We start from the raw sequence: 72,089 nt of genomic DNA on the forward strand, positions 1-72,089 counted from the left end.
ACCACAACTACAGCCATGTACAACACAGCCTGCATGATATGTAGACGATAGCCAATGCAGGCGTGTCTGCTGGAGTCTGGTGACATGCATGGACGAACTGATCTTCCGAGTCTTGCAGGGATCGTCCAGGCACCAACATAGTACAACACTTCTCTAGTACTATCGCTTGTCTCCCTCTTCTATTAAGTCACCCGACTTGCGGGGCCGGGGAGTGTGCCTATGGTCAGTTCAATTGCCGTCCCCCATGTGTGTGCAAACGCAATATGACGCGCGTTCCATTCGGAGAGCGGCGTGCCGGACCGACCGACCGTCTGGGGTGCGACGCGAACGCGACGAGCGTGCTGTATACTCCGTACATGTGTACCGCCGTTTTCTAGACGCTTTGCTCCATGGCACGGGCGCAATCCATGGATACAAAATTAGTATACTGTATACTATTTAAAAGTCGAGGGCGGGGCTTTTCCTGCGTGGTAGGCGGGGCAGTTCTGCCTAGTCGGTTCGACAGAGACGTGTGAAGACGAGGGAGTAGGCTGCTGCAAACGTAGGGATGTGTGATTTGACAGCGAGTTACTGCTGGACAGGTGGGGCCCCGTGATTTGACCTGCCATTATCATTTTAACCGCGGCGCTACGACCGGCGTGAGTCTCCCGATTCCTGACCACCTCCATACAGGTGCCTCTCCCAATGCTCCACCATGTAGTAGAGGCTGGCTCTTGCATGAGAGCCCACTTCTCCACTTTTTCCTTGCCTCTCTTTCCTCCACATATGCAAAAATGCCATGTAAAGCGCACTATTGTACTTACTTTTACTTGCTCCTACAGGTGCTTAAGCTTGCCACATAGGCATAAAGTCTGATGTGGCAAGTTAATCAAGAAGAGAGAGACTAGTTTGGTGACCCAAGGAAGAAACGGTGCTAAGCGCGTGTACCTAGGTGAAAAGACAATTTTGAGTCTATAGCTAATTAAATGAAGCAAACTTAGCAACACCATTTCATTGGAAGAGGTCACTCCTTGGCAAATGCAATAAATACTAGTACTCCCTGTGTCCCATAATATAAGAACGTTTTTGGCACTACACTAGTGTCAAAAATGTTCTTATATTATGGGACGGAGGGAGTACGAAGAAAGAGATAGAGAGGAGTAAAAAAAATACACTTATAGCCAACCTTATAGCCAACCTTGTTGTAGTATGAGTGACTAAGTGGTGACTATGTATGACATGCCAACATCAGATAGCCTAACGCACCGTGTTAAATCTCCAAGGGCGCGACTGCGCGAGCGACGCGACGGTCGTGGTAGGCGCGACCATGATACGGGCTGCCAGCAGCCCTTGGATCTGAGATCAAACGGTCGCATGCTAAGTAGCTGAAAATTTGCAGAATAACCCTCCAGGATAGGATATTCACCCATAGGTCTAGAATCATGCCATGCAACTGTTCGATCTCAGATCCAAGGGCTCTCGGAAGCCCGTATCATGGGAGAATGGAAAGCCACTACCCTGCTGTTCGCACGCTGGCAGTTCGCTCATACTCGTCCCCGCACGTCCTTAATACTACGGCGGTTCGCTCCTAGTCGTCCAGTCCATTCACATTACGGCAGTTCCACTAATCCTAACCCTCCTCCCAAATCCATGGCGTCCCAAATCTCCACGATTGGCGATGAGTACAAGGTTAGAACCATCACCGGTGATGAGTTCGACGTCATCTACACCCGTTCTTCCGCAACGGTGAAAGGATGCCTTTCTTGCTTCAGACGCATGTTCGAAGACTCAGATGATGAGTGGGTCGCTGGGCTAGATGTTGAGTACACCACAGTCCTGGGACGAGAGAAGGATCTAAAGGACGAAGAGAGGAAGAAGCCCGCCGTGATCCAGGTTTGCGTGCATGACTTATGCTTGGTCTACCACATATGCCATGCCGACGTTGAGTGCCAGGATTTTAAGGACTTCCTCGAGAGCAACCTAGTCAAATTCGTTACTGTAGACTTTGGTAACAACAAAGAAGTCCTGCGTCGGATAGGCCTCGTTGTAGGCAACACCTTCGACCTCCAGAAGAATCGGCTGGTGTCCTCTCGTCAGCCTTCAATGTTGACCCTGGCAGGAGCCATGGTTCATCCTTCGTACGGTAAACTGGAGAAACTCCATACATGTTTCATCGTCATGCATGGTAGCAGAATGTACTAGATATAGACCACATCCACTATGCTGCAATGGATGGCTACCTTTGCTTCAGTATCTACAAGGGTTAGATGAAGAGCAACAGCCAAGTGTGCGGTTCAAGCAAAGAAGTATCGGCCAAGAGGAAGAGGGACAAGGATGAAGTCGAGGACGTGGACGAGGACTCCGGGTAAGGTGGCAGTGTCGTTGCTCATGGTGGTTCTAATGTAGTGTCTACCAGAATAGTTGCAAAGTTTAATTCCAGGTGTGCTTAATTTAATTTGAGGGGTGTGTTGTGCTGAGCCCCTAGCAGAACTATGTTATGTTTATTCTCATTACTTTAACTCTTCAGTACGTACATACTAGTATTTCTTACATTTCATCTTTTAGTTGGTATAGTACTACCACTCGTTTCTTCACATTATATACGTACAATATATATGGCCAACATCATATAGCCAGCAGTTTAGTTGTCAAAGAATTTCAGGGTGCTTAGTTTTGTCAAAGAATTCCAGGATGCTTAGAGGGTGCTTGGATCCAAGGGACTTATTTTAGTCTGACTAAAAATAGTCTCTTTAAGAGGCTAAAGTCCCAAGCACCCCTGACTAAAGAGGGACTAAAACTAGTCTTGAGACTAAATTTTTTTAGTCAGGGGTACCCCTACTAAAATGTGGATTAGTCCTCTCTCTACTCATTTAACTCCTGTCCTTTAACACAGGTGAGTTCTGGATTGGAGGGTTTGGAGGATAATAAATGCTAATTATCTTGATTTTAGCCTTTTTAGTATTTGGATCCAAGCATGGGTGAGGCTAGCATGTTTTAGTCCCACTACTTTTAGTCATGGGACTAAAACGTATCCAAGCACCCTCTTAGTTTTATTTGAGGGGTGGGTTGTGCTGGACACCATTATTGTGACTAGCCTTTTTAATAGTACTATATGCATAATTTGGCGATGAGCGCTCTCTATATGTACCACCTTTTTTAATTTCAAGTTTTGCTCCATGGTGCAATCCATCGATACTACTGCTGTACAAAAGTATACATTTTTTAAAAGGCTAGAGGGCGGGGCAGTCTAGCTTGGTCGGTTTCACAAGAGGCGAGGGCCTTTGTGATTTGACGGCTCATTACTGCTGGAAGGCGGGGCCTTGTGATTTGACTACTCGTATAAATGCGCCGACGACCTGATCGGGGAGGAGCAAAGAACCGTGCGGTATACTCAAGTTTTCCACTGGAGTAGTACAGCGACGGAGGAGCACGAAACACGGCAGCCCAGTGCCATATGGCGATAAAAATGATCTAATTTGCTATTCATCTCATTGTTAGCATTGTTCTATTCATTCCCTCAAAAAAAACATTGTTCTAATCATGCCTCGTAGAGAACGTGACACGTGCGGCGAAACACCCGAAGCAAAAGATGAAACACAGGAGCAAAAGAAGAAGGAATATTATCACCCCAAATGATCTAATTCGCCGCGGAGTCGTAACTGCTTCTTCATCGCCTCCACGACCTCCATCTCCTTGCGCGTCTCCTCTGCCATCTTCTTCATTCTGTCCATGACGCGGGATTTCTCGACGCGAGCCTTCATCATCTGTTCCACGGCCGCATTACGTACCTTGACAGCAGCCGAGTGCTCGATGCGGAGCTTCGCCAACTCCTCCTTCTGTTCCATGACGAGGGCCTGCAGCATCTTCATCGAGGAACTACTATTCTCATGCAACTTCTTCCAGCCGGCGTTCTTCTCCTTCAACAGGTCGATCTCGTGGCAGAGCTTCGCCTTGTCCTCCTGAAGTCGCAGGATTTCGCCAGTCGCCTTCTTCTCCGAGGCAATGCTCTTCTTCAGCAGCATCACCAAGCCGGCGGTCAACTCCCCCTGCTGATTGAGCTCAGCGGCCATGTCGTCGAGGCTCTCCTTCAGCAACTCCATCAAGCCTTGGATGAACTCCTTCTGCTTATTGAGCTGATCGGGCATGCCGTCGAGGGATAACGACTCCAGCTCCGCTGGCTCGGCATGTTCGCCTACGCGGCTACGGTGCTCCTGGGAGCCATCGCCTGCCCGTGAGAGATTTTTGGAGGTCTCTGCGTGGCGGCGAGCCCTCTCTTTTTTCTGCAGCCTTGGTTGCCGCTCCCTTGTTACGAGTAGTTCTCGACCTAGAGCTCTGCTCACCGGCCATGGCAACGACGGACGAAGAAGAAGCACTTATGAGGAGGAAAGGTAGAGTAATTTTCGGTTAGGTAGTTCCCCTTTTTATAACCTAAGTACTAGCACTAGTACTAATACCTGCATAGTGGGAACACATTCAGGTTTGGTACGTACTAGTAGGTGTGAGCAGGCTTTCGAATGTGCTGGGAACAAGGTAAAGATTAATTGATGGTTTTGGTTTCGAGGCCCGAAACGGCTCCCGATGAGTTTAGCGGAACATAAATTTCAAGTACTACACTGCTCAAATGCGTAAATATTAAGTTACTGTCAAAAATTGGCACAAAATACGAAGGAGACCAATGGAAGTACTACTAGCAACCCACGATTTAACTACTCGCATGCGCGCAGTGGAGTAATAATGTCTTTCTTCCGCCCTCACATCCACTCAATTTCCATGCGCTGTATTAATTGACCATCAATGAAGTGAACGACTTTACACGCGTCAAATTATCACATGGGGTGGATCTTGGTACAAAATTGTGTCCGCCCGTGTACCCGCATGTGCGTGCGAGGGAATGAGTGCGTGCGTGGCGTGTGTGCACATCTTCGCTTCGTGCATGTACCGCTAGTATGGCTCAGGGAGGACGAGTACATTCTTCTGGAACCAGCAGCACGTCACTGTGATCAATCCACGCAAGGAGGTCGCGACAATGCCTCCACATGTGCCACGTGGCTTCATGAACTATAAGAGAGACACTATGTAGCGTGCCATTGGTATTCTAATTTACGTGTTTTGCACATACTCGAAGTACTAGTAAGGTACACGTGCATTGCACGCATCAGATTTTGCAACCAAATTATGAATAAATACCACACTATAGCATGTAAGCTCTGAGTCATATATGCCTGATGTAGCCCTTCGTTTAATCCTTATAGTTCATCTCATTCAAAATCAATTAGTTTTTATAAAAAAGCTAAGAACGCGGGAATAGGAAAAACATGGGATTATAGTGGAATGTCGTCTTGAATCCTACAGGATTGTACGAGTGTTTGATTGTGCATAGAAAAAACGCAGAATTCTTTCAAAGAAGTTTGAGTGGATGGGATGTTTCCTATGAAATCTAGTGCAAATGAATCATATGGAAAAATTCCTATGGTTTACAATCCTACGAATCAAACAACCAAGATAGGAAAAACTCCTAATGATTAGAATCCTCCAAAATTCCTTTGAGAATCCTTTGAATCAAAGAATCCCTTAATCTATTTTATGATTCATGGAATTGTGCGTTGTAAAGCATAAAGTAAAAACAAATAATGGCAATTCAACTAGAAAAAAAGTTTGGGCAGTTATGATACGGAAGATTCTAGAACAAAAGAGAACCACTGTTGTTTTGAGGTTTGTGCATTATGCTTAAGTTCAACCATGGAGTCTGCTAGATTGTACATGTGGCAAAATCCGGTGGGGGGCTAGAAGATGGTGCGAGGGGCCGAGTGGAGGGAGACTATGAAGGAATGCACAAGTGCGAGATCGATATTTAGAGAGAGGGGGCGAACACGTGCGCTGTTGCGCGCAGTGGCGGAGCCATGAAAAATAAATGAGCTAGGGGGCCAAGCATTGCTAATCCTTTACGAGGAGGGTCAATTCATGAACTTAAACCATTTTTAGCAGCAATTGTCTAATGATCACATTCATATTAGCCTCGATATATAGTGATGTTAGGGGGGAGGGGGCAGGGGCCTTACTGCCCCCTGTCTTCGCCATTGTGCACGCGTCTGAGAGATGAAGCGGAAGGCATGGATGATGAGAGGGGGACGTTGGATATATAATTAATGTGGGTGTATTAGCTATATATGTTAATCCTATATAGAGAGGTATAGATTGATCGATGTGGACGTGGGAAAGAGGGTGAGACCTCACTGGATATATCGATTGATCGGTTTGTGTGGAAAACTATGAAAGACCTAGCTATATACACACATACATAGAGGAACATCGATCGTTGCGCATGCACGCGTGAGAGATAAAGAATGCCCGATATGATGGAGAGGGGGATGTGTGTGGGTGTGTGCCTTCATGGGAGACCGACCTGAAGAAAAAGATTGTATGCATGCGATGGATAATGCCGACTGGTAGTGTGTGTGCATGCATGCATGAGAGAAAGTTAGTGGTACAATTATAAAGAGAAGACTATTGTGTGGGTTTAAAAGAATAGGTGAGGTCATAATCAATGTAAAGTTGAATTCAAATATTTGAATAAGAGATCCTGATGTTTGAAACCCATGCATGCATGAATATAACGGAGATCTGCGCGGTGTGGTTTGGAAACGAGCATGTTGTAATGTATACACATTGAACATGGTCAGACTGATTTGAATTTGAGATACCGATGGTAGACATCATTTGGCCACGTCGCATCCGTGCATGGACACACTATTCTAATTGGAGATGATGGGCGGCTTTTGCATCACATATCTATATCTATACCCCTATATATATATTTTATATTTTATATTTTTTTTATTGTGTGCGGGTAACTTTAACTTTGAAAGATGGTCGTTGGATGAGGCGAATCTGATGGTCCAAAGATGGCAAATTTGAGCACTACTGGCCGTTGGATATCATCTAGATTCCACCAGATTTCGCCACATGTATAATCTAGAAGACTCCATGGTTGAACTTAAGCATAATGCACAAACATCAAAACACAAACACTTCTTATTTGTTCTAGAATCTTCCGTATCAGAATTACCCAAATGTTTTTCTACATGATTTGCCATTATTTGTTTTTACTTTATGTCTTACGACGCACAATTCCATGAATCTTAAAATAGATTAGCTTTCTTATAAAAACTAGATGATTTTGAATGAAATGAACTATAAGAATTAAACGAACATCTACATCATGCATATATGACTCAAAGCTTGCATGCTATAATGTGGTATTTATTCATAATTTGGTTGCCAAATCTCATGCGTGCAATGCACGTGTACCTTACTCTAGTCTAAATGGTGTTTGTGTGTGTGTGTTGTGCGTGTTGAGGTGCAAATAGTCTTTTTTTTTGGTACACGTTAAGCTTGTTCTTCCGAAATTTCAAGCCGCGGCTTGTTATGCCGAAAATTCAAGCTAGCGTCTCTGTCTATCGTGCTGCGAAACTCCCGCCTCTTCAACCCGCGCCTTGTTAGCCCGAAATATTTAAGATATATCTTTGTCTCGTTGTGCTCCGACAACTCCCTCCATTTCAACCCGCGCCTTGCTATTCCGAAATTACAACGCGCGCGAAAACTCCCACCTCCTGTGAAATCCCGACACGCGAAATGCCTGTGGTACCCCTGAACCGAAAGAACCGCCTCAAATCGGTGGGGGTACTTTCGTAACTTACCCCACATTTCGGACAAGCGCGTCTCTGAGCCATGGTTCCCCACTGCCATCCCATCCGCCCACCCATTCGTACACCGAGGCCGCAAAAACCCGCGACGAAACCCCACACCCTGCTCCGTCCACCACCCAGCCGGAGCCTCTTCCCCGACGACGTCGTCCACAGCAACACCTCGACGTCCCTCATCCACCATACCGGATGAGGATCCGTCGTCGATCTCATCATCCCGCCGGTTCAGCCACCCCGTCCTCCACCTCCAAGGAGCTGCCCCGACGTTCCCCTCGTCTTTCGCGCCACCTCCATTCCCACACCGCCGTCTTCACCTCCACCACCGGAAGAGCATCATCATCACCGTTTCCCCGGATGAAGCTGCGCCTAATCAGCGCCACCAAAGAGGTTGTACACTAATCGCCGCATTTTCTTCTTGATTCGATCTCACGGTGCTGCCGGCGCTCGGTCCCGAGCCAACATGGCGCGGCTCCATCCACGGCGGCGTCGCCGGCCACTTCCTCCACGGCGTCGCTCCCTCGGCGGCGACGTCCACATCAGTAGGAGTTGTTGCTGCTTTAGCTCTCGCTCGCGCTACTGCTCTGCTCTTGCTCTCGGTCCCCTGCCTGGTCTGCTCTTGCTATTGCTCTTGCTCACGCTGCTGCTCTCGCTCTTGTTCTTGCTTGCGATGCTGCTCCGATTTAGCTACACTTCAGTCGACTGAATCGACTTTTGGGTCAGTCAATTTTCAGGGGGTGGGGGGGCTCGCCGGGGTGAAGGAAGAACCAGCCGCAGCGGGGAGGGGGGCTCGCCAGAGAGGTAGGGTTCAGGATGGGGGCGGTGGTCGCCGGCGGTGGCGGGGCGTTGGCGGGGCGGTGGTGTGGGGATCGCCGGAGAAAAAGCTCGGCAGGGGGGGGGGCTAGAGGGATGGCCGGGGCGGCGGCGGACCGGCGGTGGGGAGTGTTTTCGGGGCGGGCGGGGCGGCGCACCGCCGGCAGCGGGCGGCGGGGAGCTGCTGTTTGGCCGGTGGTGGCTGGCGGCTCAAGGGGGTGGAGTTGAAGATAAACCACAGGCCCTTGATTTCGTATCCAACGGCTGCAAAATCGACGGACCAGAGATGAAAAAGTCAGTCGACCAACGTGTAGCCTCACCTTGCTAATGCGTTCAGTTTCGACAGCAAAATTCAGTTTCGACAGCAAAATTTAGTTTCGACAGTTAAGTTCAGTTTCGACAGTTAAGTTCAGTTTCGACAGTTAAATTCAGTTTCGACAGTTAAGTTCAGAGATGAGCGGCTGATGTATTTTACATCTAGCACTTTGTGGTTATGTATTTTACGTCATGTATTGGAGATGCTATTAGAATTCCACTCAGGTTAACGTTGTTCGTTGTCTCTCTTGTCCTGCTTCAGCCTCGGCGTCGTACAACTCACCGGAGCTGCTCCAACGACGAAACCCTCCATCACAGCGGAGCAGTACCTCGGGCTCCATCTCCAGACGCCTAAGATCTTCTTCCCCTCCTCCGACATCCAAGTCAGCCGGAGCATCCTCACCGGCCAACCCAATCACGCTGAGATCGACATGGCTTCGCCAAAGAGGTTGTACACTTGTTGCATCTCTTTTTACTCTACATGTTATATATATTGTCCACTGAGCACTCGTAGTAACGGGAAATACGATTATTTTATCCTACTATATGACAAGCAGTGAGGTACCAGGCAACTTAGCTATCCGTGATGGACTCTCTTGAACGCCATCATTATTTATCTCTGCGCGTTTGAGCTGTGCATTTGTCGATGGGCCTGGGAGTTGAGCTAGTATGGCAGTGGCCTGGGTCCAAAGTAATAGAAGTAGCACAAAAACATTTTTTTAGTGTAGGATTTTCCTTGCACAAGCCTGCCTACTAGAATCGCCAGTGCTTGAAAGGAAAAGTGAATGAAAAACATCGAAATTGGAAAGTTTCCTATGGTACTACTTTTCATGAATTTGGTGCAAAGGAAAACTGTAGGATTTGTTCCTTCAGTGTCTCCTTGAAAAAAAAACCGTAGGAATTCTAATTTTCACTTCTCCTCCTTTTCATATTCCTATTCATCAAGCACAAGACTAAGAGATAGTAGCATAATAGCATTATAACCGTACATTTTCTTGTGGTTTGACTTAATCTCACCATGCTTTTTTGCATCCTGTGATCTTCCAATTGTTGTGAATCAAACACCCAGATTGGCAGAAATCCTGTGTTTTTAAATTCTCTGTTGTGCACGTGCATTCCTATCCTATTCCTGTCTGTTTCCTATCCCTGCATTGTTAGAATCCTCAAATTCAAACAAGCCCTTACTCAATTACTTCTGTTACAGATATGTGTCAACGAAAACCTTGTGTGGTTTGTCCTGCTCCTGCGGCGCTGTGTTCCACCCCAGCTCAGCTGCTCCAATGACGGAAGGGTTCACCACAGCTGGGATCCGCTCTCCAGACTATCTTTCGCCGCCTCATATCTTCTTCCCCGCCGCCGGCAGCCACGGCAACTGCATTACCATCATCAACTGAGCAGATGACCTTGAGGACTACACGGGTCCGCAAGAGAGGTCGCACTCTTCCGTGTCTTCTTACGTTATGCGTCGCTTAATATGATGGCATGCTACATTATCGTCGTGTTCACCTATTAGACTCCGAGTCAGGTCCAAACTAATGCTGAAACTTGAGTTTTTAAATGGTTGTGGGGTACATATTGGGGCAGCAATCAGTACTATTTTTCTACTATCTGGTTAATCTCCGGTGTCTACTATGAGTTTCATGTTGGGTGCAAACAAACATTAAAGGAGCCATTATCTGTATTTTTTAACTAAAGCTATTATATGCCTGCTATCATTGGTTTTGGGTCTATCCACAGTTTGCTACCATCACTCTGGATTTGTGCATGCACTCCTTACATAATATCACTATGTTTTATTCCTATGCATGCCAGTTATTGTACACAATGGAACTGATCATGTAGAGCAAAAGTGACGAGCCTTGCGTGGCAATAAAATTTCATGCAGACGTCGTTCCATGGTGGGCACAAAGGCAGCCCCCCTCCACCCATTTCGGATCGTAATCAAGAGGAAGGTAACTGTTCTGAGGGGGATTCAGAAGGAGAAGACCACTCCTATTTACCCCATGAGGTCTTCGCTCTAACTTGGCATGCTGATGTTGGTAATATCATGCATATGGTGCCTTGCTTTGCTTACTGTATACATTAAAGATGTCATCTGCTTAGTATAGACATGCTTTGTGCCAATGCCATCTGTTTAGTTTCTTTATCGTATATGTGAACCATGCAATGCCATCTTGTCTGGCCAGGCATCATATATGTGAATTTTGCAATGCCACCCTGGTTAGCCAGTCATCTTATATGTGAATTATATCATGTCATCATTTTTTATTACGTGTTAAATTTGTCAACAATTTTAGTACATTCAATTACTCTTCCTGTGCATCAGCCATTCGGCACGGTCATGGAAAAATCTGGAGTGGAAACAAGGTCTTCAGAGTAGACAATGCTATCTGACGAAGTGCATGTCTTGCTGGTTACCGATAGCTCCTCAGAGGAGGATTCAGAGATAGATGACCAGTCATATTTCCCCCCGAGGTGCATGCCCTAACTTGGCAGGGTTATGGTGCTCATATCGTGCGTACGGTATCTTGCATTGCTATGTCATTTGCTTAGTTTAGACATGCTTCGTGTGAATGCCACCTGTTTAGTGTCTAATTACCATATATGTGAATTATGCAATGCCATCTTGTTGCAAGACATTATATATGTGAATTATGCAATGTTATCTTGTTGCAAGGCATTATGTATGTGAATTATGGAATGCCATATTGTTTAGGCAAGCGTCATATATGTGAATTATATCATGCCATCCTTTTTTTATATTTCTCATTGCTTTTGTCGACAATGTTTGTATATTCAACTGCTCTTCCTGTGCATCAGCCATTTGAATTGGTGATGGACAAATCTGGAGTGAAAACAAGGTCTTCAGAGCAGACAATGCTACCTACTGAAGCAGATATCTTGCTGGTTACAGATAGCTCTTCAGAGGAGGATTCAGAGGCAGATGACCAGTCCTACTATCCCCCTGAGGTGTATGCTCAAACTTGGCAGGGTTATATTACTCATATAATGCATATGTTGTATTGCAATGCTTAGTTTTTACATCATATACACAATATTGAATGCCATCTCCTTAGTTGACACATCATATATGCGATTGCCCTCTGCTCACTTCCTTAGTATATAAATCATATATTTGAATTATGTCAAGCCATGATGTTTACATAGACAGCATGTATCTGAATTATGGCATGCCAACCCATTTTCTAAAGACATAATATAGTTATATCATCTCATCCTGTTTACATAGTCATCATATTTTAAATTATGTCATTCTATCCGTGAATTATATCATGCCATCATGTTTCCATCGACGGCATGTTTGTGATTTATGGCATGCCAACCACTTTAATAGACACATCGTATAGTTATATCATGTCATCTTGTTTACATAGTCATCATATTTTGAAGTATGTCATTCTATCCTGTTTAGTTAGCCATCATACATGTGAAATTGTGTCATGCTATCCTGTTAATTAGCCATCATATATGTGAAATTATGTCCTGCTATTCTGTTTGCTTAGACAACATAAATGTGAATTATTTCATGCCATGTTTTCTTCCCTACTATCCATTGCACATGTCTATCTTACAACGTCTGTACATTCAATTACTTTTCTTGTTTATCAGCCATTTCAATTGGAGGGAGTGATGTCAGTATCTGTGGGAGTAAAAACACGGTCTTCAGAAAAGACCGTGCTACCTGTCGATGCAGATAGAACCACGGTTGTACTTGCCCAAGAACCAGCCCCACCACACATAACCCACACTCATGCAGATTGTACCCCTACCCCGTTGGACAGAGAACCAGCTACTGTTGGAAATATGCCCTAGAGGCAATAATAAATGGTTATTATTATATTTCTTTGTTCATGGTAATTGTCTATTATTCATGCTATAATTGTATTGTCCGGAAATCATAATACATGTGTGAATACATAGACCACAAAGTGTCCCTAGTAAGCCTCTAGTTGACTAGCTCGTTGATCAACAGATAGTCATGGTTTCCTGACTATGGACATTGGATGTCATTGATAACGGGATCACATCATTAGGAGAATGATGTGATGGACAAGACCCAATCCTAAGCATAGCATAAAAGATCGTGTAGTTTCGTTTGCTAGAGCTTTTCCAATGTCAAGTATCTTTTCCTTAGACCATGAGATCGTGCAACTCCCGGATACCGTAGGAGTGCTTTGGGTGTGCCAAACGTCACAACGTAACTGGGTGACTATAAAGGTGCACTACGGGTATCTCCGAAAGTGTCTGTTGGGTTGGCACGGATCGAGACTGGGATTTGTCACTCCGTGTGACGGAGAGGTATCTCTGGGCCCACTCGGTAATGCATCATCATAATGAGCTCAATGTGACTAAGGCGTTAGTCACGGGATCATGCATTGCGGTATGAGTAAAGAGACTTGCCGGTAACGAGATTGAACAAGGTATTGGGATACCGACGATCGAATCTCGGGCAAGTAACATACCGATTGATAAAGAGAATTGCATACGGATTGATTGAATCCTCGACACCGTGGTTCATCCGATGAGATCATCGTGGAACATGTGGGAGCCAACATGGGTATCCAGATCCCGCTATTGGTTATTGACCGGAGAGGCGTCTCGGTCATGTCTGCATGTCTCCCGAACCCGTAGGGTCTACACACTTAAGGTTCGGTGACGCTAGAGTTGTAGAGATATATGTATGCGGAAACCCGAAAGTTGTTCGGAGTCCCGGATGAGATCCCGGACATCACGAGAGGTTCCGGAATAGTCCGGAGGTGAAGAATTATATATAGGAAGTCAAGTTTCGGCCACCGGGAAAGTTTCGGGGGTTACCGGTATTGTACCGAGACCACCGGAAGGGTCCCGGGGGTCCACCGGGTGGGGCCACCTATCCCAGAAGGCCCCGTGGGCTGAAAGTGGAAGGGAACCAGCCCTTAGTGGGCTGGGGCGCCCCCCTTGGGCCTCCCCCCATGCGCCTAGGGTTGGGAACCCTAGGGGGGAGCTTCCCCCTTGCCTTGGGGGGCAAGGCAACCCCTTCCCCCCTTGGCCGCCGCCCCCCCCCCCTTGGAGATCCCATCTCCCAGGGCTGGCGCACCCCCCCCCCCCAGGGGCCTATATAAAGGGGGGAGGGAGGGCAGCAACCTACAGCCTTGGGCGCCTCCCTCCTCCCCTGCAACACCTCTCTCTCTCTCGCAGAAGCTCGGCGAAGCCCTGCAGGAGAACCGCTACATCCACCACCACGCCGTCGTGCTGTTGGATCTCCATCAACCTCTCCTTCCCCCTTGCTGGATCAAGAAGGAGGAGACGTCGCTGCATCGTACGTGTGTTGAACGCGGAGGTGCCGTCCGTTCGGCACTCGGTCATCGGTGATTTGGATCACGGCGAGTACGACTCCGTCATCCATGTTCATTGGAACGCTTCCGCTCGCGATCTACAAGGGTATGTAGATGCACTCCTTTCCCCTCGTTGCTAGTAGACTCCATAGATGCATCTTGGTGAGCGTAGGAAATTTTTAAAAATTATGCTACGATTCCCAACAGTGGCATCATGAGCCAGGCCTATGCGTAGTTACTATGCACGAGTAGAACACAAAGCAGTTGTGGGCGTTGAGTTTGCCAATTCTTCTTGCCGCTACTAGTCGTTTCTTGTTTTGGCGGCATTGTAGGATGAAGCGGCCCGGACCGACCTTACACGTACGCTTACGTGAGACAGGTTCCACCGACTGACATGCACTAGTTGCATAAGGTGGCTAGCGGGTGTCTGTCTCTCCTACTTTAGTCGGAACGGATTCGATGAAAAGGGTCCTTATGAAGGGTAAAAAGAAATTGGCAAATCACGTTGTGGTCATACGTAGGTAAGAAAACGTTCTTGCTAGAAACCTACAAACCACGTAAAAACTTGCAACAACAATTAGAGGACGTCTAACTTGTTTTTGCAGCAAGTGCTATGTGATGTGATATGGCCAAAAGATGTGATGAATGATATATGTGATGTATGAGATTGATCATATTCTTGTAATAGGAATCACGACTTGCATGTCGATGAGTATGACAACCGGCAGGAGCCATAGGAGTTGTCTTTATTATTTTGCATGACCTGCGTGTCATTGAATAACGCCATGTAAATTACTTTACTTTGTTGCTAAATGCGTTAGCCATACAAGTAGAAGTAATCGTGGGCGTGACGACTTCATGAAGACACAATGATGGAGATCATGATGATGGAGATCATGGTGTCATGCCGGTGACGAAGATGATCATGGTGCCCCGAAGATGGAGATCAAAGGAGCATGATGATATTGGCCATATCATGTCACTATTTGATTGCATGTGATGTTTATCATGTTTTTGCATCTTATTTACTTAGAACGACGGTAGTAAGTTAGATGATCCCTTATAATAATTTCAAGAAAGTGTTCACCCTAACTGTGCACCGTTGCGAAGGTTCGTTGTTTTGAAGCACCACGTGATGATCGGGTGTGATAGATTCTAACGTTCGAATACAACGGGTGTTGACGAGCCTAGCATGTACAGACATGGCCTCGGAACACACGCAATACACTTAGGTTGACTTGACGAGCCTAGCATGTACAGACATGGCCTCGGAACACGGAGGACCGAAAGGTCGAGCATGAGTCGTATAGAAGATACGATCAACATGGAGATGTTCACCGGTCTTGACTAGTCCGTCTCACGTGATGATCGGACACGGCCTAGTTGAATTCGGATCATGTTTCACTTAGATGACTAGAGGGATGTCTATCTGAGTGGGAGTTCATTAAAAATTTGATTAGATGAACTTAATTATCATGAACTTAGTCGAAATCTTTATACTATGTCTTGTAGATCAAATGGCCCACGTTGTCCTCAATTTCAACGCGTTCCTAGAGAAAACCAAGCTGAAAGATGATGGCAGCAACTATACGGACTGGGTCCGGAACCTGAGGATCATCCTCATAGCAGCCAAGAAAGATTATGTCTTAGAAGCACCGCTAGGTGAAGCACCAATCCCAGAGAACCAAGACGTTATGAACGCTTGGCAGCAGCGTGCTGATGATTACTCCCTCGTTCAGTGCGGCATGCTTTACAGCCTAGAACCGGGTCTCCAAAAGCGTTTTGAGAAACATGGAGCATATGAGATGTTCGAGGAGCTGAAATTAGTTTTTCAAGCTCATGCCCGGGTCGAGAGATATGATGTCTCTGACTAGTTCTTCAGCTGTAAAATGGAGGAGAACAGTTCTGTTAGTGAGCACATACTCAGAATGTCTGGGTTGCACAACCGCTTGTCTCAGCTGGGAGTTAATCTCCCGGATGACGCGGTCATTTACAGAATCCTCCAGTCGCTTCCACCAAGCTACAAGAGCTTTGTGATGAACTACAATATGCAGGGGATGGAAAAGACCATTCCCGAGGTATATTCAATGTTGAAATCAGCTGAGGTAGAGATCAGAAAAGAACATCAAGTGTTGATGGTGAATAAAACCACTAAGTTCAAGAAGGGCAAGGGTAAGAAGAACTTCAAGAAGGACGGCAAGGGAGTTGCCGCGCCCGGTAAACCAGTTACTGGGAAGAAGTCAAAGAATGGACCCAAGCCCGAGACTGAGTGCTTTTATTGCAAGGGAAGTGGTCACTGGAAGCGGAACTGCCCCAAATACTTAGCAGACAAGAAGAAGGCCGGCAACACCAAAGGTATATGTGATATACATGTAATTGATGTGTACCTTACCAGTACTCGTAGTAGCTCCTGGGTATTTGATACCGGTGCGGTTGCTCATATTTGTAACTCAAAACAGGAACTACGGAATAAACGGAGACTGGCAAAGGACGAGGTGACGATGCGCGTCGGGAATGGTTCCAAGGTCGATGTGATCGCCCTCGGCACGCTACCTCTGCATCTACCCACGGGATTAGTTTTAAACCTCAATAATTGTTATTTAGTGCCAGCTTTGAGCATGAACATTGTATCTGGATCTCGTTTAATTCGAGATGGCTACCTAATGAAACACAAGTCTGAAACCTTTGAAAAGTTCAAGGAATTTCAGAGTGAAGTTGAGAATCAACGTGACAGAAAAATAAAATTCTTACGATCAGATCGTGGTGGAGAATATTTAAGTCACGAATTTGGTACACACTTAAGGAAATGTGGAATAGTTTCACAACTCACACCGCCTGGAACACCTCAGAGAAATGGTGTGTCCGAACGTCGTAATCGCACTCTATTGGATATGGTGCGATCTATGATGTCTCTTACCGATTTACCGCTCTCATTTTGGGGCTATGCTTTAGAGACTGCCGCATTCACTTTAAATAGGGCTCCATCGAAATCCGTTGAGATGACACCGTATGAATTATGGTTTGGGAAGAAACCTAAGCTGTCGTTTCTAAAAGTTTGGGGATGCGATGCTTATGTCAAGAAACTTCAACCTGAAAAGCTCGAACCCAAGTCGGAAAAATGCGTCTTCATAGGATACCCTAAGGAAACTATTGGGTATACCTTCTACCTCAGATCCGAAGGCAAGATCTTCGTTGCCAAGAACGGGTCCTTTCTGGAGGAGTTTCTCTCGAAAGAATTGAGTGGGAGGAAAGTGGAACTTGATGAGGTGATAGTCACCCCTTCCGAACCGGAAAGTAGCGCAGCGCGGGAAGATGTTCCTGTGGTGCCTACACCGACTGGGGAGGAAGTTAATGATGATGATCATGAAGCTTCAGATCAAGTTACTGAACTTCGTAGGTCCACAAGGACACGTTCCGCACCAGAGTGGTACGGCAACCCTGTCCTGGAAATCATGTTGTTAGACAACGGTGAACCTTCGAACTATGAAGAAGCGATGGCGGGCCCGGATTCCGACAAATGGCTAGAAGCCATGAAATCCGAGATAGAATCCATGTATGAAAACAAAGTATGGACTTTGACTGACTTGCCCGATGAGCGGCGAGCCATAGAAAACAAATGGATCTTTAAGAAGAAGACGGACGCAGATGGTAATGTGACCATCTACAAAGCTCGACTTGTCGCTAAGGGTTATCGACAAGTTCAAGGGGTTGACTACGATGAGACTTTCTCACCCGTAGCGAAGCTGAAGTCCGTCCGAATCATGTTAGCAATTGCCGCATACTATGATTATGAGATATGGCAGATGGACGTCAAAACGGCATTCCTTAATGGCTTCCTTAAGGAAGAGTTGTATATGATGCAGCCGGAAGGTTTTGTCGATCCTAAGAATGCTAACAAAGTATGCAAGCTCCAACGCTCAATCTATGGGCTGGTGCAAGCATCTCGGAGTTGGAACATTCGCTTTGATGAGATGATCAAAGCGTTTGGGTTTACACAGACTTATGGAGAAGCCTGTGTTTACAAGAAAATGAGTGGGAGCTCCGTAGCATTTCTCATATTATATGTGGATGACATACTATTGATGGGAAATGATATAGAATTCTTGGAAAGTATAAAGGCCTATTTGAATAAGTGTTTTTCAATGAAGGACCTTGGAGAAGCTGCTTATATATTAGGCATCAAGATCTATAGAGATAGATCAAGACGCCTCATTGGTCTTTCACAGAGTACATACCTTGACAAGATATTGAAGAAGTTCAGTATGGATCAGTCCAAGAAGGGGTTCTTGCCTGTATTGCAAAGTGTGCAATTGAGCACGGCTCAATGCCCGACCACGGCAGAAGATATAGAAGAGATGAGTGTCATCCCCTATGCCTCGGCCATAGGGTCTATTATGTATGCCATGCTGTGTACCAGACCTGATGTAAACCTTGCCGTAAGTTTGGTAGGAAGGTACCAAAGTAATCCCAGCAAGGAACACTGGACAGCGGTCAAGAATATCCTGAAGTACCTGAAGAGGACTAAGGATATGTTTCTCGTTTATGGAGGTGACGAAGAGCTCGTCGTAAAGGGTTACGTCGACGCTAGCTTCGACACAGATTTGGATGACTCGAAGTCACAGACTGGATACGTGTATATTTTGAATGGAGGAGCAGTAAGCTGGTGCAGTTGCAAGCAAAGCGTCGTGGCGGGATCTACATGTGAAGCGGAGTACATGGCAGCCTCGGAGGCAGCATAGGAAGCAGTCTGGATGAAGGAGTTCATTACCGACCTAGGGGTGATTCCCAATGCGTCGGGCCCGATGACTCTCTTCTGTGACAACACTGGAGCTATTACCCTTGCGAAGGAGCCCAGGTTTCACAGGAAGACCAGGCATATCAAGCGTCGCTTCAACTCCATTCGTGAAAGTGTTCAAAATGGAGACATAGATATTTGTAAAGTACATACGGACCTGAATGTAGCAGATCCGTTGACTAAACCTCTCCCTAGGGCAAAACATGATCAACACCAGGACGCAATGGGTGTTCGATTCATCACAATGTAACTAGATTATTGACTCTAGTGCAAGTGGGAGACTGTTGGAAATATGCCCTAGAGGCAATAATAAATGGTTATTATTATATTTCTTTGTTCATGGTAATTGTCTATTATTCATGCTATAATTGTATTGTCCGGAAATCGTAATACATGTGTGAATACATAGACCACAAAGTGTCCCTAGTAAGCCTCTAGTTGACTAGCTCGTTGATCAACAGATAGTCATGGTTTCCTGACTATGGACATTGGATGTCATTGATAACGGGATCACATCATTAGGAGAATGATGTGATGGACAAGACCCAATCCTAAGCATAGCATAAAAGATCGTGTAGTTTTGTTTGCTAGAGCTTTTCCAATGTCAAGTATCTTTTCCTTAGACCATGAGATCGTGCAACTCCCGGATACCGTAGGAGTGCTTTGGGTGTGCCAAACGTCACAACGTAACTGGGTGACTATAAAGGTGCACTACGGGTATCTCCGAAAGTGTCTGTTGGGTTGGCACGGATCGAGACTGGGATTTGTCACTCCGTGTGACGGAGAGGTATCTCTGGGCCCACTCGGTAATGCATCATCATAATGAGCTCAATGTGACTAAGGCATTAGTCATGGGATCATGCATTGCGGTACGAGTAAAGAGACTTGCCGGTAACGAGATTGAACAAGGTATTGGGATACCGACGATCGAATCTCGGGCAAGTAACATACCGATTGATAAAGAGAATTGCATACGGATTGATTGAATCCTCGACACCGTGGTTCATCCGATGAGATCATCGTGGAACATGTGGGAGCCAACATGGGTATCCAGATCCCGCTGTTGGTTATTGACCGAGAGGCGTCTCGGTCATGTCTGCATGTCTCCCGAACCCGTAGGGTCTACACACTTAAGGTTCGGTGACGCTAGGGTTGTAGAGATATATGTATGCGGAAACCCGAAAGTTGTTCGGAGTCCCGGATGAGATCCCGGACGTCACGAGAGGTTCCGGAATAGTCCGGAGGTGAAGAATTATATATAGGAAGTCAAGTTTCGGCCACCGGGAAAGTTTCGGGGGTTACCGGTATTGTACCGGGACCACCGGAAGGGTCCCGGGGGTCCACCGGGTGGGGCCACCTATCCCGGAGGGCCCCGTGGGCTGAAAGTGGAAGGGAACCAGCCCTTAGTGGGCTGGGGCCCCCCCTTGGGCCTCCCCCCATGCGCCTAGGGTTGGGAACCCTAGGGGGAGCTTCCCCCTTGCCTCGGGGGGCAAGGCAACCCCTTCCCCCCTTGGCCGCCGCCCCCCCCCCCCCTTGGAGATCCCATCTCCCAGGGCTAGCGCACCCCCCCCAGGGGCCTATATAAAGGGGGGAGGGAGGGCAGCAACCTACAGCCTTGGGCGCCTCCCTCCTCCCCTGCAACACCTCTCTCTCTCTCTCGCAGAAGCTCGGCGAAGCCCTGCAGGAGAACCGCTACATCCACCACCACGCCGTCGTGCTGTTGGATCTCCATCAACCTCTCCTTCCCCCTTGCTGGATCAAGAAGGAGGAGACGTCGCTGCACCGTACGTGTGTTGAACGCGGAGGTGCCGTCCGTTCGGCACTCGGTCATCGGTGATTTGGATCACGGCGAGTACGACTCCGTCATCCACGTTCATTGGAACGCTTCCGCTCGCGATCTACAAGGGTATGTAGATGCACTCCTTTCCCCTCGTTGCTAGTAGACTCCATAGATGCATCTTGGTGAGCGTAGGAAATTTTTAAAAATTATGCTACGATTCCCAACAGCTACACCCCTTCTAACCCCAACCCCAGCAGATAGACACCCAGTTCCCGTTGACACAGCACCGTCTCCACCACAGAGCACCCAAACACGAGCAGTTAGTAAGGCAACTGCAGTGCCCAAATCACGAGGACCACCACTCCGAACCCAAAGTCAACGCTTAAAGCAGAAGAAGAATTGTTCTCAGGTCAGGTTCCGTAGCTATGGTTCATACTACTTTGCTCTTGCATCACTGTATTTACTGATACCAACTAATTTCAAATTTGAAGGATGCAATTGAAACTCCAATGGCGCAACAAGTATGTTTTAAACCTGTTTCTTCAACGTGTTTGGCTGTTTGCTGTTGTAACTTGCTCTATGTTGATTTCAGTTTCAATTGAATAAACAGTTATGCTCTCATGCCATGCACATTACAAGTGTGGTTATTGCTGTGTAGTTTCCCACACTTATATTCTGTCTATGCTGCTTTGTCTTAAATAGATATGATTCGAACTGTATCTATCTTGATTTGGCAACATAAACTAGAATGATATAGACCATACAGTGACCATACTACATAGATATATGTTTGTTTCATTTTGTTATCCTGTCCACCTTACTACTGAACTGGTTTAGCAAAATGAGTTTCATATACTACATTGTAAACCTGAGATGTGTTTGTTTGTTTCTCTTTTAGAACGCGGATAAAATATTGGAGAAGAGTACCCTGTTATGCAATGGTAAAGGAAGTAATGCAGATAAGGTTCAAGATAGTGAGACATCCCTGTTGGTCTCCAAGAAAGCTGATAAAAACTATATTGAAGACACTGAGACAACCCTAAAGTCCTGTCTTGATGTAGTGTTCGAGTTACTGGCTACCACTGCTGGCACCAGCTCTTCGAACTCGTTGCCTGAATCAGTTCAGCTTCTTGAGTCTCAACTTCAAGTTGAAAGACATCGATCAGATGTTATGCGACAGGAAGCCGAAGGACTGAGGAAGTCCCTGCAGAATTCAGATGCATACTTTCTGGTGCAACAGCAAGCGCTGGAGGACTTAAGCACCAAACAAGAGAAAGTTAATAAGCTTGCTAAGCATCTTGCCAGCATTATGGGTACCCAGGATATTGTTTCTTGAGCTCTTCTGAAGTGGTTTCAGTTCTGGATTTGTTTTTCTGCGGCGTTTATATGCTGATGTGTTCCCTATATTTGCACTGGTGGCGAACTTTGATGCCTAGTGGATGTAATATGTGTAATAGCCGTGATAGCCTAGTGTAAGTTGCTTGCTTATTTATTTCCTTGTTGTCTTGTTTATTTGTTTGCTTGTAGTCAGTGCAGTTCTTTTTCTGCGGTTTGCTAGTGGCTGCAATAACCTATTTTTTAAAATTAGGCCACAATAACCATGGGCTAATATTTACTGTAGTGACACTGGGCCTCCTACGGGCCGTAGAAACAGTGGGCCTTCTACGGGCCGTAGAAACAATGGGCCTTCTACGGGCCGTATCATCAATGGGCCTTATACGGGCCGTATGATCGATTGGCCAAACATGGGCCAAACAGACCGCATTCTGGCCGTAAACGGGCTAGAGTTGGAATCGTCCGTTCATGGGCCGACCATAACGGGCCATCGTTAATAGGCCGTATTTGATGACGCTATGAAAACGGCCCAACGTATTAACGGACCACAAACGGGCCGATTGTAACCACGGGCTGAATTTGGCCCACAAGCAGAAAATGACAGTAACGGGCCGTAAGTAAACGAATGCTGGAAAATAACCCAAGAATAAATGGGCTCTGAGAAGGCCGAAAGATAACATGGGCTGGAAACGGCCCAACGGAATAACGGGCCGTTAATGGGTATAAAGTGATACACTATTCTTTACGGGCCAGTTTCACCACGGGCCGTTAATGGGTGTAAAGTGATACATTGTTCATTACGGGCCAGTTTCACCACGGGCCATTAATAGGCCAAGAGTTACATAGGGCCTTATATGGGCCGAAAGACATCATGGGCCAGAAGTGAAAACGGGCTGGAATCATATTGGATGGCCCAGATGACGCTACTGGGCCTAATTCGAATAGGGCGTAACGGGCCTTGGGTTAGCGGGTTGTAAATGGGTTATATGCGAACAAGCCGTTAACAGGCTTTCCATGGGCCGGCCCGCCACCTTTTGACCAAGTCAAACAGGCCGGCCTTTTCACAGGAATGGGCCTCTGTTGGGCCGTGCCACATGTCGACGTATCATAGGCGCCTTCTGTCCAATGAGTGGATGACATCTGTCCCAGCGATCAGCCGACACGTGTTTCCTCCAGCCAATGATGATTTTACACATGGAAAATCCCCATTGGTCGGGGCTCTTAACGGGTTATCGAATCCAAAACCCGACCCGATAGCTTAACGGCGTTCCGTTACGGTGGATGCCACGTGTCGGTCACCCTTGACGAAAGCACTTCTGTGACGCGCGATTTATCGTCATGGAAGTGGACACTTCCGTGATGATAATTTTGGTAATGTCATGGAACACTTCTACGACAGCACAGGTATGACTATCTTGATTCTGTCATAAATTTATCATGGATGTACATGCATGACAAAAAACGCGACCTACTGTGACAAACACGTATCATCACGGAAGTGTATTTTTTTTGTAGTGAAGGCCCCTGCCAAGAAGAAAAGCAAGTCAGAAGAAAGTTACGAAGGAAGAAGAGCCGGAGTCCCAACCCGGCAACGAAAAAATTCAAGGAAAGCACTTACTGGAGAAGGACTCTTCCAGGTGCTGCGCTTCGAGCAACGTACCGTGCCGCTCCCGGGCAATAGTATGGTCGCGCTCCTCCAGCGCCTTCTCCAAGTCGGCGACCTTAGCAAGGGCCACCTTCAGCTCGGTGTCCTTGTCCTCGGCCGCCTTCACCGCCTCTTCACGGAGCCGGGTCTCCCCCTGCTGGGTCTCCTCCGCCGTGGCCACCAGCGCCTTCAGGTGCTCCACCTCGATCTGAAGTTTCCCCTTGTCGTCGGCCAGCTTGCCGTGCTGCTGGTCCGCCTCGGCAAGGGCCCGCTGCGCCTCCACGACCTTGGCGGCCTCCGCCTTAAGACGCTCCACCTCGGCCTCGAGGCGGATCTTGTCGCCCGCCAGCTGCTCCCGCAGCCGGCTGGCCTTGTCGAGCGCCCGCTGGGCTCTCGTCGCCTCCGCCTTCGCCTTCTCCACCTCGGCCCCGAGCCGGCCGAAGTCTGCGACAAGCCGGTCATAATGAAAACCGGCCCGGATCAGCCGGGTCCTCCAAGATAGCACCTCGGCTGCAGAAGAAAAACTTAGCAATAAAGTATTGTTTTTAGATTCGACCCAACTGCTACGCAGTTGGCCGAATCTCGGGGGCTACACCCAGTGGGTGCGCTAGCGCGCCCCCACTAGAAAAAGAGCATGAAGAAAAAGTACCTGCCGCGACGCGGAGCTCCTCCTCCTTGGCGGCGAGCCTCTCCTTGAGATGTCGATGCGTCTCGAGGAGCCGGTTGAAGACGTTGACCCGGTAGGAGTCAAGTTGCTACAGAAGGAAACGATCAGCGTGAGACAGCAAGATAAGATTCGACCCAACTGCTATGCAATTGGCCCGAATCTCGGGGGCTACACCCAGTGGGTGCGCTGGTGCGCCCCCATGAGGAGAAAACAATGAAAAAGAAAAGCGGAACGCAAATGAGAACTTACGAAGACGGCGTGCTCCAGTTCTTGCGTTGCCTCGACCTCGGCCTGCGTGAAGGCCTGGAGCTGGTCCATTCGTCCCCGCAGGCGGCGGGTCACGGCGGCCATCGCTGCCTCCTCCTGGGTCGGAGGACCGAAGAAGACCTCACCGGTCCTGCTCTGTGAAGGCCGCGGCTCGGCGACCCGGCGCCCCCCCGGACCTGAGCACCAGGGCGTGCTCTCCGCCGGCCGCCTCCCCCGAAGCCGGCGCCTTCTCCGGCGCCCTCTCCGGCGCCAACGCTGGCTCAGTGGGCAGAACGGATTGAGGCTCCACCACCGCCGGCGCCTCGCTCGCCGGCGCCCGGGGCGCCTCCTCCGGCGCCGCCCGCGCCACGTCCTCCAAGACGGCGTCGCCGCCGCCCCCATCGGCCCCCTCCCGCTCGACCACGTCGGTCTGCGGTGGGGTGTCATCCCCGACGACCACGACCTCCCGGTCGAGGTCCATCACATCCGCACGGCCGCCTTGGCCGTGCTCCATGTCCGACGCCGGCACGAAGACCGTCGTCGCCACCACTGTCCCCACCGGCATCTCCGGCCACGCCGCCCCCTCGCTGGCCTGCGCCCACGCCTCCAGCTCCGCCTGGGCCTGGTTCCGGTCCCGCCAGGCCAGGCCCTTGGCGTCGGCCGGGTCCAGACCAAGGTTCGGGTCCACCGGCGCCTCCTCCTCGTCCCGGTCGACGGTGCCGGATCGGCTCCTCCGGAACACGACGCCCTCGGCGGACGCGGCATCCACCGCCGCCAGCGCCAGCAAGATCGGCGACCTGAAGCACAAGACAAGAAGCAATTACGCCAAGTCGAGCGGAGCAGCTCAGCAACTCGGCTCGGACGAACGGCGCTTACCCCGGCACCACCGGAACGGCGGGCCTTTCCGCCCTCTCCTGTGGAGCGTCGCGCCTCCTCTTGGCGGGCGGCTTCGCACCCCCAGCCGGGTCCGTCGCGCGCTTCGCGGTTGGGGCCCGCGGCGGGACGTTGTCCTTCCCGTGCGGGCGCCGCGCTGTCGCCACCCCTCGAGACGACCAGGCTCAGGCCGCGCCGCACCCCCAGCCGGGTCCGCCGCGCGCTTCGCGATTGGGGCCCGCGATGGGACGTTGTCCTTCCCGTGTGGGCGTCGCGCTGTCGCCACACCCCGAGACGACCAGGCTCCGGCCGCGCCACCGCCTCCTCCACCCGGCGCCGCTACATCAGCAGCTCGCGTCAGCATCCCCAAAGTCGTCCCACGATCGGCGACTCAAGGAATATAAACAAGACTCACCTACTCGGCGCCCTGTGCCCGTGTCGACGGCCGCCGCCTCCCCTCCGCCATGGGCCTCGGGCTCCTCCGAGGCGACCCGCACCACCTGCACCCGTGCCCGGTCGTAAGGATGCCGGATGGCGTTCAGAAGCACCTCGCGCGTCGCGTCGGGACGAACGAGAAGATAAGCAGCAGCAAAGTACGGGGACCAGGGACTCACCAGCGGTGCCGGGTCCGAACGGCTGTACGGGGCCTTCCCGAACTCCCAGTTCACCCCCAAGTTGCCCTTGGAGATGTCATTGACCCGGCGCGCAACTTGGTCCGCCGCCAACCGCGTGTTCACCATGCGGTTGGGATCTTGGAGGTCGGTCATCTGACCAATGAGATGGCTGCGCTGCTGCAGCAGCAGCACCCGCCGGGAGATAAAGGCGGCGATGAGGTCGGTGCCGGTGAGCCTCTCCCGCTCCTTCATAACCGACACCCACTCACACAGGTTGAGCACCTCCTGCGACGAGCGCTTGGGGTAATACCCCCAGTTCTGCTTCCTCCACGGCGGCGAGTTGATGAACGGCGGGAAGTTGATGCGGTCCTCGCCGAGGTTGCGGACGTAGAAGAAAGAATTCTGCCATTTCTTGGCAGAATCCTCCAGCGGCACCTTCAGGCAGTCGGTGCCCGACCGCTTGGAGATGACGGCCGCCCCGCACTCGGACATCTCCCCGGCCTTCGGCCCCTGCTGCTTCAAGGAGAAGAAGCGCACCCAGAGGTCGATCGAAGGTTCGACCCCCAGGTACCCCTCGCAGAGAGTAACGAAGCCGGACAACTGCACGATGGCGCCGGCGCCAAGATGGTGGGGCTGGAGCCCGAAGAACTCCAGAAAGTCGCGGAAGAAGCCGCTCGCGGGAAGCCCAAACCCGCGCTTGAAGTGCAGCAGGAAGACCACCCGCTCCGAGCCCTCGGGCCGCGGCTCCCGCTCGCCCTGCGGGAGGCGCACCTTGACCTCCTCCGCCCTCGGCAAGCGCCTGGTGTCGCGAAGGTAGGCGATGTCGTCGGGGGTGACGGTGGAACCCATCCACGATCCTGACGACAGCGCCATCGACCTGAGCGTGGGGGAAGAGGGAGGAGCAGAGGAAGAAGATGGCGAGAAAGCTCTGCTCAAGACTGTGTGCGTCGTGGCTAGCGGCGGTCGTCGGAAGCAGAGAGAGGATGAAGAGGCAGGGGGTGCGAGCATGAATGATCTCTGCCGCCCCTTTCGCCCCCAATTTATAAGCCACGGTCTGAAACGTGGGGAAGTGGGATCGTTTGCGCTCGCCCCTCCCACTTTCCCGCAATAAGTGTGCACGTACGCGCACAGTAACTGCTTGGGGAATAGCAATCGACCCTCAGACGCCGCAATAAATCCGCGCGCGTGGGCCAAGGGCGCACAGCGGCGCCCCCCGGGCCGTCGCCCAGTCCCGTCACACGCGTGGCCTGTCAGGCCCCTCCGGCTCCCAGGCGCCACGTGGCGACTGCGCGAAGCCCGAAAGATTGCCCAAGATTCGTCGAACTCCTCGGTTCCCGCCGCGGGCGGGATGCCGCGATCCGGCTTCCGGAAGCCGGCACACAGTGGGTGTTGCCGGACCCGGCGCTCGCCAAAATAGATGACCCAACTTTGTATAAAGTTAGTACAAAGTTGGGTCATATATTTTGGAACGGAGGGAGTAGTAGGTTAGCCATCTTGTTCCCTGCAAGTCAGGTAACACCCCTTCATGAGCCCACAATGTTTGAGCAATTCTGCTCAAGTGTGTCCCTACATCTATATTGAATCCATAGACATGTGCTAGTTGTATATGTGAACTTTGACTGAAACAACACTTGATTTGATTTAGATGATCACCTGAACCACACTCTTTGTTATGTACACAACAGTTTTATGTTAGTGAAGAGGAATTTGGGCCGAGGATTCTTACCACTTCAGTTTGAATTTTCTGTAGCATATATCGGCTTACAGGAGTGAACAGAAAATATTAAGGATCGGAAATAGCTTCAATGTGTGCCAGCAAGCGACAACCATTTCCTCTAATCGACACTCACAAAAAATTAGGAGTAAGAATCGTGATCTGGTACATTAATTTTGACCAGATATGTCTGAAATCTCAGTAGTATAAAGATAAATGTTAGCGCCCGATTACTTTTGTTTGACTTTTCTGTTCGATGTACATCTCAAAATAGATGTTGTTTGTGTTTTTCAGGTCCTCTCCAAATGTTCAGTTGCAGGCTGAAATCTAAAATAAAAAAGTGTGTTCTTCAACCTAATGTACGACTAGGATACATTTTCTCTCTTTTAGCAATCGAAAGAATCTCTTCGAACTCATCAGGAGAGCTGCATGATTATCAAATTATCTGTGAGTGCACGGTCAAGAGTGCATATCTTACTTCTGTCTTGGAAAGGGCTATTCAAAAGTTTTAATGATACTCCAAGGTCTGCTTTGCAATTGTACCACCAGGCCACCTCGGTTGTTGGATCTCGTCCCTTCCTTGTCAATCTGACGGTTCAAGTGCCTCTGGCGCATCTGGTGCACGATCGAGTGATAGGGATGGCACCCGCAGGGTATGGGTACGGATGGAGCTACCCCATACCCTTACCCGTCCGCCCTGAGTTTACCCATCACCCTTACCCATACCTGTCAAGGGTACAATTTTTCCCCATACCCGGCACCCGACAGGGTATATGGGTACCCGCGGGTAAAAATACCCGCGTTTACAACACATCAATTGAGTAGAAAATAGTTGTAAAAAACAACATATAATCATAAATTATTAATAGCAACACATTTTAAACAACAATGTACAACAACATATTGTAACAACAACATATTCTCATAAACGAAAATACTTGCCTATAAAGTGACATATAAAAATGTTAAACAAGAACACATAATCATAAATAACAACACATATGCATACATTTGAAGTTAACGAAATCATGATAAATTATAGAGATAATTTGAATACACATTAAAGTTTTTACCTAGCGTGATTAGGAGGGGAAATGAATACATTGGGATATTAACAGAAACCCACCTATCAACATTTTAGATGGGTACATGGATACGCGGGCATGGGTTATACGATCCCATACCCGTACCCTCTCTACCCGATGGGTATGATATTTTCCCATTTAAGTACCCATGGATAATTTTTTGTCCCATACCCTTACCCTAATAAAGTTTGGGTAGTGATTTGCGCCGGCGCACCGGCCCAATCGTTGGGCCGGTCAAGGCCCAGCCGTCCGATCCGCGAGCTTGAGCCGTCAGATCTGTTCCTCGAGCCCCCTTCCCCCGCGTTGACTTCTTCCTCTTCTTCTTCACCGCGTTCTCACCCCAGCCGCTCCTGTCGCCGGCGACTAGCCCCCTCACCTGGACCTCCTCCCCCCCTAGTCCCACGCTGCTGGATGCGCTCTCCGTCCCTGTCGCCGCCGGCCGCCGTCCCCGTCCCCGTCGCAGCATCCGTACTCGCCCCACGGTCCAGCAGAAAGCCCATCGCCCCCTCGTAGCAAAAAATGGCGCCGTCTTGAAGCACACCGGCACCCCTTGTCGTCGCAGCACCTAGCAGCCGCCGTCGTCGCTGGACTGTCGTGTCGCCGACGCAGCTCTCAACGTCGCTGCTCGCTGCCATTGGCGAGTCAGGTTGAAGCTTTTTATCTCATCGGTTGAAGCTTTTCTCTATGCCTGTTGAAGCTTTTCTCGCGGATTGAAGCTTTCCACCGTGCCAATTGAAGCTTTTTTCACCTAGCTGGAAGCTTTTTTCACAAAGGGTTGCAGCTTTTTACTCTGCGGTTGCAACAAAAACACAGAGAGACGCCATGGTCGTCGTTGAGGAGGATTTTCTCAATCTCTGTTTGAAGCTTTTTCATCTGTGGGTTGAAGTTTTTTGTCAAAACGGTTGTAACTTTTCCTGTATTTCGTTGTCTGGTTGAAGCTTTTTTATCTACTGGATGTAGCAAAAACTCCAACGGTAGTAGCAAAAGCCTGCTACGGTTGCAGCAAAAAAAATCATTGTCGTCCTCGCGAGGTCGTAGCTCTGCCTGATGGATGTAGCAAAAAGCTTTGCCGGTAGTAGCAAAATCCAACAACAGTTGCAGCTTTCCCTTGTTGTGCAATGCCATTGAAGCTTTCTATGTCTATGGTTGAAGCTTTTTTCAACGGCTGTTGAAGCTTTTCTAGGTGACGGTTGCAACACTTGTATACGCGGGAGGATCCGGGCATGGCTGCAGGCAGCCATGGCGGCCGGCGAGGGAGCGCCTGGCCGCTGGCGATGGAGGTCGTGGTCGCCCAGTCGCAGCCCGGGGGGAGGGGGAAGGGGTGGAGGGGATGCGCCCGCGTGAAGGCTTGAGGTAGGGGATGGATCTGGCCATGGAGGCAGGCAGCCATGGCTGTCGGCGAGGGGAGCCTGGCCGCCGGCGAAGTAGCTCGTGGTGGCCCAGTCGCAGCTCGGGAAGAGGGGAAGAGATGGGGAAGGGGTGGGGAGGAGGGGGCAGAAGAAGAGGGCTTCCGCGCGCCCCATGAAGGAGACGCGAGGAAGAGGGAGACCGGCCCAATGTTTGCGCCGGTGCCTCGGCCCCAAACATTTCCCATAAAGTTTTTACCACAGGGTACGAGGGTAATGGGTACCCATTGCCATCGAGTCGAGGGGCTTGGTTTCACAGGATACGTTCGCGTCGGTTGCGGGGCAAATATACCAGAGGTTAGGGCTCGATCGCGGGCGATGGAGGGTAAAATCGGCGGCTCGATCGCGGCGGAGCAGGGTGAAATCCTGAAGGGGAAGAAGGCGAGCGCGTTGGAGGGGGGTGAAACCCGGAAGATGAATAAGGCGAGCGCGTCGCAACGGGGTGAAATCCGCGCGTCGCAGGGGACTGAAGTCCTGAAGAGGAAGAAGGAGTTGGCGGAGGCGATAGCGGCGGAGGGTCGCCGGTGGCTGGGGTGGAAGAAACAGCCGTCCGGGTCCGGCAAGAAGAGGAAGGTGGTGGTCAAGAGGAGGTTGCCGCAGGCACTCATCGATTTTTTGATTGCAAGTCCCTGCAAGCTCGTCGACGAGCTCCCTGACGACGTGCTGGCCGAGAAGGACTATGAATACCGCGAAACCTACGCTGAGAAAAAGGACAAGGCCCAGAAGATAAATGCCTACAACCAGACCCTCATCGACCAGTACTACGCCAATGGCTATGCGGAGGACGAATCTGAGGTCAGTGACGACGAGGAGGAGACGGTGGAGAACTGAGGCAGCAATCAAACGGGGCTAATAATTTGCTGTGTGCGCAAATCGAGCTAAGTTGGGAGTATGTTTTAATCATCATCTTGGTGTTATCCTCTCGTTTGCTACTGGTGATTCCTATGTTATTTATCATCCAGATGTTATTATCACTACTTACTACTGGTGATGCTTATATTTTTTACTCCCTACGTCTCATACACTAGTGTAAAAAACGCTTTTATATTATGGGACAGAGAGAGTATTAAACAAGCAAGTTTGCAATCGCAGATGTTGCTGATTGGAACGACACTATAGTTTAGGTTCCCAATCTTCATACACCTCTCTGACCCAAACGAGTTGCTACACCTCTCTGACCCAAACGAGTTATTTTTGCTATAAGCTCTTCTGTTTCTTTCACATTGCTGTCCAATCGTAGTCTGCTGCAGTATGTTACTTCCCAGTTCGCGGTTCATGTTAAATCAATTTGTCCGTGCTGTGTACGTCGTTAAATAATTGCTGTTTTCTTGATCGATTTAAGAATGCAGTTGCTCCATCTATGGTAGAAGCAGACTGTTGATCCATTGGTCCTTCACAAAGTAAACACATAGTGTTTTGTAAGTAGTATACTGTTAGGGTTAATTGATCTGATATTGGTACCCAGCCAGTTTGCATGTTGTAATGTACGGTACTTATTGAATAATGTTACTGTTTTGTCTGACAGACTATAAGAATGCATGTTTTATTCCATTACTGCATATTTTACTGAAGAAACGTGATCAGTTGCAGAACCTCATTTGAGCTTTTCATTTGTTTTCACTTGTCCGCATATTGTGTTGCTGCTGTAGCAAACATTGTTTCTGCCCTCGGCATTTTTATGGTATGTCCAAATGCCCGTATCTATAATTAGTACTAGTACTGACTGTAAGTACTGTAGTACGTACTTTGCCTTGCACCCAACGTGCCGTCTGAAGAATGCTAATTGCCTCCCTCCATTAATAAGTACTCCTATACGGGAAGAATTCTTGGAGCATACACGTTTCAGTTCAATAGGCATTCGTACTACGGTAGTTCAATTGTCATATACTAGAAGCTATGCTGCTACACCATCTTTAACAGGAACAACCGGCTCTATATTCTATCTGTTCATTCCCATGTTATTTTCTCCCCCAGACAGTGTCCACTCTTTTCTTTCTGACGTTCGTTCCAGGAGCTGAAGTATCCACCACTCGTTTCGGCATGGTTCCACTGTCATCATGATAACGGTCCATACAGAAAAACGCAGCCGCCAATTGCTAAAAAAAGATGCCAAAGTATCCGAAAACCTGGCGGTAAACATGACTACCTACTCCATTGCTGGATTACTTACACATTTGTTGGTGCTTTGGTCTCGATCTGCATTTTGCAGCTTTTACTCTTCTTCTTATCTGGACCATCTTTCATAATTCTAGATCTCTGCACTACGGCTCGGCCACAGGAATGAACTCAATAATTTCCATCATAATACCTACCTTGCCAAAGCCATACATCCTTTTCGTGTAGCCTTTACGTCAAGTGTGTGTATATATAAACAATAAACTATATACTCGTTACCAACTCTAAAAAGCAAAAGCTCGCCCACCTGCACATACATGCTCTGTTGAGCAGAGCTAAGGAAAGCCGCAAATGAAAGATTACAGACACTGCTGCTTGGAACAGAGCCTGTGACTGCCTCTGAAGAACACAGCAGAAACCAGGTACTTGGGTCTGTTTCTAAACTCTTTGAAAGAAAGGAAAACTAACATCTTTTTTGTTTATTTTCTCAAAGAAAGAAACACGTGACAGAAAATGTATACTTATGTGAAGCAGATAGAGTCACTGTTCCAATTTTGCATTAAATATTGTGGCCGACATTGCTGAGCACTAAACAGGACAGCCAAATCTGTCCTCGAGTGAGTCACCAATTCTAAAATGCAGGCCCCAAGCACGGCTCAGATGGATATGATAGTACGGCGTACGGGGCCTCCTAATTAAGTCAGCGAAAGATATCCTTTAGCATTCACAGAACATACTTTGCTGAGAATCAACCTTGCGATGATTTTGACAGGGCAACGCCTGATGCCGACAACAGATGCTCCAATGAAAAGAATTAGAAGGATGGCATGCGTAAAAGGATGATGCCCCGTACGTACTTAGTCGAAATTTTCTCTTTTCCGGGTTAGAAACCAAAGCTTGCGTACACTCTAGTGCTCCAGTTAAGATTTATAGAAGCTACAGTGTACTGTGATGAGTAGCCATCATCATCAGTTAGGTGTAACCATTCCTTCTGAATACTACTGTAGTAGTATCTCTTTTCTTCTGTTGAGTGAGCACAACAAGTGTAGTACAGTACGACTGAAGTCACCGCGAGCTGAGCAGACCAACGCAGAGCAGGCTGGCGGTCAGATGATCGGCGGCGGCGGCGTCTCCCAGACGTCGAACACGTTCTCCTCGTTGTGCAGGGCGAAGAGGCGGTCGCCTCCGATGGAGAAGTCGCAGATGGCGCCGCCGTAGCTCCGCCTCAGCGTCGATGTCAGCACGTGCTCGGGGCCGCTGAACACGGAGATGCTGTCGTTCATCGACGAGAAGAGCTGCCCGCCGTGCGTCGCCAGCTTCGGGTAGCAGCTCTCCTCGCCGGGCGCCTTCCGGTTCATCAGCTTGCTCCGGGAGCTCCACCGCACGGCGCCGGCGTTGTTCCGCAGGTCCAGGAACCCGAGGTCGTCGTACTGGTTGATGACGCACACGGACCGCTCGTCCTCCATGGCGATGGCGTGGAGCACGCGCTTCTCCTCCAGCGACGCGGCCGTGCCGGCGTCGGACCACGACCAGGCCACGCTCTTGTCCCGGAAATCCAGCAGCCCGATGGAACAGTTGTCCGTCTTGGGGAACAGCGTGGCCACCATGAGCGCGTTGGTAGCGTCCAGCCACTGGAGCCTGTCGGCGTCGCCCAGGGCGCAGCCGGGGGGCTCGTAGAAGAAGTCGGCCTGCTCGCCGGTGGCGCTGTCCCAGACGCCGATGCCGTACTCGTTGAGGCGGCCCTTGCAGCTGGCGAAGATCCTCGAGTCCCTGTCGAAGGCCAGCGCGCCGGCGGTGAAGGACTTGGCCTGGCGGTCGTGCTGGACGCGGAAGCGGTGGCGGAGGTCCCCGGAGACGGCGGAGAAGGCGGCCATCCCGCCGTCGCACTTGCCGAGCCGCTCGCGCGCGGCGATGAGCAGGGTGGACGCGTCGAGGTAGGCGACGTCGTTGACCTGCGAGTGGTCGAGCGAGACGGGGCGGCGCTCGTCGAGCATCCAGTTGTAGACGTGCACGGCGCCCCCGTGCGCGACGCAGCAGCCGCCGTCGGGCGCGGCGCGGACGGCCGTGCCGTCCCCGGGGGCGCGGCCGGGCACGGAGGACGCGAGGCGCAGGCGGTCGCCGTCGAAGGTCCCCCAGCGCGCGGCGCGGACGTGGTCGAGGAGGCCGTAGTAGAGCGCCTCCCGGTAGAGCAGCTTCTCCGGGAGGTGCGGCGGGACGTGGAGGCTGCCCGTGCGGAGCAGGTCGAGCAGCACCGCGAAGCACGCCGGGTTGCGGTCGATGAAGTACTCGGCGGCCGCGTCCTCCCCGCCGGCGGAGGCACCGGCGCAGGGCACGTTCCAGGAGGCGTCGAGCAGCGCGCCGAGCATGGAGTCGCGGCCGGCGTTGGCGAGCGTGGTGGTGGTGGTCTCGAACGCCTGCCCGCCCACGTTGAAGCGCACGCGCCCGCCTCCTCCTGGCCTCGCCGCCATCGAGCCGTCCGACCGACCGGCCGATCACCGCGCCATTCGCTCTCCCCCAACCAACCTCGACCGGATCGATCCCGCCGGCGGGAGGAGAGTCGGGTGGGGAATCGTGTCGCGGGGTTGCGGGGTTGGGTGGGGAGCGGATTGGGAGACTAGTTATGCGTAGGCTACGCAGCTTTGATTCGCTGCTGTTGTTTTTGTTGTGGCGGGACGGACCGAGGGGAGGGGGCAAGAGATGGTGCTGCTTGCTTTGGCGTGACGACTGACGACGGCGTTCTAACGGATGACAAGTCACAAGTCTCCGCTTCTCTCCGGCGTGGAATTTTCTGCTCCTGCCTGAATCTAGTGCAATCGTACATTACATGCCTGTCTTGTCGAACGCATAACCTTCTCATCAACAATCAAAAAGGAAAAACAAACTGTGGAGAAACTTGTAGTCAATGTACTGTATTGATAAATGATAATCTAAGCAAGAGGATGTGAGGAGAAGTCGCCGCGCAGTCGTGGGTTCGAGGCAACGCCACCACGTACTCGGCCCGACCTGAGCCTGAGCTGAGCAGCAGCTAGGCTTAGACCGGCGCACGTTGGGACGGTACAACACCACCACGTGCTGGGCTCGACCCGAGCACCAGTAGGCGCAACTGCCGAAACGTTGGCGAGTACCGACCTGACATGGGACATGGGCGAGCATCTCCAACTCTGCTGGGAGAATTCAGCAGGACGACTCTGCCAAATCCAATCATCACAATCGCACGGCCGGCGCGGAATCTTTTCCTCGTCTTCCTGCCTGCTTCTGTTTTCTTGCTTACTTTTTGTTGGCCTATTTTCCCTCTATTCCTGCCCCTGTCGGGATCGTGGCCGGGAACTGGCACGGCGACTCGGCGGCTTGCACTGCACGTTTGCTTTCCTCTCTGCGGTCGTTGGGGCTTTTTCTAAACAGTCTTGTTAATTCTCCGTCGACTGACACCTCATTAAGTCTCAATCGATGTTATATTCTTTAGATCTTATATTAAGATTCGTATTTAAAAAATTCTCTAATTTTTTTATAAGTTATGTCACTTGACTGAGATTTGGTTAAATCTTAGTCGACTAAAACCTAGCCACATTCTTTTGTAAATGTAGATTCCACGGGAATTAATGGGAGTACAACATACTGCTCATGTTGATCCAAAAAAAGAAGTCGCGGTGCTACTGTCGTTCCATGCTACGCTGAAGGCTAACCTACCTTCGATTGGGCACGTAAGAGCATGATGTATAACCTCGCCGACCGCATAATTCCGACTCATATAGCATTTTTGCGTGTTTGTTGGCTCGAATAAGTCCGCTATATTTAGCCCGGCCCACAAAAATTATACGAGCCGCCCGCAAAAACGCCCTTTGGCTGCTATATCTACCACACGACATTCAATTTAGGATTCGCGTCCCTCATTTCCTTCGCCACCTCTCTTCTCCTCCGCCGCTTCCCTTTCTCTCTCCGGCGAGCGATTTCACCCGGCACAGAGCTTTTTTCCGAGGATCTGTACGTGAGCATGGTGGCAGTGGTCGTGGCAAGTTGCCGCCGCGCAAGATCTTCCGCAACGATGCGGAGGCCAGCAACTCCCTCCGCCCCCTGCCGAATCTTGGCGGTCACAGCAGGTGCGGGAGCACGGCCGTCTCCCCTGCAGCAGCGAGCGCTTCCTTGGGCCCAATTCAACTGCCTCCACGAGGAGCCCTGCCCACACACCATGGCTTGTTACAAGGTGGATGCGGAGCTCCTCGTCGCGGAGTGCACCGTTGAGGCCGGAGAAGAAGGCCTCGCCCACAGGTTCGTCGCGGCGAACGAGGAGCACGCCTTCGCCCACGCTTGTGGCAAGTCTGCGGAGGCGTTCTTCCTCGGCGTCAAGCACTGAGCCATCGCATCTCCCGCAACTATTTCTATGATTTATCTATGTATGATGAATTCTGGTGTGTTGTGTGATGAACTTTGTAGCGAGAAGTGTGTTTTATCTATGTTTTTAAATTTGTAGTAAGCTTTTGCGCATCACTTCCCGCTAAATCGTTTTAGGGGGAACCGTAAAACGATTTTGCGAGACGGGAATATAGCGCATCTGCTAGAGTTGCTCTAAAGCTCTGGCACGGCCAGCATGAACAACTCCATGGTGCCGCGTCATGGTTGGCTTACAGTTGTCAGAAATCAGTCGCGGCATTACCAAAGGCGCCATCCAGCAACATAAGGGCAGCTCGAACGCAATACCTTGAAACCGCCCCTAAATGTACGAATCGCAGTGTTCGGACGTTTTTACCATCCAAGGTTGTGTTGTAAACGTTTGGGGACGCGTCCGTGTATCCGAATTCCTGCAAATCGGCGTCAACCCAAGGAAGTTTTGCGGACGCCCGAACCTTCACCATGTAGGAGTCCTACTCCCCCGGCCCATTCACACATGCACATTTGGATTATTCCACACTTTTTTGCGCCAAAACCCATGCTTTCCCACATTCTCCGCTTCGATCGTCGCTGCCCTTCACCCCAGTCCCCGCCCTTTTCACCGTCCACCGCCGCATGGACCCGATCGAGATGCTTGAACGGCCGCTGAAGCCGAAGCCTGAGTCGGGTGATCGCGAGGTGGTGACCGCCCACAAGATCAACTCGGTGATATGCAGCGTGCGCCCACGCAAGCAGAGGGACAGGGAGGTAGCAGTTGCGGCAGTCGATTAGGCTCTACCCCTTGAGACGAAGAAGGCCAGCGGGCGGGGCGACGTCGATGCACTTGTCGGTCTAGCCGGAGCAGCTACAATCGCCGTACTACTACGCGGCCAAGTAGCTCAGTCTTTAGCACCACTTCCCGACCACATCCGCTCCACATGTACCATGGAACATTAACCTCAACACACCCATCAATTCCTCGGACTCTCCATCACCGCAGCTTGTCCTGAAGCGAACACCAGGCATGGATCAACCTGGTGCCCGTTCTCGGTTTGCCGGTTTGTCTCAATTGGGCGCGATGTCGGCTGATGATGGGGAGATGTTGGACATCATCCATGACGGAGGCAATGATGACCCACAAGTATATGGGATCAATCGTAGTCCTTTCGCTAAGTAAGAGTGTCGAACCCAACGAGGAGCAGAAGGAAATGACAAGTGGTTTTCAGCAAAGTAGTCTCTGCAAGCACTGAAATTATAAGTAACGAGTAGTTTGATAGCAAGATAATTTGTAACGACCAAGTAATGGTAACGGTAACAAAAGTGCAGCAAGGTAGCCCAATCCCTTTGAGGCAAAGGACAGGCCAAAACGGTCTCTTATGATAAGCAAAGCGTTCTTGAGGGTACACGGGAATTTCATCTAGTCACTTTCAGCATGTTGGTTTGATTTGTGTTCGCTACTTTGATAATTTGATATGTGGGTGGACCAGTAATTAGGTGTTGTTCTCACTTGAACAAACCTCCTACTTATGATTAACCCCCTCGCAAGCATACGCAACTACGAGAAAAGTATTAAGAATAAATTCTCACTATAGCATTAAACTTTTGGATCCAAATCAGTCCCTTGCGGAATAGCGCATAAACTAGGGTTTAAGCTTTGTCACTCTTGCAACTCGTCATCTAATAACTACTCCACTATGCATTCCCTTAGGCCCAAATATGGTGAAGTGTCATGTAGTCGACGTTCACATGACACCACTGAGTGAATCACAACATACTTACCATCAAAATATCAAACACATATCAAGTTCACATGATTACTTGCAACAAGATTTCTCCCGTGACCTCAAGAACAAAATTAATGAAGGAAATATGCCCTAGAGGCAATAATAAAGTTGTTATTTTATATTTCCTTATATCATGATAAATGTTTATTATTCATGCTATAATTGTATTAACCGGAAAGTTGATACATGTGTGGATACACAGACAAAACACTCTGTCCCTAGTAAGCCTCTACTAGACTAACTCTTTAATCAAAGATGGTTAAGTTTCCTAACCATAGACATGTGTTGTAATTTGATGAACGGGATCACATCCTAATGATGTGATGGACAAGACCCATCCGTTAGCTTAGCATATTGATCGTTCAGTTTTATTGCTATTGCTTTCTTCATGTCAAATACATATTCCTTCGACTATGAGATTATGCAACTCCCGGATACCGGAGGAATACCTTGTGTGCTATCAAACGTCACAGCGTAACTGGGTGATTATAAAGATGCTCTACAGGTATCTCCGAAGGTGTTTGTTGGGTTGGCATAGATCGAGATTATGATTTGTCACTCCGAGTATCGGAGAGGTATCTCTGGGCCCTCTCGGTAATGCACATCATAAGAAGCCTTGCAAGCAAAGTGACTAATGAGTTAGTTACAAGATGATGTATTACGGAATGAGTAAAGAGACTTGCCGGTAACGAGATTGTGGATATCGACGATCGAATCTCGGGCAAGTAACATACCGATGACAAAGCGAATAGCGTATGTTGTCATAACGGTTCGATCGTTAAAGATCTTCGTAGAATATGTAGGAGCCAATATGAGTATCCAGGTTCTGCTATTGGTTAGTGACCGGAGAGGTGTCTCGATCATGTCTACATAGTTCTCGAACCCGCAGGGTCCGCACGCTTAACGTTCGATGACGATTTAGTGTTATATGAGTTATGTAATTTGGTGACCGAATGTTGTTCGGAGTCCAAGATGAGATCACAGACATGATGAGGAGTCTCGAAATGGTCGATAGGTAAAGATTGATATATAGGATGATAGTATTCGGACACCGGAAGTGTTCCGGAGTGTATCGGGTATTTATCGGAGTACCGGGGGGGGGGGGGGGGGGGGTTACCGGAACCCCCGGGGAAAGATATGGGCCATAGAAGGGGAGCACACCAGTCCACAAGGGGTGCGCCCCCCCTTTCCTTCTCTTCTTCCTCTTCCCTTTTCCCCCTCCGCAAATATGGAAGGGGGGAGGCCGAATTGGGGAGGACCCAAGGTAGGATTCCTCCTACCTGGGGCGCACCCTTGCTGCTGCCCTCCCCCTCCCACCTATATATATGTGGGGAGGGGGCGCTGTTGGGAACGCAGTATTTCAAAAAAATTACATACGATCATGCAAGATATGTCTATGTGATCCATAGCAACGAGCGGGAGAGTGTGTCCACGTACCCTTGTAGACCGAAAGCGGAAGCGTTAAGTAATGTGGTTGATGTAGTCAAACGTCTTCGCGATCCAACCGATCAAGTACCGAACGCATGGCACCTCCACGATCTGCACACGTTTAGCTCGGTGACGTCCCTCGAACTCTTTGATCCAGCTGAGGCCGAGGGAGAGTTTTGTCAGGACGACGACGTGATGACGATGATGATGAAGTTACCAACGCAGGGCTTCACCTAAGCACTACAACGATATGACTGAGGTGGAAATCTGTGGAGGGCGGCACCGCACACGGCTAAACAATCAACTTGTGTGTCTATGGGGTGCCCCCCTCCCCCGTATATAAAGGAGTGGAGGAGGGGGAGGGCCGGCCTCCTAGGGCGCGCCCCAAGGGGGGATTCCTACTCCTACTAGGAGTAGGTCCCCCCCCTTCCCTAGTCCAACTAGGAGGGGGAAGGAAGGGAAGAGGGAGAGAAGGAAAAGGGGGGCCGCCCCCCCCAACACCTAACCCAATTCGGATTGGGCCTAGGGGGCACGCGCCACACCTGGCCTCCTCCTCCTATCTTCCACTATGGCACATCAAGGCCCATTAACTCCCCGGGGGTTCCGGTAAAACCCCGGTACTCCGAAAAATGCCCGAACTCATCTGAAACCTTTCTGGTGTCCAAACATAACCTTCCAATATATCAATCTTTATGTCTCGACCATTTCGAGACTCCTCGTCATGTCCATGATCACATCCGGGACTCCGAACAACCTTCGGTACATCAAAACACATAAACTCATAATACCGATCGCCATCGAACGTTAAGCGTGCGGACCCTACGGGTTCGAGAACTATGTAGACATGACCGAGACTCATCTCCGGTCAATAACCAATAGCAGAATCTGGATGCTCATATTGGATCCCACATATTCTACGAAGATCTTTATCAGTCAAACCGCATAACAACATACGTTGTTCCCTTTGTCATCGGTATGTTACTTGCCCAAGATTCGATCGTCGGTATCTCAATACCTAGTTCAATCTCGTTACCGGAAAGTCTCTTTACTCGTTCCATAATGCATCATCCCGTAACTAACTCATTAGTCACATTGCTTGCAAGGCTTATAGTGATGTGCATTACCGAGAGGGCCCAGAGATACCTCTCCGACAATCGGAGTGACAAATCCTAATCTCGATCTATGCCAACTCAACAAACACCATCGGAGACACCTATAGAGCATCTTTATAATCACCCAGTTACGTTGTGACGTTTGATAGCACACTAAGTGTTCCTCCGGAATTCGGGAGTTGCATAATCTCATAGTCCTAGGAACATGTATAAGTCATGAAGAAAACAATAGCAACAAACTAAACGATCATAGTGCTAAGCTAACGGATGGGTCATGCCAATCACATCATTCTCTAATGATGTGATCCCGTTAATCAAATGACAACTCATGTCTATGGTTAGGAAACTTTAACCATCTTTGATTAACGAGCTAGTCAAGTAGAGGCATACTAGTGACACTCTGTTTGTCTTATGTATTCACACATGTACTAAGTTTCTGGTTAATACAATCTAGCATGAATAATAAATATTTATCATGATATAAGGAAATATAAATAACAACTTTATTATTGCCTCTAGGGCATATTTCCTTCAGTCTCCCACTTGCACTAGAGTCAATAATCTAGATTACATAGTAATGATTCTAACACTCATGGAGTCTTGGTGCTGATCATGTTTTGCTCGTGAGAGAGGCTTAGTCAACGGGTCTGCAACATTCAGATCCGTATGTATTTTGCAAATCTCTATGTCTCCCTCCTTGACTTGATCACGGATGGAATTGAAGCGTCTCTTGATGTGCTTGGTTCTCTTGTGAAATCTGGATTCCTTTGCCAAGGCAATTGCACCAGTATTGTCACAAAAGATTTTCATTGGACCCGATGCACTAGGTATGGCACCTAGATCGGATATGAACCTTCATCCAGACTCCTTCATTTGCTGCTTCCGAAGCAGCTATGTACTCCACTTCACACGTAGATCCCGCCATGATGCTTTGCTTAGAACTGCATCAACTGACAGCTCCACCGTTCAATATAAATATGTATCCGGTTTGTGACTTCGAGTCATCTAGATCAGTGTCAAAGCTTGCATCGACGTAACCATTTATGATGAGCTCTTTGTCACCTCCATAAACGAGAAACATATCCTTAGTCCTTTTCAGGTATTTCAGGATGTTCTTGACCGCTGTCCAGTGATCCACTCCTGGATTACTTGGGTACCTCCCTGCTAAACTAATAGCAAGGCACACATCAGGTCTGGTACACAGCATTGCATACATGATAGAACCTATGGCTGAAGCATAGGGAATGACTTTCATTTTCTCTCCATCTTCTGTATTGGTCGGGCATTGAGTCTGACTCAATTTCACACCTTGTAACACAGGCAAAAACCCTTTCTTTGCTTGATCCATTTTGAACTTCTTAAAAACTTTATCAAGGTATGTGCTTTGTGAAAGTCCAATTAAGTGTCTTGACCAATCTCTATAGATCTTGATGCCCAATATATAAGCAGCTTCACCGAGGCCTTCCATTGAAAAACTCTTGTTCAAGTATCCTTTTATGCTATCCAGAAATTCTATATCATTTCCAATCAACAATATGTCATCCACATATAATATTAGAAATGCTACAGAGCTCCCACTCACTTTCTTGTAAATACAGGCTTCTCCAATAGTCTGTATAAAACCATATACTTTGATCACACTATCAAAACGTTTATTCCAACTCCGAGATGCTTGCACCAGTCCATAAATGGATCGCTGGAGCTTGCACACTTTGTTAGCATCATTTGGATCGATAAAACCTTCTGGTTGCATCATATACAACTCTTCTTCTAGAAATCCATCCAGGAATGCAGTTTTTACATCCATTTGCCAAATTTCATAATCATAAAATGCGGCAATTGCTAACATGATTCAGACGGACTTAAGCATCGCTACGGGTGAGAAGGTCTCATTGTTGTCAACTCCTTGAACTTGTCGAAAACTTTTCGCAACAAGTCGAGCTTTGTAGATAGTAACATTACCGTCAGCGCCAGTCCTCTTCTTGAAGATCCATTTATTCTCTATGGCTTGCTGATCATCAGGCAAGTCAACCAAAGTCCACACTTTGTTCTCATACATGGATCCCATCTCAGATTTCATGGCCTCAAGCCATTTCGTGGAATCTGGGCTCATCATCGCTTCCTCATAGTTCGTAGGTTCGTCATGGTCAAGTAACATGACCTCCAGAATAGGATTACCGTACCACTCTGGTGCGGATCTTACTCTGGATGACCTACGAGGTTTGGTAGTAACTTGATCTGAAGTTACATGATCATCATCATTAGCTTCCTCACTAATTGGTGTAGGAATCACAGGGACTGATTTCTGTGATGAACTACTTTCCAATAAGGGAGCAGGTACAGTTACCTCATCAAGTTCTACTTTCCTCCCACTCACTTCTTTCGAGAGAAACTCCTTCTCTAGAAAGGACCCATTCTTAGCAACAAATATCTTGCCTTCGGATCTGTGATAGAAGGTGTACCCAACAGTCTCCTTTGGGTATCCTATGAAGACACATTTCTCTGATTTGGGTTCGAGCTTATCAGGTTGAAGCTTTTTCACATAAGCATCGCAGCCCCAAACTTTAAGAAACGACAAATTGGGTTTCTTGCCAAACCATAGTTCATAAGGTGTCGTCTCAACGGATTTAGATGGTGCCCTATTTAACATGAATGCAGCCGTCTCTAAAGCATAACCCCAAAACGATAGCGGTAAATCAGTAAGAGACATCATAGATCGCACCATATCTAATAAAGTGTGGTTACGACGTTCGGACACACCATTACGCTGTGGTGTTCCGGGTGGAGTGAGTTGCGAAACTATTCCGCATTGTTTCAAATGAAGACCAAACTCGTAACTCAAATATTCTCCTCCACGGTCAGATCGCAGAAATTTTATTTTTTTGTTATGATGTTTTTCTACTTCACTCTGAAATTCTTTGAACTTTTCAAATGTTTCAGACTTATGTTTCATCAAGTAGATATACCCATATCTGCTCAAATCATCTGTGAAGGTCAGAAAATAACGATACCCGTCTCGAGCCTCAATATTCATCGAACCGCATACATCAGTATGTATTATTTCCAATAAATCTGTTACTCGCTCCATTGTTCTGGAGAACGGAGGTTTAGTCATCTTGCCCATGAGGCATGGTTCGCAAGTACCAAGTGATTCATAATCAAGTGATTCCAAAAGTCCATCGGTATGGAGTTTTTTCATGCGCTTTACACCAATATGACCCAAACGGTAGTGCCACAAATAAGTTGCACTATTATTATCAACTCTGCATCTTTTGGCTTCAATATTATGAATATGTGTACCACTACTATCGAGATTCAACAAAAATAGACCACTCTTCAAGGGTGCATGACCATAAAATATATTACTCGTATAAATAGAACAACCATTATTCTCATATTTAAATGAATAACCGTCTCGCATCAAACAAGATCCAGATATAATGTTCATGCTTAACACTGGCACCAAATAACAATTATCCAGGTCTAAAACTAATCCCGAAGGTAGATGTAGAGGTAGCATGCCAACGGCGATCACATCGACTTTGGAACCATTACCCACGCGCATCGTCACCTCATCCTTAGCCAATCTTCGCTTAATCCGTAGTCCCTGTTTCGAGTTGCAAATATTAGCAACAGAACCAGTATCAAATACCCAGCCACTACTGTGAGCATTAGTAAGGTACACATCAATAACGTGTATATCACATATACCTTTGTTCACTTTGCCATCCTTCTTATCCGCCAAATACTTGGGGCAGTTCCGCTTCCAGTGACCAGTCCCTTTGTAGTAGAAGCACCCAGTCTCAGGCTTAGGTCCAGACTTGGGCTTCTTCACTTGAGCAGCAACTTGCCTGCCGTTCTTCTTGAAGTTCCCCTTCTTCCCTTTACCCTTCTTCTTGAAACTGGTGGTCTTGTTGACCATCAACACTTGATGCTCCTTCTTGATTTCTAACTCTGCAGTATTTAGCATTGCGAAGAGCTCGGGAATTGTCTTATCCATCCCTTGCATATTATAGTTCATCACGAAGCATTTGTAGCTTGGTGGAAGTGATTGAAGAACTCTGTCAATGACACTATCAACTGGAAGATTAACTCCCAGCTGAGTCAAGTGATTATGATACCCAGACTTTTGAGTATATGTTCACTGACAGAACTATTCTCCTCCATTTTACAACTGTAGAACTTATTGGAGACTTCATATCTCTCAATCCGGGCATTTTCTTGAAATATTAACTTCAACTCCTGGAACATCTCATATGCTCCATGACGTTCAAAATTTCGTTGAAGTCCCGGTTCTAAGCCGTAAAGCATGGCACACGGAACTATCGAGTAGTCATCAGCTTTGCTCTGCCAGGCATTCAGAACGTCCGGCATTGTTCCTGCAGCGGGTCTTGCACCTAGCGGTGCTTCTAGGACGCAACTCTTCTGTGCAGCAATGAGGATAATCCTCAAGTTACGGACCCAGTCTGTGTAGTTGCTACCATCATCTTTCAACTTAGCTTTCTCTAGGAACACATTAAAATTCAAAGGAACAGTAGCACGTGTCGGATCTCGGGTTCCGGCAAAACCCTTAAGGTTCAAACTCTGGGGTGCGCACGAAGTTCTCTCCCTCCTACCGATCCACGCCCTAGCTCACTAAGATCTCGCGGACGAACTCAACGAACTCGCAACACAGAAAGACATGAGATTTATACTGGTTCGGGCCACCGTTGTGGTGTAATACCCTACTCCAGTGTGTGGTGATGGATTACCTCTTGGGCTGATGATGAATAGTACAAGGGGAAGAACAACCTCCTGAGGTTGAGGTGTCCTTGTGCTTGGTGAACTTGTGTGGATCTGGATCCGATCAGTTCAACTTCCGTTGTCTCTACTGCGGTGGCTAGCCCTATTTATAGAGGCCCTGGTCCCCTCCCCAAATATTGAGCGGGAAGGGAGCCAACAACGGCGGGCAAGTTTGAAAGGGGACAGCTAGTACAAGCTATCCTGACAAAAGTGGTCTTCGCCTGCGAAAGGCTCTGGTGATGACGCCGTCTTGGGCTCCATGGTGACCTCCGTCCTGCTGGCCTGCTGGTCTTGGTCTCGTTGCATGGTTGTGGAAACCTTTGCTTGATGCCTCGGTACTCTGCGCCTGCGCTTTCCTCCTTAGCACCAAAGAGGAAACAAGGACACTGCGCGCGCTGGCTCCCGCCTGGTGTCGATCGTCATGGCCCATGTCACGAGAGCCTCGCGAGGTTTGCCCCGCCTTGATATCTCCGCTCCTCGTGAGCCTGCCTGGCTAGGCTGCCCCTGAGGAGGTCTTGCGTCGTCCGCCTCGCGAGGCTTGGCCCCTCGCGAGGGTCTTGGATGCCTTGTTGACGAAGATGGGCTGTACAGGCCTGCTAGCAAAGCCACGCCGTGGGCCGCAGGCAGGCAAGTCTGGGGACCCCCGTTCCCAGAACGCCAACAGTAGCCCCCGGGCCCAAGGCACGCTCGGGCTTGGCTTCGAGGCGAAGCTAAGGGTCAAGTACGGAGCGCCGCGGGCCCCAAAAGCCTGCGGCCTCGGTTAACGCATGGCGGTTGATTGGACATGGGCATCTCCGCTTCCCCACGCCGCCTTTGAATCCGCCTGGCTATGCAGCCCCCGTAGCATACACAGTTATTCCTCCATCGCCCGCGCCTTGCTTCCCTAACCTCTCTGCTTCCTTGAGACTCTACTTCTCCTCTCTGATCTGACCTGCCTCTTGCCAGCTCCATCGCCATGGCGCCGAAACAAGTAGACAAGGGGAAGAAACCCCTGTCTTCGCCGAGTGCGCCTCCAGCCGTTGAGCCGGCGCTCGGCCGACCCCGGGTGCCCAACGACGAGGCCATGGACAAGGTGCATCCAATGCTCTCTTCCAGCTTCAACGAGTGGGGAGAGACGGTGGCTTGGCCCGCGTCTCGTACTCGCATGGCCCGGGCAGCCACTGAGGTCCCAATCTTCATAGATGCCCTCTGGGCTGGCCTGATTCCTCCCTTCTCCGCCTTCTTCAACGCGGTGCTCGAGCATTATCAGATCCACATGCTGCATCTCGACCCTCAATCTGCGACCCTTCTCGCCATCTTCGCCTTTTTGTGCGAAACCATGGTGGGCATCGCTCCCTCGGTGGCCCTCTTCCGCCATTTCTTCTCATTGCATCTTGCTAACCCTCGTCAGAGCTTGGGGTGGATGAACTTCCAGGCCATGGCCGCGACGGCGGGCGCGGGGATTGACTTCGAGCTTCCTTCATCCACGAGTGAGTTCCGTACACGATGGGTGTTTGTCGACGCCGGCGTGCTCAGCCCTCTGCTTCATGCTCCGGTGGGGCCTGCTGTTCCAAAGTCCGGTTGGGGCCATCAGAAGCTCACGAGCCCCCGCCTCGCTCCCGTCTGGGCTAGGCTGAGGAGGTTGAAGGACCGTGGCGTGACTGCACCTATGGTGGTGAAGGAGTTCGTCAAGCGCCGATTCGCACCGCTTCAGCGCCATTCCCGCCCGATGTGGGCCTTGCTCAGCAGTCAGGACCACATGAGGTTTCAAGAGGAGGGGCTTCCTCTTAAGACGCGGGAGACAGTGCTTATGGTTCTGACGGGTGCCCCTCTACCAGACGACATGCCCAGGAAGAGCTTTCTGATGTACCGCTGCGAGAACAAGGCTGAATTTGGAGAGAGCATGCCTCCCTTTAACGAGTGGGGGCCGCGTCCGGACGGCCTGGTGGGGCCCCGCGATAACCCCGCCGTAGTGGTTCCCTTCCTTGCCACCGGCGCCGAGCTCGTCCCAAGTGCGGGTGCAGAGGGGCAAGCTTCGACGGAGGTTGGCGGCGTGAGTGCTGAGGAGCTGCGGGCGCCTGGTGATCTTGGGGCGTCGTCCTCGGGAGCCCATGATCCTTCTCCTTGGGCGGCGATGACCGAGGCGACGCGACATGCGGTTCCCGACGCCAAGGCCCCGGATGCCTCAAGAGGTTGTGGTGAGACGGTGCCCGACTGTTCACCGCAGCCGGGCACCCCTGAAGTAGGCCCTCCAAGTTCCTCCTCGGCCTCGCCCCGCGTAGGCCGCCACGTCCAGCGCTTCGGTCGGCTTTGCGTGGACTTCGAGGAGCTCTGCAAGAGGAAAGGATCCCCGAGTGGCAACAACATCTTTGGGCCGTTGAAGCGACGAAAGCACATCGCCATCGACGCGTAAGTACCTTACTGTTATGGCTTCCTGCGGGCTGTTTTCTTCTCCTGACGTCAGTCCTTCAGGGCTCCTTCCGTCGAGGCTGCTGCGTCTCCTGAGAAACGGCCTCCTCCTTCCTCGACTCCCCCGTCGGCCTTGAGCGTTCCAAGTCCGCTTGCTGCCCCTGGAGCAGGGTTGGTTGAAGGAGCGCTCTTGCCTTCGTGGCGCACTGAACCTGTGGCTTCGTCGCCCCTCCCCCACGGTCTGGCGTGGAGCTTGGCGGGCGTGCCCAAGACCCCTCCTCTGGTCATGGGCAGTAGCTGGTTGGCCTCGATCTTTGGCTCCTCTTCAAGCAGCGAGCCCCGATTGGCTTGGGCTCCTCGCGAGGACCGGTTGACACCAGGCGCAGCACCAGCCCCCAGCCCCCTGCCGAGGGGTGGTGCGCCGCTTGATGCCCCGCCCGTAGCCCCCGAGGTGGAGGACGAGGCGTGCCGTGGGTTCGAGCTCGAGCGCGGGCGGAGCATAGTTCGTCATGAGCTCTTCCAGGAGGCAATGGGCGCAATGAGCTGACTTGGTGAAGAGCTCGCAGGTGTCGACTCGCGCCTTGAGGCGGAGGGTCTTCGGCTGGTGGAGGAATGGCGCAAGCTGAGGGTGGCTATCAACCTTGGCCGCTACCAGCATGATCTTGAGAGCGCGAAGGCCGAGGCGTCCCTCAAGGTTTCCCGCGAAGCTTGCTCCCGAGCCTTGGAGGAGGCTCGTGAGGCTGACCGCCGTCCCGAGGCTGCGGAGAAGCGCGTGTGGGAGCTCCAGGCCTGGAGTGTGTCCCTCGAGCAGCAGGTGGAGGCGCGCAGAGCCGCTCTAGCGTCGCTGAGGGGGACGCCTTCCGAGGAGAAGGACGTCCGGAGGCGCGAGGAGGTGCTGGCCCTAGAAGTCGTGGAACGCAGCCTTGAGCTCGATCGACTGGAGACGAGGGAGCGTCAAGTTGCTCAAGCAGAAGATGCTGTTGGGGTTCGCGAGGCCAAGGTGCAGGAGGAAGTCGACCGCCGGGTGGCCGAGGTTCGTGCAGATCTGGAAGGTAGGTATGACTTGAAGTTGAAGCTCGCAGGGACGGAAGATGCGGGCAGGGCTGTTGCCCTCAGGCCCAGGTTGGACGAGGTGGAGAGGCATGGGGAGGCCACGGCCGCCGCCCTGGTCACGGCGTAGGCGGACTTGGCCTCCGCCCGCGCCGAGCTGCTTTCTCTTCGGAAGCGGGTTGATGACGCCGAGACCGTCGCACGGCAAAACAGGGAGGAATTGCTCCAACAGCGGACGCTGGAGCGCGAGCACGCCCCCATGCTTCAGGATCTCCGGAACAGGGCTAATACCGCCCTGGGTCACATCTGCGACGACAATGCACCGCATCCCCACTCGAGTGACTACGGCAGCCACCTGACCTTCTTCACCGATGTGGTGACGCGCCTGGAAGCCCGGTCGGACAGGGCTCGCCGGCTCGTGGAAGAGAGAAGTTGGGGCCTGCTCGGGCGCGCGTTCTCTCACTTCTTTAGCCACCTCAGGAACACCTTCCCTGACTTCGACTTCGACGCAGCCATTGCCCCCGTACCACAGGCCATCCGGGGTGACCTGGCGCGGTGGGTGGAGGACAACGTGGATGCGCTGGTCAGAGCCTTCGCTTCTGACGACGACGTGGTGGTGGTCGTCGCTAACGAAGGCGACATGGTCGATGACGGCAGTGAAGGCGTCGCCGACGGCGGCGATGGTGCCGACGAAGACGAAGATGACATGAGTGACGCGTCCGAGGGCGATGCAGCGAGCGACATATCTGGCTGATCCCATGTTCTCCTGTCGTTGTATCCTGTACGCAAAAACCCGGGCGCGGCCCTTGGAAAACTTGTAAGAGCATTTTGAGAGGGCGAGCCCCTCATGTAAGCAAGTTGCAGCCTTTACTTTCCTACGCGGTATTGAGTATGTGCCCTCGCGAACTCGTAAGTCCAGGGGCGAGTTTCCCGTCGTGGTTTACCTTAGTTAATGCCAGCCTCAAGCTGGGTCATGAGGCGACGAGTTTCTGAGAATCCTGCGGAGCTTGTCGACCCGTCAGGAGGGGCCCCACAGAGGCAAGCACCAATTGCAGCGTTAGCACGCGCTCGGCACGCGTGCGCTTCGCGCAGTCCCGCTCGCGAGGGGCTCGTGAGGGGAAGCCGACGGACATGACTCCCAGGCAGAACGAAATCCAGAAAGCGAGAAATTGCTCGAGCGAGAAAAGGCACCCCCCACGCGCATCGATAAAAACTCGACTTCAACTTAAATCCAGATCCAGAAAGCAAGGCTACAGAAAAAGAGATCCCAAACGAAAGGCCGCGTCCGGTGCCTATTCTAGTCTTCTGGTCTTCAAGTCTTCTCACCAGCGCGGAGCTAAGTGCTGCCACTAGGCGTGGGAGGGAGCCCCAGGGCCTGAGGCCGGCACCCCTGAGACTCCAGGGCATGTACAGCCCCAACTCATTATTACGTGAGAGTGTCACGGGCGGCGAGCTTCACAGGCACTGGGCCTTCTTCACAGGTACCGGCCTTGCTTTATATCGCCAGACGAGGGCCCCGCCTTGCGCCACCCTCGACCACCTTTGAGTCGACCGGCAACTTGGACGACACAAAGAGGGGAAAGGGGACGCCAGCGGTGCCCTCGGCGACCACGGTTCCTCTGCCGGGGGAAGGGTCGTCGAGGCCTCCCCGGCAGAGGGCCTACCTCCGGGTGTCGCCCGGCTTCGCACGACGTGGGGAGGGGCCCTGCTCCTGGCTCCCTCCGCGCAACCCCCACCGAGTTTCCCCTGGCGAGAGAGGTGTCGCTGCGCCAGGGCAGTCCGCCGAGGCTGTGACCTGGTTCACTGGAAGCCCATGGTTAGCGTAAGCTTGCTCCTGAGAGGTTAGTGGTACCCCGTAGTCGTTGTTGCTGGCGCGATCGTTGCGGTACTCCGTCGGTTCCTGGAAGGCTTCCACTCCTAGCGCCCCTTCTTCCCAATCCTCTCCGAGGAACGAGCCGGGGTTGTCCTCCGGTGCGTACTCCTGGTCCATCATGCGGGGCACGTAGGCTTCCGGGGCCGTTACCCCGAACACCTCGCCATAGTGCCCCAAACTCCATGTTGCCCGGCCCAGCGTGGCGTCCTGAGGACAGTAGCGCGGCATCTCACTGGGACCATGGGGGGCGACGCTTGTGCCCGTGCTTGTCGCGGGTGGCATGGGGGCGGCGGAGCCCCCGACGCCGCCGGCCACGCTGGTGTTGACGAAGCCCCCAGGCACACCCGATGGCGCGTGGTTGCGGCGAGGCCCGCCATGAGACCCGTAACGGCCTGAGAAGGGAGCCGATAGTAGAAGGGTGGTGCTCCCGACGCCGCCGCGTCTAGCAGCTCGGCATCGCGTTCCAGCAGCGCATCCTGGCCGCTCTCCATCAGCCGGCACCGCAGCAGCTCTCTTGCCACTGTGAGTGCTGCCCACATGTTTGCCTGCTCCCGCCGCGAGTGCGGCGCCGTCGCTGTGGCGTGGCTTGCTGCCCTTCCAGCAGCTCGTGCTTGTCGTGGAGTGAGAGTGGATGTTGCCTGGCCACGCCGCCCGCGCCCCGCAGCGTTGGGTGGCGCTCGCGCCGCCCAGAGCGTGGGATCGAGGTCTTCATGGGCAGGTGTTACCGCCCGGGCTGGCCAAGCTGCCCAGCGGTCGGAGTCAGCCCTTGGGTCGCCGAACATCGTGGCTACGGAGCGTTGGCAAGCTGATTGGCAGAGAGGAAGCTCCGGCGCACCCCTACCTGGCACGCCAAATGTCGGATCTCGGGTTCCGGCAAAACCCTTAAGGTTCAAACTCTGGGGTGCGCACGAAGTTCTCTCCCTCCTACCGATCCACGCCCTAGCTCACTAAGATCTCGCGGACGAACCTGGCGAACTCGCAACATAGAAAGACACGAGATTTATACTGGTTCGGGCCACCGTTGTGGTGTAATACCCTACTCCAGTGTGTGGTGGTGGATTGCCTCTTGGACTGATGATGAACAGTACAAGGGGAAGAACAGCCTCCTGGGGTTGAGGTGTCCTTGTGCTTGGTGAACTTGTGTGGATATGGATCCGATCAGTTCAACTTTCGTTGTCTCTACTGCGGTGGCTAGCTCTATTTATAGAGGCCCTGGTCCCCTCCCCAAATATTGAGCGGGAAGGGAGCCAACAACGGCGGGCAAGTTTGAAAGGGGACAGCTAGTACAAGCTATCCTGACAAAAGTGGTCTTCGCCTGCGAAAGGCTCTGGTGATGACGCCGTCTTGGGCTCCATGGTGACCTCCGTCCTGCTGGCCTGCTGGTCTTGGTCTCGTTGCACGGTTGTGGAAACCTTTGCTTGATGCCTCGGTACTCTGCGCCTGCGCTTGCCTCCTTAGCACCAAAGAGGAAACAAGGACACTGCGCGCGCTGGCGCCCGCCTGGCGCCTGCCTGGTGTCGATCGTCATGGCCCATGTCACGAGAGCCTCGCGAGGTTTGCCCCGCCTTGATATGTCCGCTCCTCGTGAGCCTGCCTGGCTAGGCTGCCCCTGAGGAGGTCTTGCGTCGTCCGCCTCGCGAGGCTTGGCCCCTCGCGAGGGTCTTGGATGCCTTGTTGACGAAGATGGGCAGTACAGGCCTGCTAGCAAAGCCACGCCGTGGGCCGCAGGCAGGCAAGTCTGGGGACCCCCGTTCCCAGAACGCCGATAGCACGGGCCATTGATCTACAACAAAATAGACATGCAAAATACTATCAGGTACTAAGTTCATGATAAATTAAAGTTCAATTAATCATATTACTTAAGAACTCCCACTTAGATAGACATCCCTCTAATCATCTAAGTGATCACGTGATCCAAATCAACTAAACCATGTCCGATCATCACGTGAGATGGAGTAGTTTTCAATGGCGAACATCACTATGTTGATCATATCTACTATATGATTCACGCTCGACCTTTCGGTCTTAGTGTTCCGAGGCCATATCTGCATATGCTAGGCTCGTCAAGTTTAACCCGAGTATTCTGCGTGTGCAAAACTGGCTTGCACCTGTTGCATGTGAACGTAGAGCTAATCACACCCGATCATCACGTGGTGTCTCGGCACGACGTACTGTAGCAACGGTGCATACTCAGGGAGAACACTTGTACCTTGAAATTTAGGGAGAAATCATCTTATAATGCTACCGCCGAACTAAGAAAAATAAGATGCATAAAGGATAAACTTCACATGCAATCAATATAAGTGATATGATATGGCCATCATCATCTTGTGCCTTTGATCTCCATCTCCAAAGCACCGTCATGATCACCATCGTCACCGGCTTGACACCTTGATCTCCATCGAAGCATCGTTGTCGTCTCGCCAACTATTCCTATCATGACTATCGCTATCGCTTAGTGATAAAGTAAAGCAATTACAGGCGATTGCATTTCATAAAATAAAGCGACAACCATAAGGCTCCTGCCAGTTGCCGATAACTGTTACAAAACATGATCATCTCATTCAACAATTTATATATCATCACGTCTTGAGCATATCACATCACAACAGGCCCTGCAAAAACAAGTCAGACGTCCTCTACTTGTTGTTGCAAATTTTACTTGGCTGCTACGGGCTTAGCAAGAACCAGTTCTTACCTACGCATCAAAAACCACAACAATTTTTCGTCAAGTGTGCTATTTTAACCTTCAACAAGGACCGGGCGTAGTCACACTCGATTCAACTAAAGTTGGAGAAACAGACACCCACTAGCCACCTGTGTACGAATCACGGCGGTAGAACCAGTCTCATGAACGTGGTCATGTAATGTCGGTCTGGGCCGCATCATCCAACAATACCGCCGAATGAAAGTATGACATGCTGGTAAGCAGTATGACTATTATCGTCCACTACTCTTTGTGTTCAACTCGTGCATATAACATCTACGCATAAACCTGGCTCTGATACCACTGTTGGGAACGCAGTATTTCAAAAAAATTACCTACGATCATGCAAGATCTATCTATGTGATGCATAGCAACGAGCGGGAGAGTGTATCCACGTACCCTCGTAGACCGAAAGCGGAAGCGTTAAGCAACACGGTTGATGTAGTCGAACGTCTTCGCGATCCAACCGATCAAGTACCGAACACACGGCATCTCCGCGATCTGCACACATTCAGCTCGGTGACGTCCCTCGAACTCTTGATCCAGTTGAGGCCGAGGGAGAGTTTCGTCAGCACGACAGCGTGATGACGGTGATGATGAAGTTACCGATGCAGGGCTTTGCCTAAGCACTACAATGATATGACCGAGGTGGAAATTTGTGGAGGGGGGCACCGCACACGGCTAAACAATCAACTTGTGTGTCTATGGGGTGCCCCCTCCTCTGTATATAAAGGAGTGGAGGAGGGGGACGGCCGGCCTCCTAGGGCGCGCCCCAAGGGGGGATTCCTACTCCTACTGGGAGTAGGTTTCCCCCCTTTCCTAGTCCAACTAGGAGGGGGAAGGAAGGGAAGAGAGAGAGAAGGAAAAGGGCCCCCCAAACCCTACCCCAATTCGGATTGGGCCTAGGGGAGGCACCCGCCACACCTAGCCGCCTCCTCCTCTCTTCCACTATGGCCCATCAAGGCCCATTAACTCCCCGGGGGTTCCGGTAACCCCCCGGTACTCCGAAAAATGCCCGAACTCATCCAAAAACTTTCTGGTGTCCAAACATAACCATCCAATATATCAATCTTTATGTCTCGACCATTTCGAGACTCCTCGTCATGCCCGTCATCACATCTGGGACTCCGAACAACCTTCGGTACATCAAAACACATGAACTCATAATACCTCGTCATCGAACGTTAAGTGTGCGGACCCTACGGGTTCGAGAACTATGTAGACATGACTGAGACTCAACTCCGGTTAATAACCAATAGCGGAACCTAGATGCTCATATTGGCTGCCACATATTCTACGAAGATCTTTATCGGTCAAACCGCATAACAACATACGTTGTTCCCTTTGTCATCGGTATGTTACTTGCCCGAGATTCGATCGTCGGTATCTCAATACCTAATTCAATCTTGTTACCGGCAAGTCTCTTTACTCGTTCCGTAATGCATCATCCTGTAACTAACTCATTAGTCACATTGCTTGCAAGGCTTATAGTGATGTGCATTACCGAGAGGGCCCAGAGATACCTCTCCGACAATCGGAGTGACAAATTCTAATCTCGATCTATGCCAACTCAACAAACACCATCGGAGACACCTGTAGAGCATCTTTATAATCACCCAGTTACGTTGTGACGTTTGATAGCACACTAAGTGTTCCTCTGGTATTCTGGAGTTGCATAATCTCATAGTCATAGGAACATGTATAAGTCATGAAGAAAGCAATAGCAACAAACTAAACGATCATAGTGCTAAGCTAATGGATGGGTCATGTCAATCACATCATTCTCTAATGATGTGATCCCATTAATCAAATGACAACGCATGTCTATTGTTAGGAAACTTTAACCATCTTTGATTAATGAGCTAGTCAAGTAGGCATACTAGTGACACTCTGTTTGTCTTATGTATTCACACATGTACTAAGTTTCCGGTTAATACAATTCTAGCATGAATAATAAATATTTATCATGATATAAGGAAATATAAATAACAACTTTATTATTGCCTCTAGGGCATATTTCCTTCAGGCGCCTAGAACACACAACATCAATTGTTAGCCGTGTGCGGCGCCCCCCTCCACAGTGTACATCCCCGGTCATAATCTCGTGGTGCTTAGGCGAAGCCCTGCGTGGATCACTTCACCATCACCGTCACAATGCCGTTGTGTTCAAGGAAATCATCTACTTCCTCGACACCTTGCTGGATCAAGAAGGCGAGGAATGTCATCACGGTGAACGTGTGCAGAACTCAGAGGTGTCGTACGTTCGGTGCTTGATCGGTCGGAGCTAGAAGAAGTTCGACTACATCAACCGCGTTGTCAAACGCTTCTGCTTTCAGTCTACAAGGGTACGTAGACATACTCTCCCCCTCGTTGCTATGCATCTCCTAGATAGATCTTGCGTGAGCGTAGGAATTTTTTTAAATTGCATGCTACATTTCCCAACAGTGGCATCCGAGCCAGGTCTATGCGTAGATGATATGCACGAGTAGAACACAAAGAGTTGTGGGTAGTGATAGCCATACTGCTTACCACCAACGTATTATTTTGATTCGGTGGTATTGTGGGATGAAGCGGCCTGGACCAACCTTACATGTCCACGCACATGAGACCGGTTCCACCGACAGATATGCAACTAGTTTTGCATAAAGGTGGCTGGCGGGTGTCTGTTTCTCCTACTTTAGTTGAATCGAATTTGACTGCGGCCGGTCCTTGAAGAAGGTTAAAACAACAAACTTAACGAAACACCGTTGTGGTTTGATGCATAGGTAAGAACGGTTCTTCCTAGAAGCCCGTAGCAGCCACATAAAACTTGCAACAACAAAGTAGAGGACATCTAACTTGTTTTTGCAGGGCATGTTGTGATGTGATATGGTCAAGACATGATGTGATATACATTATTGTATGAGATGATCATGTTTTGTAAAAGGTGTCGGCAACCGGCAAGAGCCTTATGGTTGTCTCTTTATTGTATGAAATGCAAACGCCACGTAATTGCTTTACTTTATCACTATGCGTTACCGATAGTTGTAAAAGCAATAGTTGGTGATGACCCACAAGTATATGGGATCAATTGTAGCTCTTTTCGATAAGTAAGAGTGTCGAACCCAACGAGGAGCAGAAGGAAACGACAAGTGGTTTTCAGCAAGGTAATGTCTGCAAGTGCTTAAATTGTAAGTAACAGAGTAGTTTGATAGCAAGATAATTTGTAACGAGCAAGTAACGATAATAGTAACAAAAGTGCATCAAGATAGCCCAATCCTTTTGAGGCAAAGGACAGGCCAAAACGATCTTATAGTAAGCAAAGCGTTCTTGAGGGTACACGGGAATTTCATCTAGTCACTTTCATCATGTTGGTTCGATTCGTGTTCGCTACTTTGATAATTTGATATGTGGGTGGACCGGTGCTTAGGTGCTGTTCTTACTTGAACAAACCTCCTACTTATGTTTAACCCTCTCGCAAGAATCCGCAACTACGAGAAAAGTATTAAGAAGAAATTCTAACCATAGCATTAAACTTTTGGATCCAATTGGTCCCTTACGGAATAGCGCATAAACTAGGGTTTAAGCTTCTGTCACTCTCGCAACCCATCATCTAATAACTACTCCACAATGCATTCCCTTAGGCCCAAATATGGTAAAGTGTCATGTAGTCGACGTTCACATGACACCACTAAGGGAATCACAACATACATACTATCAAAATATCGAACACATATCAAGTTCACATGATTACTGGCAACATGATTTATCACGTGACCTCACGAACAAAAGTAACTACTCACAAATGATAATCATGCTCAAGATCAGAGGGGTAAAATAGCATATTGGATCTGAACATATAATCTTCCACCAAATAAACCATATAGTAATCAACTACAAGATGTAATCAACACTACTAGTCACCCACAAGCACCAATCTATAGTTCCGGTACAAAGATTGAACACAAGAGATGAACTAGGGTTTGAGATGAGATGGTGTTGTTGAAGAAGTTGATGGAGATTGCCCTCCCCAAGATGGGAGAGTTGTTGGTGATGATAATGACGATGATTTCCCCCTCCAGGAGGGAAGTTCCCCCGGCGGAATCGCTCCGCTGGAGGGCAAAAGTGCTCCTGCCCAAGTTTTGCCTCGAGATGGCGGCGCTCCGTCCCGAAAGCCCTCGCCTTATTTTTTCTAGGTCAAAATGACTTATATACCAGAAGATGGTCACCGGAGGTGGGCCGAGGGGAGCTCAACCCACCAGGGCGCGCCTGGGCTCCCTGGCGTGCCCAGGTGGGTCGTGCCCACCTGGTGGGACCCCTCTGGTACTTATTGGCTCCAATATTCCTCATATATTCCATAAAAAATCTCCGTAAAGTTTCAGCTTGTTTGGAGTAGTGCAGAATAGGTGGCTTGACGTAGCTTTTCCAGGTCTAGATTTCCAGTTGCCGGAATTCTCCCTCTTTGTGTGTACCTTGCATATTATGAGAGAAAAAGCATTAGAATTACTCCAAAAAAGCATTATTATGCATAAAAACATCATAAATAACAGTTGGAAAACATGATGCAAAATGGACGTATCAACTCCCCCAAGCTTAGACCTCGCTTGTCCTCAAGCGAAAACCGAAATCGAAAAACATGTCCACATGCTCAGAGAGAGAGGTATCGATAAAAACAAAATACGGACATAGAAGCATAATGTTGATTATTATAACAGCAACAAACTTAAACATAAAACTTTTATCGTAGAACTTTTATCACAGACTTCTCATGAATAAGTAACAATCCATCACACTATCGAAGTATAAAGCATAAACTCTATTAGAAACCAACAAACTATGTTCCAGACAACTTTGCAACTACAATTCATCATCTTTTCAGGAAGGGTCACGTATCGGAGACTTTAGGAAAGTCCACATACTCAACCATCATATAGTCTTATATGATTGCTAACACTCACCGCATACACATGAGCAAAACGTTTCAACCGGACACATAGAAAGATAGGGGCTTATAGTTTCGCCTCCCAACATATTCACCTCAGGGGTGATGTCAACAATAATAACTCATGCCACCCATATTCAATTGGACATATGTGCCTAGATATTTCCTCACCACATGATGCTTGCCAAAGGAGAAAAATAAAAAGAAATAGAGAGAAAAACTTTGACTCTTGCATAAAAGTAAAATATAGGCCCTTCGTAGAGGGAAGCAGAGGTTGCCATGCGCTTATTTGTTTGTATGCTCAACCCCTTAGTGCAAAAGAACGTCACGTTGTATTGCCCCTTGTGATGGCAACCTTTATTAGGCAGTCTGTCGCTTTTATTCTTCACCATCACAAGTTCGTACAATGCTCAATTTTCACTTACACTAAATGATCTCACACTTTTAGAAGCAATTTTTTATTGCCTTATTGCACTGATGACAACTTACTTGAGGGATCTTGATCAATCCCTAGGTAGGTATGGTGGAGTCTTGAAAATAAGATTTGGGTTTAAGGGTTTTTGGATGCACAAGTAGTATCTCTACTTAGTGCATAATTTTTGGCTAGCAAAGATAGGGGCAAGCACCACATGTTGAAGGATATATGACAATATAACTTCTATGTGAATTTGAACAAACATAAATCATTACGTTGTCTTCCTTGTCCAACGTCTACAATTTTGGCATATAATATTTTGATGGGGGCTTGATGTCTGCTAGCACTATGTCGGTATTTCCCTAAAGAAGAAGGGATGATGCAGCACAACAGCGGTAGGTATTTCCCTCAGTGATGAAACCAAGGTTATCGAACCAGTAGGAGAAGCAAGCAACACAACGTAAACAGCCCCTGCACACAGAGAACAAATCCTCGCAACCCGCCGTGTTAAAGGGGTTGTCAATCCCTTTCGGGTAACGGTGCCAGAAATTGGTGTGTGCACAGGAGAAAGTTGTAATAGATTGAATAAATAGATAGCAAATAAAATAAAGTGCAGCAAAGTATTTTTGTATTTTTGGTTTACTAGATCTGGAAATAAATGCAAACGAAAAGTAGATCGCAAAGGCAAATATATGAGAAAGAGATCTGGGGGCTGTAGGTTTCACTAGTGGCTTCTCTCGAGAAAAATAGCAAACGGTGGGTGAACAAATTACTGTTGGGAAATTGATAGAACTTCAAATCATGACGATATCCAGGCAATGATCATTATGTAGGCATCACATCCAAGATTAGTAGACCGACTCCTGCCTGCATCTACCACTATTACTCCACACATCGACCGCTATCCAGCATGCATCTAGTGTATTAAGTTCATGGAGAAACAGAGTAATGCAATAAGAACGATGACATGATGTAGACAAGATCTATCTATGTAGAGATAGACCCCATCGTTTTATCCTTAGTAGCAACGATACATACGTGTCGGTTCCCCTTCTGTCACTGGGATCAAGCACCGTAAGATCGAACCCACTACAAAGCACCTCTTCCCATTGCAAGATAAATAGATCAAGTTGGCCAAACAAAACCCAAATATTGGAGAATAAATACGAGGCTATAAGAGATCAAGCATAAAAGAGATCAAAGAAACTCAAATACTTTCATGGATATAAAAAGATATAACTGATCATAAACTCAAAGTTCATCTGATCCCAACAAACACACCGCAAAAAGAGTTGCATCATATGGATCTCCAAGAGACCATTGTATTGAGAATTCAGCAAGAGAGAGGAAACCATCTAGCTACTAACTACGGACCCTAAGGTCTACAAAACGCATCATCGGAGAGGCACCAACGGAGGTGGTCAACCCCATCCGTGATGGTGTCTAGATTGGATCTGGTGGTTCTGGATTCTGCGGCGGCTGGAATTGATTTTCGTCGACTCCCCTAGGGTTTTGGGAATATTGTGGTATTTATAGAGCAAAGAGGTGGTCCGGGGGCACCCGAGGTGGGCACAACCCACCAGGGCACGCCTGGGCCTCCTGGCGCACCCTGGTGGGTTGTGCTCTCCTCGGAGCACCCCCAGGCACAGCCTTGGCCCATTAGGTGTCTTCTGGTCCAAAAAAATCTCCGTGAAGTTTCATTGCATTTGGACTCCGTCTGATATCGATTTCCTGCGATGTAAAAAACATGTAGAAAACATCAACTGGCACTTGGCACTATGTCAATAAGTTAGTTGTCGGGTGGTAGGTGCGACATATGCCAACGGGTGGCTTATCATTGTGGGTGCAAATAAGACGTCGCCGGTGCCTGGAAATGGGATGAGGCGAAGACATGCACGCCGGCGGATCTTACCCAGGTTCGGGGCTCACCGAGGAGCTAACACCCCTAGTCCTGCTTTGCGGGGTCTCCGCATGATCACTAGATCAGGAAAGGTAGCTACAATCGCTCCTAGAGCTGTTGGGTTCAAGGGAGAAGAAGAACAAGGCTAGCTCTCACTTCTCTCTCTCTATGGTGTGTGTACTATGCTCAGGAGCCAACCCTTTGCATGGGTGCCCCGAGGGGTTTATATAGGCCTACCCCCCGGGGGTACAATTGTAATCCGGCTGGGCTCTAGCCCGAGCCGTCAGTGTCTACGCTCGCCGGCTTCTCCGCCGGCTGTTGGGGCCCGCCGACTAGTGGGTCCCGCCGGCTGCCGGCCTCTGGGTCGACAGGCCGGCCCCACCGTCTAGGATCTTGTCGGCGGCTGCTTACTGTTGGCTCGCCCCTGATGACGAGGGCTTCGTTGAGGTAATCGTGGCTACAGTGGGCCGCCTCGAGGGCCCTCACTGTAGCCTTACCTCGTCTTGTCTCCTTAATGTGGTGCATGCTTCGAGGGAGGGGGTAGCCGACTTCTGGGGGCCGGCTATGCCCTTGGCCGACTGGGGGAGGCCGGGCCGCCTCCGCGCCTCTCTCTGGCTGAAGGGGCCCGCCGCCCGTGGGCCGTACCGGCGTCTGCCGTGGGTGACGTCGAGGCTAGCATGGCTACAGTGCCGAGCCGGACGGGGGATGGCCGTCCCGTACGGCGTCCTGTGGCCATGCCTGCCTCGGGCTTCAGGGGTAGTGGGCCGCACTGTGGCCATACCCGTCTTGTCACCGTTATGTGGCGTAGCTTGGGTGGTTGCGGTCTTGGCCGGCTTCTTGGAGTCGGCATCCTTTGCGGCCGGCTTCCTGGAGTCGGCCACCCCGTGGTTATCCTGGGGGGGAGGTTGCTGAGGCTGGGCCGCCTTCCGTGAGTCAGCTTCAGAGGTAGCCGGCCAGGGAAGGTGGTCCAATGCTTGGAGTGATTGAAGGCCCAAAGGCCTGATAATTTTTTGGAAGAGCCAGGAGCAGTCGGTCAGGCTACCCGTGGCCATTTACTCCGACAGTAGTCCCCGAAGCTGATTGGGCTTCGAGGTTAGGTAGGAGTCGAGAAGCTCGGTCAGCTTCCTATCTTGAGAAGTCGGCAGCTGGGAGCCGGCTTTGGTTAGGCGCGCCGCCTTGGTCGAAAAACTCCGGAGTCGAAGGGCGGGAGCTCGCCAGTGCGTGCACCGGGCCGCGGGCCGGCCACTTGCCGTCTGCGAACCACGTGGCCTCTCCCGGCCAGAAAGCCTGCCAGCCCACACGCGCGACGGGACGTCGCCGCAGGGCGGGGGCCCGCCACGTCCACGCCCGGGCCCAGGCGCGGATTCTCTGCAGCCCGAAACCGCCCGCACGTCTCCTTGCGGCAGTTTCGGCACGCCTTTAGGGCGTAATAATCGCGAGGCGTGGGGGGAGTGGGTGCAGTTAATCCCACATCTCACCCCACGTCCAGCCTCCCCGGCCTCACCTCGCGAAGCTATAAGTAGGGGGAGAGGGAGAGCGGCAGGCTCTCGCACGCTCCTCCTCCTTCCACCATCTTCTTTCTCTTGCCGTTTCTTGCGACAGCGCCTCGCCGCCGCGCTCTTCCACCATACGTTCCTCCGCCGCCGCGCTCGTTTTCGCCATGCCTCCCACCACGGAGCAGTATGGCGGGGATTGGGACGGCTCCAACGTCCACGAGGATCACGTCGAGTTCCTCCGCAAGACGCGGCGGCTGCCCGGCGCGGACAAGGTGGAGGTCCGTCTCGCGCCATTGAAGGAAATTACGCCGGAGCCGCGGGAGGGCGAGCGGGTGGTCTTCCGCTCGCATTTCTTGCGCGGCATCGGCCTGCCAGTGAGCGCCTTCTTCCGCTCCTGGCTCGAGTTCTACCAGCTCCAGCCGCACCACCTCACCCCAAACGCGGTGGTGCTGCTGTCTGCCTTCGTCACCCTGTCCGAAGGCTACCTCGGCGTCCTCCCTACCCTCGAGCTCTGGGGGGAGTTCTTCCAGTCCAAGCTGGGCACGCGCATGCAGGGCGTGCCGGCTCAGACTGGCGCCTTCATCGCAGTGCGGAGGGCGGTCGGTGACAACCCCTTCCCCGTCATCCCGCTGATCCAGTCGGTGAAGAGGTGGCAAAGGTCGTACTTCTACGTCAGAAGCATCGCCCCGCAGGGCGACTACATCAACCTGCCGGCTTACATAGCCGGCCCACCGGCGGGCAGGCGGCCCCAGTGGTCCTACCGGGCCGTGACTCTGACGCCGGCTGGGTCCGCAGCCGTCGCCCAAGTGCGAGCGATGACCCAGTCGGAGGGCTTGACAGGCCCCGACCTGCTGGCCGCCTTCGTCACGCGCCGGGTACTGCCGCTCCAAAGCCGCCCTCATCTGATCTGTCAGATGAGCGGCCAGCTCGATCCGAGCCGGATGTGCACCAAGGATATGCCGCACGAGGAGGTTGCCTATATGGTGAACTACCTCGCGAACTGTAAACTCTCTGAAGAGTGGCAGTTCGGCAAGGAGCCATATAGCCGAGCCAACCCACCGCCCACGGTATGTTCTCCTTGGCTCTTCTTTTTCTCTTAGCTTTGTCGCCGAGCTCCTTTGGCCGACTCTGACTAGTCGGCTTGTCTTCGACAGAGTCCTCTTCTTCGGCCTGCCGGCGGATCGGACGCGGAGCGCCGATTCGTCCCCGATCGTACACAGCATGACCTGGAGGACCCCGACTTGGGGGCGGCCGCTATGGACGACAACACCGAGCCGGGTGGTGGCCAAGCAGGCGGCTCCGGGCAGGGGGTCACCTTCGACGACTGGCCGGACGACGATGAGGCCGAAGTCGTCCCGCGCCGCCGGCCGGCCTCTGGACGCGGCGCAGGTTCCTCCGCTGCACCGCCTGCTCGTGGCGGCGGGCAAAAGTGTCGCGCCGTCCAGGGTTTGTTCGGCAGTCGGACGAAGAAGCCCAGGGGCGGGGCGGCGGCGACCAGGCGAGAGAAGGCGGCTCGCTTCCGCAAGACGGTGAAGCAACCACAGACGGTGTCGGCGTAACTTCGAACTTTTTTTGTATACTCTTTTTTCTTTCTTTTCTCTGGTGGTTCCTGAACCATTGTCTTTTTTCTCCAAACAACCAGAGCTCCGTTGTCGCTTGAGCGGGCGGCTGCCGCCTCCGTCGTCGAGTCGCCGAGGGGGTCTGGGAGCACCACTCGCCGCGTGGACCCCCGTGCCGACCTTCAGGAAGCGACATAACGGAACGCGCGGGAAGCGCGGGAGGAGCGGGAGGCGCGAGAGGCGGAGGCGCGGAAGGCGGCCGCCGCCCAGGCGGCGCAGGAGGAGGAGGCGGCGAAGGCGCTCGCCGACGCCGCAGCCAAGGCCCAAGCGGAGGCTGGAGCTGGGGCGGCGGCGGAGGAGGCCTTGATGGTCACCCCGCTGCGCGTTGCAGTGCCTGGGGCCATGGAGCCCTCGCCAGAAGGAGCCGGCGGCGACCAGCCAGGGCTGGAGAGGGACGACGACATCGTCGTCCTGGAGAGGGCGCCGGTGCCGACCCCGCCAACTGGGGCGGCTCAAGGCGGCCGGCCTGATCTGCCGCCTGCGCAGTCAGCGGGGGGCGAGCCGGCCGCGAGGACTGAGATGGCGGTCTGGATGCCGCCTAGCCGTCGTGCGGGGAAGGCTGCGTCGGAGCCACAGAAGGCCGCGTCGGAGCCGCAGCCGGCCGTGGGCTCCAGCTCGTCGGCTCAGGATGTGGAGGTGGCCAGCGCTACCTCGGGGTGGACGCCAGGCGGAAGGACGTCCGTGATGAACGTGGCCGCGCAGGACGTCCGGACCCGGCTCCAGGCCCAGGCAGTTCACCGACGAGTTCCTTGCGACGCGGGCGGCCATCCGGGTTAGTCTTCCCATCTTGCTTCTCCTTGATCTTGATTTCTTCCGTGGGGGCGCGTCAGCGCACCCACTGGGTGTAGTCCCCGAGTTCCGAGTCGGCTGCTGAGCAGGCGGCTTGGAACTTCTTAGAGGATTTGGCTTTGCCGTTCTTGTTCTTACTTCGATCTTCTGTCTATCTTGTAGGACTACGACAATCTTCGCCTTCAACTCCCAGGCTCGGGAGCTGACCCAGAAGACCGCCGACCTTACTGAGAGCCGGGGTACATGCTTTGTTCTTTATCTCATGTGGGGGCGCGTCAGCGCACCCACTGGGTGTAGTCCCCGAGATTCGGGCCGACTGCTGAGCAGTCGGGTCGGATCTTCCTTGACGACTTCCTCTTACTGTTCTTTCTTTTTCTGCCGTCTCTGCAGCGGCCAACGCCGGTCTGAGGGCACAGCTGGGAGAGTCTCAGACTGCCCTTCGTGCCAAGGATGCCGAGCTCGCCGCCTTGGTGCAGGAACGCGACCGCCTGGCCAAGAAGTTGGCCGACCAGGAGGAAGGCCATATGGCGGCTCTGAAGGCGGTGCAGGACCGCGAAGCCGCCCTCCAGGCTGAGTACGAGACGGAGGCGGCTGGCTGGGCTGAAGCAAGGCAAACTCTGATCTCTGGCTATGGTCAGATCGAAGATCTGGTTGACGGTAAGCCGCCTGCTTCTTCATCCTTTCTTGCCGTCTGCCGCTTTTGGCTCGTTTTCTGACTTGGTGTTCTTTTCTTCTTCTTTTTTGCACAGAATATTTCCCTGGCTATTCTACCGCCGCCAACCAGACCATCGAGGCCCGCCGCCAAGCGCGAAGGCAGGCTGGCTTCGAGATTTCGCCAACCGCCGGCCGTTCGCTAGAGGAGCAGCTCTTGGCGATCCAGGCCCGCATCCATCCGGCTCACCGACTGCTCCGCCGGCTTCAGCGTGCCGGGGCGCAAGTGTTGGCCGCCCTCTGGCCCGGCCAAGTGGTTCCTCGCACCCCCAGTCGGACCGCCGACTGGCTGGAGGTGGCAGTCGGCCGCTTCGAAGCCTGGAAGGCCTCGACGGCTCGGTCCGGCGCTAGGCGGGCGCTGGAGTTCTTCAAGGCTTGGTATCCCAGCCTGAGCCTAGATCAGCTGGCTACCTGGCGGCAGCAAGCCGACACGGAGCTGGAGCCGGCGCGGCCGGCTATCATCCGGCGGGCTTCGGCGATCGCCGACTACACCGACACCAGCGTCTTCGCCCCCGAGGTAGATGACAACGGTGTCGCCCAGCCGGAGGAGCGGTTCGGGCTGAACCCGGCAGACGGTGAAGACTCGGCGGAGGAGATCGACTCTAGCGACGAGGGCGAAGAGGAGGAGGAGGAGGGTGAAGACGCTGAGCCGGCTGGTGGAGCAGCCGACCAGCCTCAGCCCGACCGCGCCTCCAGCACCACGTCGCGCGCGAGTGCCTCGCCTGCCACTGGTGGTGACCAAGCCGAGACCCGCTAGGTGGCCACTCCTTCAGCCGGCGAGGCCGTCTCCACCGACCAGCTCGGTTCCCGCACCGCGCCCTAGTCTAGTCTGCCATCTTTTGTTTTCCTGTCCTGTTACTTTTGGAACAATACTCTGTTAAGTCTGCACAATTCCACCCACTGGGGGTGTATTCGAACCATGTTGATTGCCGGCCTGTTGGGGGCTTTATATGTATATATAACTTATGCATGCATTTGGCTTTTCCTCGTACTTTGCTTTTTATCCTTCTGTTGTTTCCTTTGCCGCCCTCCCTTGGTTGCCGCCTCCCCAGTCAGACAGTTGCTCTGCAATCTGTAGCTGGAGGAGTGCTTGGCCAATTGGGGGGGGGGGAAGTACTCTAGCTTTGCTGGACTAAAGCTAAGTGTTTAGGAAGCCGGCCAGCCGGCTGTTCTCACAGCCGGCAAGCGTGGTTGGAGGCCGTCTTTTTGCTATATAAGTTCGTTGGTCCTTAGCCGTTTTTCGTGTGGGCATCCTTTCTGCCTTGCCTCTTGCTAGTCGGACAGTCGGTTCTTCGAGCTGCGACTTTCAGCAAGAGAGGACTCGGGAGTCGGCACACTACTTGTCGGACTTCAGGTAGAACTTTTAATATAGCTCAAGGCGGCCAGTCCCCGGGCCGACTAGTCGAACCCGGTGCCCAACAAGAATTCAAATGTAATAATACATTCATGGATATGACACTTGTCATTCATAGATAAACAAAGGCAGTCCCCGAGTACTATTCGGGGGGCCTGTTGGTTTGTACTTAATACAAAAGGGTAGCACGATACATACTGCTTTCAACTGTAAAATCTTCTCAGGAGGTTTGCGTTCCATGGTCGCTCCGACTCCTTGCCGGAGTCGTCTCTCTTGCGTGCTCTTGGTTTTTGCGCGTCGATCAGGTAGTAGGAGTCATTGCCTAGTGCCTTGCTGATGACGAAGGGGCCTTCCCACGGGGCCGAGAGCTTGTGCTGGCCGGCTGTTCGCTGGATTAGCCGGAGCACAAGGTCGCCCTCTTGGAAGGATCTTGGCTTGACCTTGCGGTTGTAGTACCGGCGCAGTCCTTGCTGGTAGATGGCGGACCGGCTGAGTGCTAACAGCCGGCCTTCTTCCAGTAGGTCGACACCGTCTTCTCTTGCTTCCTTGGCCTCCTCCTCCGTGTACATGGTGATCCGAGGCGAGTCGAACTCGATGTCTGTTGGGATGACAGCCTCGGCACCATACACGAGGAAGAATGGAGTGAAACTGGTTGACTTGTTGGGTGTAGTGCGCAGAGTCCAGAGGACAGCCGGCAGCTCATCGAGCCAGCAGCCGGCTGATCGCTCCAGTGGTACAACTAGTCGGGGCTTGATGCCGGAGAGGATGAGTCCATTTGCTCGCTTGACCTGGCCGTTTGACTGCGGGTGGGCAACGGACGCTAAGTCCAGTCGGATGCCCTGTGTCGCGCAGAAACGTGCCAGTGCTCCTTTGGCGAAGTTCGTGCCGTTGTCGGTGATGATGCTGTGCGGCACGCCGTACCGAGTAGTGATGTCAGTGATGAATATCACGGCAGTCGGCCCGTTCAGCTTCTTAATCGGCTTTGCTTCGATCCACTTTGTGAACTTGTCCACAGCGACAAGTAGATGCGTCAAGCCGCCGCAGGCTGTCTTGAAAGGGCCCACCATGTCCAGTCCCCAGACGGCAAAAGGCCAGGTGAGGGGAATGGTCTTGAGTGCAGAAGCCGGCAGGTGTTGCTTGGAACTAAAAGCTTGGCATCCTCTGCAGCTCTTGACTATTTCTTTAGCATCCTCCAAGGCAGTCGGCCAGAAGAAACCATGGCGGAAAGCCTTGGCCACAAGTGATCTTGAGGCTGCGTGGTGGCCGCATTCGCCTTGGTGGATATCCTTGAGGATTGCCACTCCTTTTTCTGGCTCGACACAACGCTGGAAGACTCCAGTGACGCTGCGCTTCACAAGCTCTCTGTTGATTATTGCATATGCTGCGGCTCGTCGTTGCACTAGTCTTGCTGAGATCTCATCAGCCGGCAGCTCTCTGCTGACTAGGAACTTGAGGATGGGTTGGGCCCATGACGGAGCTGTGACTTCTTCTTCTGTTAGTGTAGCCACCATGACTCGGGTGGGTGGGTTGGGTGGCGCGGAATTGGAGTCGGTCATCGCTTCTTCTGTCGTTGCAGTCCCCGGGCCGACTACTGCAGTCCCCGGGCCGGGTTCTGAAGTCCCCGGGCCGGGTGCGACTACGGCAGTCCCCGGGCCAGTTGTCGAAGTCCCCGTGCCGTCTGCGGGGTTTCTCCAGTCGGATCCGGCTGCGTCTGGCGCAGGTGGTACGAAGATAGAGTCCGACTATGGAGACGGCTTGATGGACGGCTTGAGGAGGCGCTGGAGGGAGACGCCAGTCGGTATGGCTTGTCGGGTGGAGCCGATCCATGCTAGGGCATCTGCTTGGTCGTTGTCGGCTCTTGGCACGTGAAGGAACTCGCACCCTTCGAAGTATCCGCTGATCTGCTGGACGAGGAATCGATAGCTTGCCATGTTCGCGTCCTTCGCATCCCAGTCGCCAAACGACTGCTGGACCACCAAGTCTGAGTCGCCGTAACACAGGATCCGGCGTATGCCAAGCTCTTTGGCTACCCAGAGCCCATGTACGAGCGCCTCGTACTCGGCTACGTTGTTGGAGGCGGCGAAGTGGATCTGCAGTGTGTACTTGAGCTTGTCGCCTTTGGGAGAGGTGAGGACGATGCCGGCTCCCAAGCCGGTGCGCATCTTGGACCCGTCAAAGTGCATCCGCCAATGGGTGGAGTCGGGAGCCGGCGGTAGGTACTGGGTCTCGGCCCAGTCGACGAGGAAGTCGGCCAATGCTTGGGACTTGATGGCGGTGCGGGGTTGGTAGAAGATCGTGTAGGGCGCCAGTGCAATGGCCCATTTAGCCACCCGGCCGGATGCATCCCGGCTGCCTATGATCTCGGCGAGCGGGGCGGTGCACACGACCGTGATGGGGTGCTCTTGGAAGTAGGGCTTCAGTTTCTTGGCGGCGAAGTATACCCCATAGCACATCTTCTGGTAGTGCGGGTAGTTCTGCTTTGAGCTGGATAGCACTTCGCTTAGGTAGTACACCGGCCTCTGGACTAGCTAGGCTCGGCCTTCTTCCGGGCGCTGGACCACAACAACAGTACTGACAACTCGGCTAGTCGCAGCGATGTAGAGGAGCATGGGCTCCTTTTCAGTCGGCGCTGCCAAGACAGGCGGAGTGGTCAGCATTTTCTTCAACTCATGGAAGGCTTGGTCGGCTTGGTCGTTCCACTCGAAGTGAGTGGACTTCTTCATGAGTCGGTACAGGGGGAGAGCCTTCTCTCCTAGTCGGCTGATAAAACGATTCAGGGAGGCCAAGCAGCCGGTGAACTTCTACACATCTCGCAGTTTGGTGGGAATCTCCATCCTCTCGATGGCCTTGATCTTGACGGGGTTGCACTCGATGCCGCGTTCGGAGACCAGGAAGCCTAGCAACTGGCCGGCTGGCACTCCGAACACGCACTTCTCGGGGTTGAGCTTGATTTGGAATCGGCGCAAGTTGGCGAATGTTTCTTTCAGGTCTTCCAGCAAGGTGCCGCGCTTCTCTGTCTTCATCACAATGTCGTCTACATAGACGTGGGCATTTCTGCCAAGTTGTTTCAAGAGGCATTTCTGCATGCAACGCTGAAAAGTGGCACCGGCATTCCTCAAGCCAAATGTCATAGTCAGGTAGCAGAAAGCTCCAAAGGGTGTGATGAAGGCAGTCTTCAGGCGGTCAGCTGGGTCCAACTTGATCTGATGGTACCCTGAGTATGCGTCCAAAAAACTCAACAACTCGCATCCGACTGTGGAGTCTATCACTTGGTCAATCCGTGGTAGAGCAAACGGATCCTTTGGGCAGGCCTTGTTCAGGCTGGTGTAGTCTATACACATACGCCACTTGTTATTCTTCTTCAGAACCAGAACTGGGTTGGCAAGCCATTCTGGAAAGAACACTTCCATGATAAAGCCGGCGGCAAGGAGCCAGGCTATCTGTTCTCCCACGATTCTTCGCTTCTCTTCTGACAGTCGGAGGAGGGGTTGCTTGACCGGCTTCGCGTCGGCGCGGACATGTGATTTGTGCTCGGCGAAATCCTTCGGGACACCCGGCATGTCCTTTGGGGACCATGCAAAAATGTCTCGATTCTCACGGAGGAAGTCGACGAGCTCGCCTTCCTATTTACTGTCCAAGTTCGCCCCAATGACAGCGAACCTCTCCGGGTTCTCCGGGTCCAGAGGTATCTTCTTCGTCTCTTTGGCAGGCTGGAAGGAGCCCTGCGCATCACAATCTTTGGGGTTGGGGGACAGGGCCGGCTGCTTGCCGGCCATGGCCACAACCCGCTCCAGCATCTTCTTCTCTTCTGCCACCACGAGGGACTCGGCAAGCCGGCTGCTGGCCATGGCACACTCGATGGACTTCTTGTAGTCGCCGGCTACCGTGATGATCCCCTTCGAGCTCGGCATCTTCATCTTTAGGTAGGCGTAGTGGGGCACAGCCATGAACTTGGCCAGAGAAGGTCGGCCAAGCAGAGCATGATAGGGGCTCTCCAAATCCACTACCTCGAACCAGATTGCTTCTCGGGGAAAATGATCTTTGTCTCCGAAGAGAACATCCATTTTGATCTTGCCGATTGGGGAGCAAGACAAACCGGGGACGATACCATGGAAGACGGTGCGGCTCGGCATAAGCTACTTTGCTTTGATGTTCAGCTTCTCCATGGTATCAGGACAGGGGAGAATTGGGCAGCTCGCCTCTCCGTCGCGAGGGTGACATCCAAGACCATTGCATAGGAGCCAGGAGAGGGCATCACCTCTGGGTGGTCGGCCTGGCTCCAGCCGATTGGCTTCTCTGACCAGTGCATGAACTCGGGGGCGCTAGAGGCGACTGCATTAACTTCTTGATGCTGTCGGCGCCGACTGCGCTTGTCGTCGGCTTGACTGGTGAAGACGACGTAGGCGGCGTGCTCTTCAAGGAATTCGTCTTGGATGGCGCCGACTGCCGGCCGAGCCGCCGGCTGCTGGGGGGCTGGAGGCGGCGGACCGGGAGGCAGAGGCGGCAATAACCCTTCGCCCTTGGTGATGCGGGTGAGCCAGTGGCATTTTCGGGTCGTGTGGTTAGACGGCTTTGCGCCGCTGTGGAACTTGCAGGGGGCGTCAAGAGCCTTCTCGTAAGAGAAAGCCGGCTGCCAAGCCGGCCTGCCGCCCTTCTTCTTGGGAGCGGGCCGTTCTTCGGGCTGCTCATCTTCAACGGAGGCCACCTGCCAACTGGCGGAGGTCGGCATGGGGGCCTTGCGCTTGTGATCGTTCTGGTAGGGGAGCCGATTAGGGTTGCCAGCCGGCGTCTTGGGGGCTGGAGCAATCACCTTTCCCGAGGCGTCTACTCGAAGCTCGGTCTTCATCGAGGAGTCGGCCGTGGCGTACTTGTCTGCGATGACCAGCAACTCGTCGATGGTAGCCGGCTCGTCGCAGAGGAGTTGGTGCTTGAGGAGGGTGCCCTCTCGGCACCCAGCGGTGAAGTACTCGATGGCCT

The 72,089-nt window shown here is 51.4% G+C and overlaps 2 protein-coding genes across 2 annotated transcripts; one reads left to right on the plus strand and one right to left on the minus strand.

Moving 5' to 3' along the window:
* Nucleotides 1–30,613: 30,613 nt before the first annotated feature.
* LOC109752255 (uncharacterized) lies at nucleotides 30,614–31,445 on the plus strand. Its single transcript, XM_020311160.3, has one exon. It carries the CDS (start codon nucleotides 30,622–30,624, stop codon nucleotides 31,132–31,134), a length of 513 nt encoding a protein of 170 aa, XP_020166749.1. The 5' UTR covers nucleotides 30,614–30,621; the 3' UTR covers nucleotides 31,135–31,445.
* Nucleotides 31,446–33,278: 1,833 nt separating this feature from the next.
* On the minus strand, nucleotides 33,279–35,370 carry LOC109752260 (BTB/POZ domain-containing protein At2g24240). Its single transcript, XM_020311166.4, has one exon. The coding sequence runs from the start codon at nucleotides 34,884–34,886 to the stop codon at nucleotides 33,525–33,527; it is 1,362 nt and encodes a 453-aa protein (XP_020166755.1). The 5' UTR covers nucleotides 34,887–35,370; the 3' UTR covers nucleotides 33,279–33,524.
* Nucleotides 35,371–72,089: the final 36,719 nt, after the last annotated feature.

The sequence above is a fragment of the Aegilops tauschii genome, chromosome 2, assembly GCF_002575655.3.
Source record: "Aegilops tauschii subsp. strangulata cultivar AL8/78 chromosome 2, Aet v6.0, whole genome shotgun sequence".
NCBI lineage: Eukaryota > Viridiplantae > Streptophyta > Magnoliopsida > Poales > Poaceae > Aegilops > Aegilops tauschii.

Bases quoted from the DNA above. Each gene is read 5' to 3' on its own strand.
- LOC109752255 (XM_020311160.3), top strand. From the start codon at position 30,622: ATGGAGGGTAAAATCGGCGGCTCGATCGCGGCGGAGCAGGGTGAAATC.
- LOC109752260 (XM_020311166.4), bottom strand. From the start codon at position 34,886: ATGGCGGCGAGGCCAGGAGGAGGCGGGCGCGTGCGCTTCAACGTGGGC.